General features: G+C 36.7%; 2 protein-coding genes across 3 annotated transcripts; one reads left to right on the forward strand and one right to left on the reverse strand.

The window, feature by feature from the left end:
* The first annotated feature begins 5,204 nt into the window (after positions 1 to 5,204).
* Positions 5,205 to 33,157, forward strand: LOC103163108 (tear acid lipase-like protein). Its single transcript, XM_027406772.1, has 6 exons — positions 5,205 to 5,306; positions 5,518 to 5,635; positions 6,638 to 6,836; positions 8,201 to 8,310; positions 10,441 to 10,577; positions 32,963 to 33,157. Exons 1-6 carry the CDS (start codon positions 5,205 to 5,207, stop codon positions 33,155 to 33,157), a joined length of 861 nt encoding a protein of 286 aa, XP_027262573.1.
* A 2,937-nt stretch (positions 33,158 to 36,094) lies between these two features.
* Positions 36,095 to 49,875, reverse strand: LOC100761083 (gastric triacylglycerol lipase). Of its 2 annotated transcripts, none has more exons than XM_035443091.1 (9): positions 49,771 to 49,875; positions 49,507 to 49,624; positions 48,255 to 48,354; positions 47,082 to 47,191; positions 45,447 to 45,583; positions 41,648 to 41,794; positions 39,596 to 39,667; positions 39,070 to 39,141; positions 36,095 to 36,334 (listed from the first exon to the last, which is right to left on the reverse strand). In XM_035443091.1, the coding sequence occupies exons 1-9, from the start codon at positions 49,873 to 49,875 to the stop codon at positions 36,095 to 36,097; spliced, it is 1,101 nt and encodes a 366-aa protein (XP_035298982.1). The 2 variants fall into 2 exon arrangements, with proteins under 2 accessions (XP_035298982.1, XP_027262560.1); XM_027406759.1 differs by having other exon boundaries at positions 48,255 to 48,453.
* Positions 49,876 to 72,089: the final 22,214 nt, after the last annotated feature.

Below are 72,089 nucleotides of genomic sequence, written 5' to 3' on the forward strand. Positions count from 1 at the left end.
TGCTCTGCCCCCCAACCTCCCCCATCAACCCCTGCTCACTTGTGCCTGAAGACCCGCCCCTGGACAAGAGTGGACTGGCCCAGACCTGGGAGGGCCCACCCTGAGTCTGGACACACCCCACCTTTGTCCACCCACCACCCTCTGACACCCGGCTTCTGCCAGAGGCTGAGCCCTCTGCCTGCCACCAGAGAGAGGGAGAGACCCTACCTGCACTCACTGGAAGAAGGGATGGGAAGAAGACAGAGTAAGAACACACTCAACAACAAAAAAACCAATATGACACCACCAGAATCTAGAGACTCCACACCAGCAAGATCTGAAAAGCCCAACACAGAGGATGAAGAAGAGATGAACCTAAAAAATTATCTAAGGTAGATGATAGAGACCTTTAAAGAGGAAACAAGAAAATCCCTTAAAGAAATAGAAGAAAAAACAAGCAAAAATTAGATGAAATGGAGGAAAAGATAAACCAAATAGTCAAGAAATAAACAAATCTCTTAAAGAATCTAAAGAAAGCCAAGAAAAAAGAACCAAACAAGTGAAGAAAACACTCGAAACAGTTCAAGGCATGAAAGCTGAAATAGACACAATAAAGAAAACACAGAATGAAGAGATGCTGGAAATAGAAAGGCTGGATAAAGGATCAGGAACTAAAGATGTGAGTATAACCAATAGAATTCAATAGATGGAAGAGAGAATCTCAGTTGTTGAAGATTTGCTAGAGGATATACAGTCATCGATCAAAGAACATCTCAAGTCTAACAAATCCCTAACACAAAATATCCAGGAAATATGGGACACAGTGAAAAGGCCAAACCTAAGAATAATAGGTACAGAAGAAGGTGAAGAAATACAGTTCAAAGGCACAAAAACATATTCAACAAAGACATAGAAGAAAACTCCCCCACAACCTACAGAAGGATATGCCTATGAAAGGACAAGAAGCCTACAGAACACCAAACAGACTGGACCACAAAAAGAAATACCATTGACATATAATAATCAAAACACCAAACCTACAGAATAAAGAGAAAATATTAAGAGCAGCAAAAGAGAAAGTCCAAGTAACATATAACGGCAGACCTATCAGAATCACACCCGACTTCTCAATGTAAACTTTGAAAGCCAGAAGGTCCAGGATAGATATCCTACAAACACTAAGGGAGCATGGATGCCAGCCCAGACTACTGAACCTAGCAAAACTTTCAGTCACTATACATGGAGAAAACCAGATATTCCATGACAAAACCAGACTTAAACAATACATATCCACAAATCCAGCACTACAGAAAGTTCTGGAAGGAAAACTCTAACCCAACAAAGATGACTACACTCATAAAAACATAGGCAATAGATAATCCAATTTCACCAAACACGAAAAGAAACAGGAAGGTTAAATCCACACACAATGATACCACCAACAATAAATCCAAAACAAACAAGAACCATCAATCAATGGACATTAACATCCCTCAAAGTCAATGGTCTTAACCTGCCTATAAAATGATACAGGCTAACAGAATGGATATGAAGACAGAATCCATCCTTCTGCTGTTTACAAGAAACACACCTCAACTTCAAAGACAGGCATTACCTCAGAGTAAAGGGTTGGGAAAGATTTTCCAATCAAATGGGTCCAAGAAACAAGCTGGTGTAGCAATCCTAATATCTAACAAATTAGACTTCAAACTACAATCAATCAAAAAAGTTGAAGAAGGGCATTTCATACTCATCACAGGAAAAGTCTATCAAGATGAAGTCTCAATCAAGAACATCTATGCCCCAAATACTAAGGCATCCACATTTGTAAAAGAAACATTACTAAAGCTCAAATCACACATAAAACCACACACACTTATAGTAGGAGACTTCAACACCCTACTCTCACCACTAGACAGGACCACCAGGCAGAAACTTAGCAAGAAACAAAGGATCTAACAGAACTTATGACCCAACTGGGTTTAACAGATACCTATAGAACATTCCATCCAAACACAAAAGAATAAACCTTCTTCCCAGCACCACAGCCCCATGGAACCTTCTCTAAAATTGACCTCATAGTTGGCAACAAAGCAAACTTCCACAGATACAAAAGAATTAAAATAAGCCCCTGTATCCTATCAGATCACCATGCTTTAAAGCTAGAACTCAACAGAAATACAAATTGCAGAAAACCTTCAAACGCATGGAAATTGAATAACACTCAATTGCACCATTCCTGGGTTGAGGAAGAAGTAAAAAAAGAAATTAAAGACTTCCTAGAATTTAATGAGAATGTAGTAGACACAACAGACCCAAATTTATGGAACATTCTGAAAGCAGTGCTAAGAGGAAAGTTCATAGCACTAAGTGCCCACATGAAGAAACTGGAGAAAACTCACACTAGAGAACTGACAGAACAACAGAAAGCTTTAGAACAAAAAGAAGCAAACTTACCAAGGAGGAGTAGACTCCAGGAAATAATCAAACTGAGGGCTGAAATCAATAAGGTAGAAACTTGGAAAACATTACAAAGAATCAATGAAACAAAGAGGTGGTTCTTTGAGAAGATAAACAAGATAAACAAAAACCTCTATCCAAACTAACCAAAAGGCAGAGAGAGAGCATGCTAATTAACAAAATCAGAAACAAAAAGGGGGATATAACAACGGACACTGAGGAAATACAGAGAATCTTCAGGTCATACTTTGAAAACCTGTACTCCACAAAATTCGAAAATCTAAAGAAATTGGAAAATTTTCTAAATAGATATTACTTACCAAAATTAAACCAAGAACAGATAAGCAGTTTAAATCGACCTATAATCCCTAATGAAATAGAAGCAGTCATCAAAAGTCTCCCAACCAAAAAAAGCACAGGGCCAGATGGCTTCACTGAAGAATGCTACCAGAAATTCAAACAAGAGCTAATACCAGTACTCCTCAAATTGTTCCACACATTACAAGAAGAAGGGACATTGCCAAACTCTTTTTATGAGGCTACGATCACTTTGATACCCAAGCCACACAAAGATATAATTAAAAAAGAGAACTACAGACCAATATCCCTCTTGAACATTGATGCAAAAATACCCAACAAAACACTGGCAAATTGAATCCAAGAACACATCAGAAAAATCATCCACTGTGAACAAGTAGGCTTCACCCCAGGGATACAAGGATGGTTCAACATATGAAAATCCATCAATGTAATCCACCATATAAACAAACTGAAAAAGAAAAACCACATGACCATCTCACTAGATGCTGAAAAGGCCATTGACAAAAGCCAACATCCCTTCATGATAAAGACCTTGGAGAGAACAGGAATAACAGGAACATGTCTAAACATGATAAAGGCAATATACACCAAACCAACAGCCAACATCAAACTAAATGGAGAGAAACTCAAGCGATTCCTCTAAAATCAGGAACAAGCTAAGGCTGTCCACTCTCTCCATATCTCTTCAATATTGTACTAGGTATAAATGGCATCTCATGACTCAAAGAAACATAAAATTACTGAAGTACTTAATTTGTGGAGGTAGTAGGAAGTGGATGACGCTTGATGAGAAGGTGATAAAAATGAAAGAGGAAGGGATCCAGAGTATGTGGGGAGTCAGAGGAGGAAAAAGAGTATTTGTCTCATGGTAATGCTTTGTCTAATATGTACAGATTCAATGTATTTTTATTCCAAACCAGCATGTGTGGTGAAGTGAAGCACTAATTCATCTGTTAATATCCTTTTACAATCCATGTTGCTCTTTAATAACAGTTTAGTTCTGTTTATAGATGAATTTTATAGATGTCATTAAATTAGACTTAGTTACACCTGCCTTTTCTGATATTGGACATAGCTCAACATGGACTAGAACAAGAAAAGTTTCAGGAATATGACCTGGTTATTTTAATGTAAACTTTATATAAGCTAGAGTAATTTGGGAAGAGAGACTCAGAAAATGTATGGCTTGTAAACAAGTGTGTAGAATATTTTCTTAATTAGTGGTTGATGTGGGGGCACACATGGGAGGCACAAGTTCTAGACAGGTGAACCTTTGGTGTAGAAGAAAGTAGGCAGTGCAAATAGTGGTAATGAAATATTTTGAACACATATTATTCTCTCTCCCACTGATATGGAGCCCAGAAACTGTAGACCCAGCTCTGTGTTCTGTTCTAGTTTTTTACCCCATAAATCATTCATATCAAAGCACAATGGAGAAAAGAAGAAAGATACACTCTAGTAAAATAACTTCAGTACAATAGATCATGGTGAAGAATTTAAATGAAAGTTGTGCTGTGCCTAGAATTGAATGAACTTCATTCATGAATATGTTAATTATGAGTTGAAATTTTAAGAAGTTTGAAATACCACAACTTCATACTCACTGTCACCAATTTAAAGGCTCTAGGTGTTATGGAGTGTAACCTAAATTTTAGTTCTCCTTGTTCTTTCCTCTCTATAAATATCTGTGTGAATATGTTCTTTGGAAGATCTTCTCTACAAGGGACAGTGGCTTTGATTACAGTGAACTCTGACATTTGCTAAGAAACCAAACATTTGAAAAGCTCTCAAGATGGATATGGTCCCAAAATTTTTCAGAGCTTGGCATGCCTGTGATCTGTCATGTGGTGTACTTTTCAAAAGGTATGTCTACAAAGAAAATTCCAAAACTGTTAGTGGAATATCTCTGTGTTAATATTTCTCAAAAAAAAAAAAAGGCTGGCTTGGCAGTAGTGACTAGATAAAGTCCCTCTGAGCCACAAGCTCTATATCACGTGACTGTTCATCCCACTTTGCTCTCACATACCCTATGTTATGGTCCGTCTATCACTCTTCTTAGCTTTATTCTGTTGTAGTCAAGTTGTAAACTGTTTTGGGTTGACTTATGTAATAGCTTCATTGAAAAAGCCAGATAATGATTTTGATTAAGTTAAGAGAAGATCCAAATACATTTCCATGATATTTTTCAGGAAGTGGCAGACAATTATTTAAGTTTCATGAAAAGCTAAGGGGCAGAAAGGTAGTTTTCTGAACAGTTTGGGTAATTACTTTGAATTTCATTTAAGCTGTCTTTTGGAAAGTACAGAGATATTTCTGAGTCTTATAGGATGACATGACCAACTTTCAAGTAAGGAAGGTGACAGATACACATATTATCCAATAACCTGAGTTTACATGGAGACATGTACTGTATCAAGCTAATACCTACTTCCCAGCAGGTTTAAATGTGGTGGCTACTGAAAACAATTTGCCTTGTTCATGTAATTGGAAACATACTTTGTTTGTTGAAACCCAAACCGAAGAACCCCGAAGCCAATATGAATGTTGTAAGTTATTGTTATTAATCAACACACTTTAAAGATTCACCACTATTAGTTTCACTCATTCTTTCCCAACTGTTGCATGTATGATAATCTGAAATTTATCTTTACACAGAAATTGTTACTATACTCTCTAAAGGCAATTTACTGAAGAATCACAAAAGTTTCCAGATGACCCAACTAATGAAAGTCATTGTGTTTTTTCTTCCACATTTAGAGTGAGATTATTTCCTATTGGGGCTATAAATGGGAAGTGTATGAAGTTGTGAGTGGTGATGGTTACATTCTTCCAATTTATCGGATTCCACGTGGGAAGAATGAGATCATGGATTCATGTAACGGTGAGTGACAAGTACTGAGATTTAAATGCATTCTGTGAAAATCCCTCCATCAGTTACCTCTAATAAGAAGCTTCCAATCCTCCCTGGATTCCACATGCAAATCAGGAGTATGTGTGATACCTGCCATGGTAGTTCCTATTACTACACAAATAAACACCATCTGTCTCATAAATTTAGATTTTGCAGAGGATAAAAGCTCAGAATCCCTGCCTAAAAAGCCAAGAACCTCTAAGCCCACTGACACTGTAATGCTTGAGTTACTGCTGTGAGAGTTTACAATATCCTTCTAAGTGATGATTGCTGCTCCTGGTTCATTCTGACTATATGTTTAGATGTCCCACATACGATATTCATGTTCAATGACTTATTGTTGTAGTTATTTATTATATAATTTTTATATTGTCTTTTGCCTTACATGAGTTTAAACTTTTTCTAGAAAATAATAAAGCTTGAAAATTTTATAAATTAAAAACCTTTGGGAAATTCATATCTATTCAATAAGGAATAGGAAGAAAATGGGATCCAATGAGCACAGTGATTATTTTACTCTGAAGAAAATGCATGATATTTATGTATGAGGATAACCAGCTGTTAACACTTCTATTCAATTTACATCTTCATTATGGCAAACACGCCAACAAACAAAAGACAAGCCTTGTTGCCTTTAATCACAGCACTAGGGAGGCAGAAGCAGGTGGATCTGATGAGTTCGAGGCCACCCCGGTTGACATAACAAGTTCCAGGCCATTCAGGCTTATACATGGAGACAGTATCACGAAACAAAAACAAACAAGCAAAAACCCGAATCCAACAGTTCTATGATGAGTGAAAATATTATCAAGTGTTTTTTAGGAAGGAAATAGATGTCAAAGAGGATAAATGGAAGATGCAAATATGAGAAAACTGAAATGACATACATGCATAAAAATATAATAAGCTCCATTATTTTGTGTTCATAAAAATCAATAAAAAATAACAAATATGTTTTCTTTTCAGCCCCAAAGACAGTAGTGTATTTGCAGCATGGCTTGACTCTATCTGCTTCTGCTTGGATTCTCAACCCTCCCAGTAGCAGCTTGGGCTTCCTTCTGGCAGATGCTAATTTTGATGTGTGGCTGGGGAACAGCAGAGGCAATAATTATGCCATGAAACATGTGTACCTAGACCCAAATTGTAAAGCATTCTGGGATTTTAGGTAAGAGGAAAGATCTTTTATCTTGGTATGTTTTCCTTAAAGCTATGTTTAACACTTATAAGTTGTCACAAATTTACTCAACTTGACTAAAATAACTTCATCAAAATGTCATCAGAATAATATTTTGAATAATATATGATTTACTTTTAGTGTGTGTGTCTATGGGTCTTTGTGTATGTGTATGTATGTGTGTATGCATGTGTGTGTGCATGTAGTATATGTGTGTGTGTATGTGTATGTATGTGTTTATGTGCGTGTATGTGTGTGTGTATGTGCGTGAGTGTGTGTATGTGTGTGTATGTGTGTATGTATGTGTGTATATATGTGTGTGTGTATTGTGTGTGTGTGTGTATGTGTGTTTGTATGTGTATGGATGTGTGTGTGTGTGTGTGTATGTGTGGTGTATTTATGTGTGTGTGTGTGTGTGTGTGTGTGTGTGTGTGTGTGTGTGTGTATACGGAGCCCATTGGTCCCAGGATTTGCATCCATCATCCTAGAACTGGAGTTTAGATGTCTGTGAGATGTTATTGAGACAAGTAAGTCTCCTGAAGCATGGAGACATCTCCAGCTCCTTGAATGAATGATATTTTAAAAGGTTGATAGGTAAATGTTTGCCTAAAATTTTATATTATTAATTTAAAGATAAAAGCAAATTTTAAATATCATTTCTATATATCTCCTTACTTGTAATTACTAATCAATTTGCTATTTTGTCTCCTTCTTTTAGGAAATATTTCACTGAGGTATGTTTGAATAGATAAAGCGTTCATATTTTGTGAATACAACTTGATGAGCATATGCTTAACTTCTAATCATCTATATTTTTTATTTTTTACTTTTGATGAGGCTTTTATTTTATGAAAACAAAAACAGGGAAGGAATAAAAGGAACAAAATGTACAAGGTTCATTTCTATCACAAAATGTCAGAAAATCATTGAGAAATTTCTTCCTGTTTCCATTTTTGAAGATACTCTAACTTTATTGATCATTGTAACATGTCTTACTCACACACAAATAAAAACTAGACATACATATGTCATGGAAATATTATCTGGTATATTATCTAATAAATTCAGATGTAGAACAAATGCAATTAGGGATATAGTAAGTCACTTAAATAGCTCTGATCTTGACTCTGTTTAAATGGACCAAACAAAAGATCATTTCAAAGCATTGTGAGCATTGTAGAAAATTGGGGTGTGTGATGGGGAGCATGATGCAGAGCATGCAGTAGATATTTGATTAGTGTTATCTCAATACCCATGCGTCCCTATGGAAATTTTTTTCAAGTCACGGTTTCCCCTGAAAAGATAATGATCAATTATTATAATTAACCAAACTCCTTAATTTCTGTTTCACACAGTTTTAATGAACAAATAAAATTTGACATTCCAGCCATCATTGATTTCATTGTGAACAAGACAGGACAGAAACAAATCTACTATGTTGGCCATTCCCAGGGCACCCTTCTTGGTATGCTGAGAGAGACTAAAATCTGCCCATCTTGTAATTTTTAATTGTAAACCACATAAGCATTCTTTAAAAATAACTTCATTTATAGAAATGGCATTTTGTTAGTATTTAAAAACATTCAGACTAGCCAAAAAATGAATTCATTTGTTGCAGTGGTTTAATTTGCTAACAGACAGCCATGTTTGTTGTTGTTTGGCACAGAGTATTGCTGCCTACCCCGGCTGGGTTCCACCATGCAAGCCTCTGACTCCACTTCTCAAATGGTGTGATTACAGGCATGGCTGATTGCACTTGGCTAATCTTCAAAATAACAGATAGAATAATAGATACATTCATTATTTGCTTTTTAAAATAATCATCATTTCAAAGAAATGAGATATGTGAACAATGCAAAAATGTGATAGAGTCACTTGGGATTCTTAGCACTTTCCAAAACTAAGCTTAACACATTGTTTTTTGATATCCTTAACTGATTTCTGAGGTCCCAGTGAGCATCCACAGAGCTTTGAGTAGTATTTTACTGGAATAATCTGAGGCATGCTAATTTATATAATGTGATTACAAGAAAAAATGCATGCTTCCAAACCTTATACTCCCTGGAAAAACATTTCTAAACAGTTTGCATGCAACTGGTTTGAAAATAGCCTTCTTACTGCTTGGGTACTTTGCTGGCAGTTAGCTACCATGCACATAGTACACTAATGAAATGTACTTCTCCCGAAACTCTCAGTCTTTTGAGGAAAGATAAGGGATCAATAGTACAGGTCCTCATATTTACTGGGCCACATGTTTTCTCTTGAGGATGTCTTTGGAGGATATACATTCTATGAGGCTAAATGGTATCTGGAGTGTCTACTAACTAGATGGGACTTGTAACAAGCAAAATTGTCTTCTCATGTTAGTAATGTTCCCTAAGATCAAAGAAATCCTTAAGGAAGAACTAGAGCATAAATGGAATAATATTTACCAAACGTTTTCCAAGTAGTCTTAAACTATAATTTGTTATTGTGTTTGTGTACACACACAAGGCCTGGGATTGGAGGACCAGACAAGTAGAAGCTATAAATATCATTCTCCAGCCATAGAAGAGGGAATATCCAACTATTAGAGAAGATTTTAATGATAAAATAAAAATTAATTTAAATTTTGGTGCCCATTAAATTTTGATGTCTTTTTCTAAAGATAGTCTACTCAGCCCTCATAACCAATCATCTAAATGTGAATGTGTACACAAGTCTTCCATGCAAACCACTTTCAGTATGACCAGAAGGAAAATACTTAAAAGATCAATGTAACAGAAATGTAACATTCTAGATTCCAAAATTGTAAGAGAGATTAATTAACAATCAGGAAATACTTGATTTTTCTACATTTGTCACTTTTTAATTTTTACATTTTTAATTTTTATTTATTTATTTTGTTAATGAAATGTATTCATTTATTTTACATCACAGCCACAGTTTTCTGTCCTTCCTCTACTCTCATTCCCATCCCCCACCCAACCCCCCCCACTCCTGTTTTTGACCAGAGAGCAGAAGGATTCCCATGGGTGTCAACAAAGCATAACATATCAAGTTGAGGAAGGACTAAGCTCCTCTACTTGTATTGAGGCTTAGCAAGGAAACCCAGTATGAGGAATAGGTTCCTGGAAACCAGGGTCTTCACAAGGGAACCCACAGAAACAACTAACCTGGGCTCATAGGAGTTCAAAGACTCTGGATGGACAGCAGGGAGCCTGCATGAATTTGACCTAGGTCCTCTGCATATGTGTGCCAGCTTTGCAGCTTGATCTACTTGTGAGACCCCTAGTTGTGGGTGCAGGGCCTGTCCCTAATGCTCTGGCTAATTAGTCACTTATTTTTTTTTGTAATATAACATACTAAGTTATTGAATATCTAGTTAAACAAACAAAACCTTTCACAGTGACAGTTAAAATGAGGTCCACATCAAATGTAGCTTAAAGAAAGTAACCTAGTGGTGTGCTTCCAGGTGAATCAGAATTACTCAACCAAAGTTTCACAAATATGACACAGAATACACGGAGAGTCTCTGTTGTGATTAAAAATGACACAGTACTTGGAACCAAGAGAGAATAGGAAAAATGTAATCTGTTCTCTTGTTTTCTTTCAGCTTATGGGGCATTTGCAACAAACCCACAGCTGGCCCAGAAAATTAAAGCCAACCTTGCCCTGACCCCTGTTGTGACTACCAGGTATCTGTCAGGTGCCTTTCGCACGATTGCATACGTTCACCCAACAGTGATCAAGGTTTGTAATACTTTCTAGGACCCCCTCAGAAATAGAAGTTAGGTGCAGTTTTCAAGAATACGAATGGTACCCACTTAAGACCAGAGATGCTGAGGCAATACCATGCTGCCTCTCTGCTCGGAGTTTTTGTAAAAACACAGCCCCCCCACAGCTGGTACTGTATATCACAGGTTGCCAGGTTTTGTTATCCACCAGTTGACTAAGGTTCTTTTTTTTTTATACTTACACATCTACTTTTCTTATCTACTGAAACCTTTATTAATAGATTTTATCATACAAATGTGCAATCTGCATTTGATTTTAAAGTTTTCTATCATGTCTGGTTTTTAGACTGAAATTTCAATAGAGTGAATGGGATTATCCCCTTTTATCTTCTCTTTCTTCCCATAGACTTGACTGTAGCATTCACTTTCCCTGTTGTTTTAGAACTCATTTTAATCCCATCTTGTACAAAGTGCTGAAAATATATTAATTATAAATGCTTTAGTGTGCAGAAAAGCTTTAGCTAGCAAAGTTGGATAGAGGGTTTTGCATTATAAACAGTTTACTGATCACATATCTTTTGTATTCTTGCTATAGTTTGTCTCTTTAAAATAGTGAGCCATCTAACTGACATTGATTTATAATTTGTTTGGCTTTTACTTGCAATAATGACCAATGACTCAGCATCATTTCATTTATACAGAGAGTTGCATCTGACTCTTCTTAACTAATAGCTTTCTGATTTTTTTGTTTTATGCATTTACATAGATACATTCTCTAAAGCAGATAAAACTGCCAGCTGTTCTTTTCTCATACATGTCTATGATTAACAGCCTCTACTCAGGGATATTAAGAACAGAGAAAACCACTTTCTTAATCTTACTTGGAACTCTCTTGTCCTAGTTTAGTTGCAGATCAGATAGGGGAACATTTAGCCTTTCAAAACCTACATGTCAACTCTAAAGTTCAAAAAGGTGTTTTCTCTATAGATGAAATACTTTTCCATATTAGTGTTTGTTTTTATTCATGCATATTTGGATGTGTCTGTGTAAGTACATTCTCTCTCTCTCTCTCTCTCTCTCTCTCTCTCTCTCTCTCTCTCTCTCTCTCTGTGTGTGTGTGTGTGTGTGTGTGTGTGTGTGTGTGTGTGTGTGTGTGTGTATTCATACACATGGTGGAAACTGTGTATGGTTTTTGTGGGAAGGCACAAATGTATGCAGCTGTTCTTGCATATTTGTGCACCTGCATGAGGAGCCAAATGTCAGTGTCTGGAGAATTTCTGACTTAGTCTTGTCTTCTTTTGAGACAGCATCTCTCAGCAAACTCAGGACTCACCAATTGGCTAGACCACTGGGCATTGGGCTGAGGATCTACCTGGCTCTTCTGACTCTGGGTTTGGGCAGTAGACATACACTTGGCTTTTGGGCTGGTTAGGAGTTGAACTCATGCTCTCATGCAGCAGATGCTTTCCCAGCTGAATCATCTCAGCCTCATGCATTGTTTTATAGTTCTAGTATGACGAGAATGTCAATAACAAACATATATTCAATGTTGTTGATATGTCATCTCTTTCTATGGAAATTACCTCGTGTTTATTATTCCTTTTCAATCAGTTATTATGGTCCATTGTGTCTACAGATTTTTCTGAAAGTTTAGTCCCATTTTCATTTCATTGACAAACCTTACTTCTTAATGTATTATTGGTTTTGTATATTAACATTCCTTCTTTCAAAACATTAAGATGTTTTGGCATTTAGAGCTCTGCAAACTATTACTTGCTGCTGGCTTTCCTTCAACCTTCTTTTCTAATTATAGTGCCAGGGTAAGGAAAACCTCTTGAAATAGCTGGAAACGACTCTCTTTGCTTCACTTCTATCAAAGGCATTGTGTAATTATAGATGCTTTGGTATTTGGGAGATTTCAGTAGTGAAATTATCTGGTTATGGATTTTGTTTATTTGAAAGTATAACCAACAAATGCTATTTTACTAGCCCAATCTTTCTAACACTTGTTTTCAAACAGTCTGTCTATTGAATCTATTGAAGTGACATTATTATCATGGAATTATTTTCTAGTGACTCAATTAAGAGATGCAGGATACTGTTAGGTGTTGTGGTGCACACTGGTAATTGCAGTAGGCAGTAACACTGAGGCTGAAGGATCACTGTGACTTCCAGGCCAGCCTGGCATATAGTGCCAATCCTCATCTCAACACAAAGTGATGCTTCTATATTTGTTTCAGTCTCTACTGAATTATTTGGCTAGCCTTTCAGCTCTGATAAGCTTGGCTAGAGGTGTCATTTGATAATTTCCTGGTGGAATCAAACCTGGGTCTATTGACTTTATTTATTTATTTATATTAGATCAAATTAGAAACAAGCCTGTTTTACAAGTCAATCCCTGTTTCCTCTACCTCCCCTTCTTACTCACACCCTACCAACCTCCCACCCCATTCCTCCTCTGCTCCCCAGGAAGGGTAAGGCCCTCCATGGGGGATCCTCAAAGTCTGTATCATCCTTGGCAGTGTCATTACCATGTCCTCTCGATTTAAAAGAAAAGCACTTCTAACATTTCTTGTATCATTAGCCATTAATTATACTGGTTTCTTTACTTGTGAATAACCTTATTTTAACTAACTACATAAATAATACTTTTGTTATTGATAACATTTTAAATTTAGAGGCATGAGCCATGGCTTAATGGTTGTGAGTACCTTTCTTGAAGGCTGGAGTTTTGCTCCAAGACCTGTGGCCCACTGCCACCTAAAATTCCATCTCTGAGAACCTGACTCCCTCTTCTGATCTCTGTGGGCAATGTACACAGGCACATATTTAAATATACAAAAATAAAACATACTTTAAAAGAATTTTAAATATAAAGCTATTTAAGATTTCACTGACAATTCAAAGATGTTGCTTTATCCTATTTCTATTTCTATTTTTTCCCAGTTTTAAAAAACAATCAGTTACCACGGTCATAAGATTTCCTCAGTTTAATGTTCTTTTCTCCTAGACCATTGGATTTTTCTCATTCTTATTTAAATCAATGTATCACATGTCTCTTAAAGCTTGTGTATCCTTTTTTAGGCTTCAGTCCATTAAGTTTGATGCTGATACAGCAAAATAGATGAATTAAGTAAACCTTGAAAGTTTATGAGTTCAGGGCTTTTATTTGGTCTGCATCAGTCTACCCAAAGTACATGCAAGGTTTTCTTATCACCATCTGAGTATAGAGTATCTTGATATGGCTTTCACTGTAGCATGTTAATGTCTCCTAGAATATTATTCTTCATAAGAGTCTCTATTTTTTCTAGGACATTACATAGACAGTTGAAAATTTTTTATTAATTTCTAGAGACATCAAAAGTCTGGATACTTTAATCAGTATTCTCATTGCTGTGACCAAGAGCATATTTCTTTATTTGTTTTTGGTTGTCCTTATGACACAAATCTAAAACAAGTTTTCCTGATAAATTTGATAAATTTGATTCTATTCAAAAAAGAGAATGGTGTCTGTATTCCCTCTGTATGAATATTAGAAATCAGTTGCTTTTTGTGCTGTTTTATCAAGTTCCTCTATTCACAGTCATTTTGGGCTTCTATTCCTTACTTTCCAGGTAGCCATTACAATTGGTTTGTGATATCAGACTTTTTTAATAATTTAATTTTGATAGAATCTGTTGTCATGTACTGAGCTTGTAAGTATGTAGAGGCACTTGGAGCTGTGCCTGTTGACCTGAGTTCAAACCCTGAGACCCACATGATGGAAGGAGACACCTGCCTTATATCCTCTGAATACTACCCATGCACCATGGCATACAAAACTTTATAAAATATTCTTAAGTGTCATGTACTATAGATATTTCTTTTCATTATCTAACTTACACAATAATTACTTTACATAGCATGTCACATATCTATTTTTTAGATATTAGTTTCTTCATTAGTTTGATAGATTTATGGCTTGCATGAATTAAAAGACACTCCTGCAGATGTAGACTTAAATTTTTTCAATACATGAAAAGACATAATTCTCTCTCATTTAAAAAATGGCATAGGTAATCTCCATCACCTCAGATAATTCATTATTTATAAAAATGTTCTGTGGAGCAGAAAATAGCTATTTCAGGGCATACCACTTAGGAGCCAGAAGATGTTATTGTGCACAAAACCATATAAATTTATCAGTATATTGAAATGTTGCATTGCAAATCAAACTCCATCTGTCATTGCTTCTTACTGGACAATAGTCTCAGGACCATTATTTAAATATGTAATTTTTCAGCAAGTCTTTGGAGAAAAGGAAATAATAACCGGAAAAGATGACAACCATATCATTCAGTTCATTTGCCATCGGCAGACAATCAGAACTGTTTGTAATAATCTACTGACACTGCTATTCGGACATAATCCCCAAAATTTGAATGAGGTATGTGTGATTTTTGTCTTTAGGTCAGTGTTTTTTGATAGTGATTGCTAATGCTATCATCTTATTATTAGGTAGACATTAAAAATGCAAAGTACTTGCTCATAGAATATAGAACAACTTAACTGACATAATATGAATAGCTCATTTTATAAAATTTGGCATAGTTTGCATATAATTTCTAAAGTTATGAATATGGCCATAAAATCCATCTATAGTATTTATGGATAAACTAATATTTTTCTCTTATTTCTTTTCAATAATCACATTAAGATTAAGACTTCTTTCCATAAAAAGTTTTTCTCCATCACATACTATCATATATAAAACAAACAAAAACACTTAATTTCCTTGCTGTGGTCAAAATCCAATCTTTCTTTTTAATTGATTCAGTAAAGATTTGATCATAAAAGTCACACAGTTCTGCAATACTATTTTAAACTCTCATACTCTTAGAAAGACACTATCCCCCTCTCATTCACCCAGCTCTCTCTCCCTACCCTCAGGATACCAATTAGCTCAGGAGATCCTGCCCCTTCTCTTCTCCAGGTTCCAAGCATTCCTCTCTTAGAGTCCTTCTTGTTTCCTAGTTCCTATGGTGATGAGGATGTAGGCTGCTAATCCTTTGCTCTATGTCTAAAATTCATATAAGAATGAGAGGGGGAGGAGAGGTGGGGATAGGATGAAAAGGAGTATCAGGAAGGTTGAGTCAGGAAAATAGAGGGGGGATAAGGGTGGGTAATAGTCGGGGTTAGGGGAAGGGGAAGGAGAGGGAGAGGGGACTGAGATGAGAACCACCTTGTTTCTAAATTTAACTAATAAAAAAATAATCTCTTGGAAAAAAATAAAGAAAGACACTAACCATGTTTTGCTATTTCCCAGAGTCGTATTGATGTGTATGCTGGGCAAATTCGGGCAGGAACTTCAGTGAGGAGTATACTTCATTTTTCTCAGGTAAACTTTTTCTGTACTTCAATTCCTTTTCTCTTTTGTTTGAAATCTTCCCTACTTGATGGGTTGTGTCAATACTCTATCTTGTGATGATGATGATGATGATGATGATGATGATGATGATGAGAGTAGATAGTAACAATGATATCTCTGATGCCAAGAGGAGAATCCCTGCTCTGTGCAGAAATGTTCATTGTGAAAAGGATTTTTTCCATTCTTATGTCTTCTAAGCAGTAACTTTTATTTTAAAACTTGAAAATTTTCTTGATGATATGAGGAAGCTGGCCTCCAGGAGAGCTGAGGTTATAAACCCAGCCCAGTCCAGAAGCTTTTGACCATAGAGGATAGAGATGATTGGTGCTGAACAGGATATCACAGATAGGATGACTGAACATTGTGTTTTCTAAACAAGAAAATATATTTAAATTTAAAAACATAGAAAATTAGTATAAAACTTGTTTACATAAAATTAATACTGATTTACAAGTATCAGGTATTAGTGAAAGGTAGAAATTTTAGGTGCCTTTGAGGTCTAAGCATAAATTGTGAAACATTTCCTTCATAAGTTTTAATATCTCCATGACAACAAAGTGGAATAAACTTGAAAATGACCTTACCCTACCAAGAACATTGCCAGGATGTGAGATAGTACCTATCATCAAGATGTATATCCTCTTATTTGGAATTTCTTCTTCATTCATGGGTATTCATTTTTTCATAATTCATGTCTGAGCTGTATTCTTCATTTTGCCTGGACTCACTGGTATGAAGTTTCTGGCTCTATTGGGCAATACCCATAAGAGTGACATGTGTCAGATTTTAGCAGGTATTTCATACTCTTATCTTGACTGGAGAAATCTGTTAATCACCTCTTGGGAATGTGGGCATCATGTGCTTTAGACTTTTACCTCCCAATATGGGGTGCTGGCATTTTTACAGGACCATGAGAAAATAGAGATTATGATCAAGTCCTGGGGAATCCACCTGTTATCCAGTCTTGGTATGATGATAAAATGCAAGTCTATCTGAAGTCCTAGCTGGAGTAGTCTAAGAGGCTGGACCATATTAAATAACTGTCTTGAAATTGTTTGGAGCAGTTTGTAGTCCAAAGCTGATCATGGATGGCATTTTACAGATTAGTGGTGTTACCACAATCCCAATGTGATCATCATTGTGAGACACCATCATCTTTTGGAGACTTCAAAGGTCACTGATAGTATTGTTCATCATTCACTGTAGAAAATGGAAACATTTTAACTGTCATATGCAGCAGATCTAGGAAAGGTTAAATGACCACAACCTATTAAATATACCCAGGATATATAGTCTTAATTCCTAAATACTTGCTTTAGACTCAAGCCTAAAATCACACACTGAAAGTTACATGAAGCCTAAAGTTAGTATTACTTAATACTCTATATGACCATTAATATCAAGACAGAAAATTTAAAATTTGAGATAATAGTTATACTTTAATAAAAGCTTTAAAGACAAAATAAATCCTAGGGACATAACATTAATGACAATATAATAGTCCATAGATTTTGCTTTTCTTCTGTCTCATACCAGGTGGCTTTTCTGACATAAGACAGAGATTTTGGATTTTATTTTAACAAACATGGTTGGCTTTAGAGAAGGAGACAGCCATGCTCCAACTCCAAAACCAGCTTTAGTTTTTAATTAAGTTGGGACTATATGAAGTCCAACTGCCTAACATGTCTGTAGAGAACAGGAAAACATTTTGAAAGTTTCATGAAATTTTATCCTGTTGGAAGTGTGCTATGCCATTAGGTCAACTTCCTTCTTTCCTGGGGACATTCTTTCACCCTTCTTTTTCAGACGCTTCATATGTCCAAAGATCTTCAGATTCCTTCAGATGCTTTTAATCTCTTGGAAAGAACAAAAGAAAACCAGGCCCAGCCTTAATTTTGGTGAATTTTCCTTTTTGCCAGTTTGAATTGCCATGCTGCTTTATGAACTATTGCCTCTCCTAATCAAGAGGTCTCTCATGTTTGAATTGAATATTTATAATTTGATAGTATCCAGAGCTTTTTCTCCCATAGAAACAGAACCAAAACCTCTTTCCCAATGTGACACATACCCTGGTTACCATTCTGAGGTCAACACATCTGTAAAATGTACAGGGAGATTTAGTTTAACAGTTTGGTTTTTTCTATTATCCAATGTCTCTCCAAAGTTGGTGTTCCCTTTTTCATTAGCATTTATAAATTTTAAGGTTAATAAACCATGATGCATTTGATCTCTAGTGGTCATTAGTACCCCCTTCAGTTGATTAACCATTTCTTTTAAAGTGATATTAGATATTTCTATAACTTATTGTTATTTAAGATTGTGTGGTATACCTGTAATATGATTTATCCTATAATATGTTTAAAATAAATGTTGTATTTTACTAAAGATTTTAATTTATACAGGTATTCCCATAATGTCCAAAATCCCTAATAAGAATATTACAGGCATACCACATCATTCTATAGGGCAAGCAGTTATAGAAAGATCTAAATGAACTCTAAAAATATGCTTAATAAACAGAAAGGGGTAATAAAGACAGCTAGAAATAGATTTTTAACCTAATGTTATACCCAATCTTTCTATCAAACATGTGTAGCTCTTACTCATTGTGATAACTTGATTATATCTGCAACGAACTATAATCCAGAAATGGAGGGCACACTTGTAATCTGGGTCTTGAGGCAAGATACAACATGCCTTGAATCCAGACCACCAGAGGGGAAGACAAAAAGTTTTTTAATCAGATATGGAGGCTGGAAGGCACACCCCTAATCTGGGCCACACCTTCTGCTGGAAGCCCATATAAGGACAATGAAAGAAGAAAGAGTTAGTTCTTTGCCTGCTTGCCCTCACCTTGTCAATAGATTAATTCCTTCACTGGAGTAGAGCCTACTTCATTGGGATTCCAACATAAACAGAAGACCAGCTGGGATACTCAGCCTCCTGAGACTGAGCAGCTACTAGATTCTTGGACTTTCCATTCAGAGACAGACAGACAGACAGACAGACAGACAGACAGACAGATAGATAGGTAGATAAGATAGATAGATAAATATAGATAGATAGATTCATATTCCTTCCATAAGTTCTGTGACTCTAGAAAACCCTAACTAATACAATCATCTTTGTTTTAGAAATAGCTCACAAAAATATATGTAGAAATATATGTAGAAATATATGTAGAAATATATATATATATATATATGATTCTAAATTGCAAGTTACATCTTTGTCAAGTGAGCCATTCTATATGAAGTTTAATATAAAATACTTCCTTTTATTTTATTTTTCTATTGATTCTTTGGTAATTTCACATCATGTACCCTAATCTCACCTATCACCCAGTGCTCCACATCCACCCTCCACCCTTGTAATGTCCCCCAAAGGAAAAGTATAAACGAAATTTTGAAAATCAGTTAAATATAAAAAGAAGAAAAATATTAACACAAACAATACAGTAAAAACAAAAACACAAATACAAATAACAATATCAACTTCAATAAAAAAACAAAAAAGTACGCACACAAAGCAACAACAAAAAAGTCCACTTTGCTCCTCCATCTTTGCCTCTCCATTGTCTTTTCATTATTCTTAGCAGCATTAGGAGCTGCTGTGTATTGTGCATTACAGTGTTCTGTGCAAGCTGCTATTCTTGCAAATGTTCCTTGTGTAATGTGTTGTTAGTCAGGTTCAAGGACTCTGGCTCCCTGCACACCATCAATCCTGAACTCCAATGGAAACTCCACATATATCCCACTGTTGCCCAGACTCATGCAGATCATGTAGCCATAGCTCTGAAGTGATATGGGAATACTTATGTGTATGTTTATCTTATTGATTGTTTAATAAAGTTCTGTTTGGCCAAAAGAAACAGCAAGTTAGACAGGATTAGGAGTCAAAGAGGATTCTGGGAAATGTAGTAGAGTAGTGGTGATCCAGGCTGGAAGTGACATAGCAAGGAGATTCATTTTTAGCAAAGAGAAAGAGGAAGGCCCCTGTCCCCTGGCTCCTCCAGCTGATCCATGTGAGCCACAGGCAAGAGAGGGCACCAACGAAAGGCATCCTCTATAAGACAAGTCTTATAAACTATATAGATTTATGATAGTTAAGACTGAGCTAACCGATGAGAATCCTAGTCATTGGCCAAACAGCTTTGACCTAACACAAGTCTCTCTGTGAGTTAATTTGGGCCCTAACTAGGGTGGGCAGCTGGCCTAAAGCACACACGTGGTGGTGGGGCTCGGGCGACGTTAGCAGAATGATTTATCGTAACATTGCAGGACCATTCCTTTCATTCACTCCAGTAGATAATAGATGGGGTATTATAAGAGAAACTATGGCCAGCCAGCCAAAGCCACAGATACTCTGCCCTCGGTGCCCAGGCCAGCTTGCATGAACATGTGCATTCTAGGCAGGCATTTCCTCCCTGAGCCAAGCCATCAAGCCTGACTCAATACCCAGATACTACTGACAGTGAGACACCTGACCCAGAGACACCAATGAGGAAAAGACAATGCAGCAGAGTCAGCCACCTGAGCCAATAGGACCTTGGGAGGGGGTATAAAGGCAGGTCTAACTACCTTAATAAACAAGTCTGCAGCACGCTCTGCTACTCACTGACTCTCAGTGCCTAAGTTGCTGGTGCTGTGTATTTTCACCCCTTCCCCCAAGGGGTGTCCTAGCAGGGTAACATGCAAAAGGGTGTATGTTTGGGTGTTCCAAATCAGAGCTATGGATATGTACCTGGGTGTCTGCTGAGTTGCTCAGCCCTGGCCTCTTGGATCACACCCTTCAGGTGACTGGCAGAAACAGCTTTCCTAGGATCATGATGACAGGTAAGGACATTTTTCTCAAGTGTGAGAGGCCAAAACAGTTCCAAACAAAAATAACATGCCAGGAAGTATTATCATACTTAATTTCAAACTATAGCACATAAATATAGTAGTAAAACTGCAAAGTACTGACACATAAGCAGATACATTAATCAATGGAATAGGATTGGAAACCCAGCTATAAGTCCACACAACTTCAGTTGTCTTGATTTCTGACAAAGGTGCCAAAAAAATACACACAGAATAAACTATGTTTTCAGCAAATGGTGCTTAGAAAACTGGATTTTGTCAGGTAAAAAGATAAAATTAGATTCTTATCTCTAACTGTACAGAAAAGTCAACTCTAACTGGGTCAAAGATCCCCAACATGAGACCTCATATCTTGAAAGCAGTAGAAGGGGAGAAAAAGGCTTCAATTTGTATACACAGGTAAGGATGTTCTGAAAAAGATTCTAGCATCACAGGAAACAAGACAAGAATGGGAAATGACATTCAAGTGGAGGCAAGTGTTTGTACAAGTTTGTGGAGATATTATACAGTTACGGCATTTATGTTACACAATAAAGGCTGTTGATGCCAGAAAGTGAAAGGAACTGAGATTATAAAGGAAGATATGAACTGTGAGATACAATTAGGCACAATATCATGTAATATAGGTTTAGTTTTTGAATTTAATATTATAGTAAGTGTACATAATAATCACTATATAATATAAAAGTCTGAATATAATATCTATTGTTTAAAATAAAATATTTTATGAGTCACATAAAACACACTTCTATTTTGTATGCAGCCATATGTTGTTTTGACTACATTATTCTTTATTTTAACTGTGAGAATTTGCTTTATTTTAAGCAGTTTGGTAAAATCTCATCATCCTCTTTTTTTTTTTCTAGTATCCAAATACTGAATTTCTATGTGTTACAAGAAAAGCAGAATTATCTAGTTTATAATTTTGGATATTTAAGAATATGGCAAAGATGTTGCCTCACACTGGTGAGGGCATCATTACAATGGTGGAATAGAAACTGAAGACATCATTTGGTGAAACGGGAAGCAAGAGCATGCAGGTACAATTACCTGAAACATCTGTAACTCCAGTTTTAACACCATCTAACAACCTCTTTTGGAATCAGACACACAAGTGGTGCCCTGACATAACATACACCTAAAAAAAAATGCCAATTGTCTCTGGTGAACACTCTTTGGTTGACTTTCCCATTGCCAGATCACCATGTCAATAAATAGAAGCATAGAACTCCTAATAAATAAGAAATTTATGTAAGAGAATATGATAGTGGATTATGTAATAAATTGTGTTATACTGAAGCTATCTCTTACCTAACATTTTCAAAATATTTAAGAATGACTTCAAATAACTTTTAAATAGATATTTAAAAAAAAAACTTGTAAGCTTGCAAATGATACCTTCTGTGGGGAAGAAAAGATGTTTACGTTATTTGTCCAAAACACTCACATCCTAGCTGGGTGGTGGTAGCACATACCTTTAATCCCAGAACCTTGGAGGCAGAGGCAGGAGGATCTCTGGGAGTTCCAGGACAGGCTCCAAAGCTACACAGAGAAATCCTGTCTTGAGAATAAATAAATAAATAAATAAATAAACAAACAAACAAACAAACACATCATTTGCTAACATCACTACACAAAGTTAATGATGGTTTCTTAATGTAGATAGACATCAATACCTTCTGTGTACCAAGATACTGGTTACTGAGTTGAGGATGTAAAGAAAATAAGCAGAATAAGATTACTGGATAGTTTCAGAGCAATAGTAAGAAGTTACAAGTAAGGAAAGCAAGCAGAAGAGTTGATCAATAATAACAAGGAGAGGATGTGAAGTGGCTCTGGTTACAGATAAAATGAAAAGTGGTAAAGGAACTTCATCAGATACAAAACAAACCAGGCACTCACAGGATGAATATGTGTGACTTCACTACACGCCAGCCTGTGTCCCTTGGGAACACCTATGAAAGATGGGGGCCGTGGTGTAGAGGGTGGTCACAAGCAGCCAACTCTCAATGGCTTAGCTTGGAACTTTCCCTCGTAGGCTAGACTAGCTGGCTAGGAAGACAGATACTGCTTTCTCTTTTTCCATTTTACCACTACTGAGAATCTGCAGGTTCCATGAATGGAACCCAGGTTGTTAGTCTTTCACTGTAATTCCTTTGACCTCTTTAGACATCTTGCCAGGACTTCTTTAAAAAATTAATTAAAAATATCAGAAATATATTTCTGTGAGAAGAATCTCTCCCAACCAGACCTGATCTACTGCTGCTATACAATATTAACCTACAAAACAGCAAAGTCACCTTGACCTAATGACCCTCGCTAGGGTCCTCCTGTCATGCCTTACACATTCAAGGTAGCAACACAACTCTGGGCAAGTTTCCAGTCCACAGTCCTCTGGGATTATGAATAAAATCCAGGCTTCACTCTTAAAGCTTCATATAATGTCCCCTCAGGGCCTGTTTCCCTCTCAGGACCTTCATGCAGGTCTAACCTTCTACACAATCAATGGCTGCCCTCTGTGATTCTCCTTAACTGTGGAGGAAGATTCCACAATCCCTTTACTCACATCCTTCATGACTCTGAAGCCAGGCACAGCAAGGCTGGCCCATTGGATCACATTTGTAGCAGCTTTTGTTTGTTGATTTTGTTTTTCAGGAATGGAAATTCATCATACTTTTCCTTTCCACAACTTGTAAGCTTAGCTGGGTGGGGACTTTCTTGGAGAGGACCTCTCCCTGTATTAAATTTTGGATCAAGCCTCACCTTCATCTCACCTCTTTTAATACAAGCCTTGGCTCCAACTTTTAAATTTCCTGGTGTTTGTTTTCTCTTCACACTATAATTTTTTTAATTTGTTTTGTTCTACTTGCTCCTTTTCTTTGTAGATCCTTGTAAGAGTGATCACTAGGAACCATATGACAGAGTTGATAGTAAGCTGTCTTTATATTTTAGTCTCAGTACAGAAATTGCCACATTCTTTTCCAAACTACCACAAGTGTGATCTCTAGAACAGTTGCTTCTGTTGTTCTCTCTGAGCCTTCTTGAGCTGGGCTGCCATAGCCCTTATATGTTTATCCATATGATGAGAAACATGAGCACCAAGTGGCTCTTGAGTTTAGCTTTCTGTACTACTGGACAGAAGGACAGAGTCCCTACTGCATAAAAGTCCCAGGTTTTCAGGCCTACTGGCCCTGTTTGGACCTTTAGTTACTGTAGTAAGAGTTCGCCATCATCATCTTGGTGATAGTATCTGATCCTGGGTCCACAGGTCCCAGTCTCTTTGCCAGTACTGAAGGGACCAGCTCTCCTTTCGGCTTTCATAGTGGCGGAACATGTGCTGGTGTGACCTTGTCCTGGACACTAGAAAGTCAGATGCCTGCCTCGTGAAAAGGAACCAATCAGAAGTTAGCTGGTGGCGCTATGCTTTACGACCCTGGATGTACTTTACAGACAAGCACACAGCAATGACGCAGAGCATAGCAACCACCCTGGGTGGGCCTATAGGCCATAACAACCAGTTGACCAATCAACACAGGGAAAGCCCTCAAAGGTTGGAGGCACACCAATAGTGAGCCTGTGGGTACCTCAAGACACTCCCCTTACGCTGCCCTACAAGATCTGTATGCAGCCAGTTCAAGCTGTCTTTGCTAGCCATCTGCCATGGTGGGTGGGTGAAAGACCCGAGCTAACATGGGGTTAGCTCGTTAAATTACAATAAAGCCTCATGCAGTTTGCAGCAAGCTCTCAAATCCGCCTGGTGATTGGGGTGACTGAGGTCGTGGCCTGGGACCCCGGATACTTGAGTTTTCCAGGGGTCTAACACCTTGAACAATATTAGAAATTTATATACAGTATGTTTTAAAAAAATTAATCTCAATATACAAAATTTGCATACAATATACAAAGTCCAATCTAATTTTAAAATATTTAAAACTAGTAGTTGATTTGTAAAAATAGATTTAATAACTTATCATATCTATATCCTCCCTTTTTTCTTTTCAGAATAAATGCAATAATCTACCCTTTTATCCTATCATGTCTATGTACCCCTTTTTTTTCTTTTCAAAACAAAAACTCTTAATTTAATCTCCTTTGTGTACCTTTTTCCTAATCATTACCAATAACAACTTGTAAACAATTCACTAAACAATGACAAATATTCATAATTCAGTGAGTGACCAAAATCCACCCAACCTATCTTTGGGAATGTGGACATCATATTCTTAAATTTACTTCATATTGTTTTGGTATGATGGCATCTTTAGGGAATCATGAAAAGAAATGTTGTGCTAATTGTCAAGTCGGGGGGTGGGGGAGTAACTGTGTCATTTTTGTTCGGTCTCAATAATGAGAAAGTCAGGGCTTGTCTTAAGTCCTAGCTAGAGTTGTCTGTGTGGCTGGATCATCTCAGCAAGCTACCTCTTAAATATTCTGAGCAGCTTTTAGTTCAAATATTTAGTTGGAGTTTTTCAGCTGTGTTGTATTAACATAGTTTAGTGGAATTATCATGTGTGGGGCCCCAACCTGCTTTTGGAAACTTCAAAGGTTGCTGGTAGACATGGTCATGGTTCGTTTCAGAAAAATGATAGAAACTCAAACCCAAAATCATGTACACAAAGGTTGAAAACTTTAAAAAGAAAAGAACAGCCTTCATTGTGTCCCATAAAGTTGGTTGTACTGTGTTTTCACTTCTATTCAATTCTAAATTTTTTTTTTATTTCTGTCTTGACTAATTTTTCACTCAGTACTAAATTGTTCAATTTCTATGAGTTCATATGTTTTCTGCTATTTCAATAGTCATTGGTATTAAGATTAAATCCACAATGGTCAGATTGGATAAAGGGTGTTTCTGCAATTTTCTTGTATAAAGACTTGCCTTGTGCCCAGGTACCTCACTTTGGGGGTCAATTTCTGTGAATAAACACCATGAACAACTTAAGGAGGAAGGGTTTTTGACTTACACTTCCACATCACAAAAGGAAGTTAGAAGAACTCAAACAGAGCAGGATCCAGAAGGCAGGAGTTGATCCAGAAGCCATGGAGAGTGTTGCTTACTGACTTGCTCTCTTCATGCTTTTCTCAGTCTGCTTTCTTATAGAAGCTAGGACTATTATCCCAAGAATGGCACCACATACCATTTGAGGCTCTCTCCCATTGATCACAAATTGAGAAAAATATCTTCCATCTTGAGGATGGTTGAGAACCACTCTCCTATATAAAATAACCATGATTTAAGTACCTTTAATTAATAAGTACTTCAAATATTTTTCAGGCAATTTTTTATTATATTAGTTTATTTTGAATTATGTGTATATGTGTATCTGTGTATGGGTTTGAACATGTGAGTATTGGGTCCTGAGAAATTCAGAAGAAAGAGTCAGATCCCCTGGAACTGGAGTGGCAGGCAGTTGTTAACCTACTGTTGGGAACAAACTTGGTGCTCTCAAGGAGCAGTGTGCAGCTCTTCACCACCGAGCCCTCAGAGTCTTAGCTGTGCTAACAGGACTCTAAAAAGATTTGAATCATCTCAGTCCCTTGAGTCTCGAATTGTAGTTATCAAGATTAATAGTTTAGTAATCAGCCTAAGTAATCTGTAATTGTATTATGTATTAAGTTTGACTTTTATGAGTTATATCTTAGACTATTGAGGACTAAAGTACACGAGTATTTTTGAATAAAGAGATTTGCCTTATCAAATTGGAAACACAAAAAAGACTTTGCTTGGTGAAGTTCTTGCAGAATCCTCAGTGCTCATCATGCTTTGTGAGCAGTGACCTCACTGTTCTAAGACTTGCAACCAGTATGGTGACAATGCCTGTCTGACTCCATCATGCTGTCTGTTCACAGAATATAATAAAAATTCCAGAAAGAGCGTTTAATTGTTAGGAGTGGTATAAATGAGTACAAATTCTGACACAGGCAACAGAGTAATCAAACAAGTCTAGGAAGAAAAACAAACCCATTTTACACTAATTATTCCTGAAAGCATACCTTAATGCTTTGATAGGAGGGTAGGAATTGAGGGAATGGTAATGTCTTCCTTGAAGTGCAAGGTTATTAGTGTTAAAATCCTATCATAGCTTAGTGGGAGAAGTTTTATGAAAGAAACATGTAAGTAACTCAGTTCTACTTTAGTAGAAGCCCTGTTTTCTGAGTGAGAGCCTTGTTGTGCAGACTTTGATCAGGGACGATAACATGGCAAAGCCAATGCAGACATTCCAGCTCTCATTCATAAATCTGAGTAGAGCCTTATGGGATTGATGGGAGAAGATGATGGAGGAAGAAATTAGGAGTGGTATTTTACTGGGGATTTAGTACTCTCATACATACATTAAATACAGTCATCATGGCTTAGACATGAACAGTCTTCCTGAAATGTGTAAGTGCCAGCATTTGATCTCTGGGTAGTGCAATTTTAGAAGGTCATGGAAGCTTTGAGAGGCGGGACCTGGCTGGCAAAGTAGGCAGGTGGGAACAGGTCCTTGGTCACTCTTATCTCTGTCCCCTTTCTGTTTCCTGTCCTCAGAAAGATAACAAAGTTTCCATGACACAGATCACATGGTGTGATGCTATTTTCAGATGCATGGGGCCAAGTGCTTGTGGACTTAAGCATCTGAAAACATTGGAAAAATCAAACTTCCTTTTTTATTTAAATATTTTTAATTTTGCATACTAGTCCAAGTTCCCCTTATTCCTCCCTGCTCTGAGAGATGGCTCAGTGGCTGAGAGCACTGGCTGTTCTTTCAGAGGACCTGGGTTCAATTCTAAGCACCCACATGGTGGCTCAAACTTCTTTAACATTGTTCTCTCAGGTATTTTGGTTATCATAATGTAAAAGAAATCAATTCAGAGATATTTTTAAAGACAAATATATTTTAAAAGTTGAAAACCTAGATATAAAATTGATAGCATTTATGGTCATAGAATAAAGAAATTATTAGTGGAAAAAATAAAATCCCTCTGAAGCATTCTCAAGGAAAGATTACACTACCGAAATTGACGTGGGAAACCAGTAAATGAGAGCAAATGAGACAGAGAAGAATGTAATCTTAAGATACTTGCATGTGACATAAGGCCACATTATGCCCAGAGTTCTAAGCTAGTAGAACTTCAAAATCCTATCTATGTGTAGTGATGCTGTAAGCGTTTTTGTTTGTTTCTTTGCTGTCAACTTGACCCAAGTTGGTAAGAGGAATGCCAATTGAGGAATTGCCTCCATCACATTTGCCTCCAGACAGGACCATGGGGCATCAAATTCATTAGTGATTGATGAGTATACTGTGAACAATGTCACCCTTAGACAGGTTATTCTGGTTTGTATGAAAAAGGTAACTTAGCAAGCAATGGTGAGCAAATTAGTAAGCATCCCTCTATGCACCTGGTTCATTTTTTGCATCTAGTTTCTTGCCATGACGCCATTCCCTTCATGATATTTTGTGATTAAGATATATAAGGTGTAATAACCCTTTCCTTCCCAGATAGTCTTTATCACAACAATAGAAACAAAACTAAGACAGTAGGTAAGGAAAAACTGCAAGAGTTGCAGCATCATGCAGGCTTATATCAAGGTTCCTGAAAATTGCTGACTCCAGACAGTCTATACCAGCTATTGCCCATTCAGGGAAGCCCTAAGAGGCCATGGTGTGAAGCTGTGAAGGTGAAGCCTAAGTTAAAAATAAGCTCTGGTATGTTGGAGATGCCGGCTTCAAGGGGTGTTTACTGAGGAAGGATGCAGTCTGAAAAAGAAATGACATGTGCTACAGGCCTCCAAACTGGAGCAAGTTGTCTGTTCAAGCCTGAAGCCCAGATAATGCCTTCACAATTCTCAGATGTTAGACGTGGAGCTTCAAGGTTATTCTGAGGCTTTTCCACTTTGCTTTCATCTGAATTTCCTTGTCATCCTCTGACTCTAGCATTTTGGAATGTGAATGTCAACCTTGTGACACTTTACACCGGAAGTATGTAATTTTTTTTCTCGAAAAAGCAGTTTTTCTGGGATTCATAGTTAAAAGCTTAAATGTCAGTAGAGACTCAGATTTCTAGGAAGCATTGGGCATGCTAAGGCTTTGCACACATCTGAAGACGGATTAAGTATACTTCGCATTAATCATGAGGTGATAAGATTTTGCAGGTCAGGAGTGAAATATTATGTTTAAAATCATGTTTGGTAGTAATTAAGATGTGGAGCAAATCTCTTACATCCCCTGACAGATGACTGGATAAGTAGAATGTGGTATTTGCACACAACACTATTATATTCAGTCACAAAGAAAAATGAAATCATGGCATTCGCAGGAAAATAAATGGACTAGAGATTACCATACTAACTTGCATAAGCCAGGCTCAGAAAGACAAATGTTGCAAAGAGAGACACACAAAGGCAGACTCACAAGACAAATGAATTTTCCTTCACCTGTGGATCTTAAATGTTAATGCTCATTGTGTACACGCATGCTTCTGTGGAGGCGTGTAAGCCACAGAACAAGGACGAGGATCCTTCCTCTCAGGCTGCCTCTTCACTGATGATGGCTAGCAGCTTCTGCCCAGTGCTTTTTCAGAGCAGCAGCAGCAGCAGCAGCAGCAACAACAACAAAATTCGTCTATAACCAAAACAGTGAACTAGTGATGCTGGGTTTGTTCTTTCCTACATCTCACTTGAAAATTTTTCTAACATGATTTATTCTTTTGTGGGCTTTATGAGTTTGCAAATCTTTCCCTCTTTAAGTGTAGTTTTAACTGTGGCTTAGGGGTCACCAATTACTTTAGTTTATTCTGATTGAGGCAGGCTTTTATCCTTCAGTTTTAAATAATAACTATTCTGGTTCATAGTCTTTGTTTCCTCTGGATTTTATGGTCTTTGCTGAGAAGTCTGTTTGTGTGATATATCTGACTGTCTAAGTAACTCATAATTTCTCCTTTGTGGCTCTTGGCTTTCATTCTCCATACTTGAGGCTTTTAAAATTAACTAATTAATTAATTAATTTTCCCATCCAGATCACAGTTTCCCCTCCTTCCCTCTGTCATCCCTCCTCCCCTTTCCCCTTGCTCTCCTTCCTATCTCTCCCCTAACCTCCTCCATCCACCCCTCCTCCTTTCTCTTCAGAAAAGGTCTGGTCTCCCATGTATATCAGCCAGCCATGGAAAATCAAGTTGCAGTAAGACTAGGCAACCCCTCTCCTATTAAGGCTGAATGAGGCAAGACAGTAGGAGAAAGGGGTCCCCAAAACAGGTAACAGAGTCAGAAATAGACTCTGGTTCTACTGTTAGGAGTTGTACAAGAGGACCAAGCCACACAATTGTAACATAGGTTCAGAGGACCTAGGTCAGTTCCATGCAAGTTTTCTTGTTGGCAGTTCATGCTCTGGGAGACACTATGAGCCCAACTTAGTGCCTTCTGTGTGTTTTCTTGTGCTGTTTTTTTGGAAAATTCCTGTGCCATGTAGTAATCAAAACAGTAAATTTACAGGACAAGAAAGAATATTAAAAACTGAAAAGGAAAAGGTCAAGTAAAACATAAAGGCTATAAAAGACCATGGATGCCAGCCCTTACTATTATACCCAGCAAAATTTTCAAGCACCATAGATGGAGAAAACAAGATATTTCACAGCAATGTTAAATTTAGATAATATATATCCACAAATATCTATCTATCTATCTATCTATCCAAAAATCCAACCCTACAGAAGGTATTAGAAGAAAAACCAAGAAGGTTAACTACATCCACAAAAAACACGAGCAATAAATAATCCCACACCAGCAAAACCCAAAGAAGGGACACACACACACACACACACACACACACACACACACACACACACAACTACTACTACTACTACTACCACCACCACCAAAATAACAAGAATTCACAATCTTTTGTCATTGATATCTCTCAATATCAGTGTATTCAATTCCCCAATAAAAAGAAACAGGCCAACAGAATGGATATGAAAACATGATCTATCCTTCTTTCTACTGTATACAAGAAATATACCTCAACACCAAGGGTAGACATATCAGAGTGAAGGGTTGGAAAAGATTTTCTATGCAAATAGACATAGAAAGCAAGCTGGTATCTCTAATCTAATATCTAGCAAAATAGACTTCCAACCAATTTAGTCAAAAGAGATGGAGGACATTTCATACTCATCAAAGGAAAAATTCACCAAGAGTACATTGCAATTTATAACATCTATGCCACAAGTGCAAGGGTACCCAACCCACATTTGTAAAAGAAAGATTACTAAAGCTTACATTACATGTCAAACACCACATATTAATTGTGGAAGACTTCAATATCTTTCCTTCACCAATGGATAGGTCCAGACAAAAACTAAGCAGACATTATGATTCAAATGACCTAATAGAAATCTGCAGAACATTTCACCCAAATGAAAAAGAATAAAAAGAATATACCTTCCTCTTAGCACTTCATGGAACCTTCTCCAAAGTTGACCACATACTTGCTCACAAAGTCTCAAGAGATACAAGAAAATTGAAATAAGCCCCTGTCTTTTATCAGATTACCATGGATTAAAGCTGGATGTCAAAACAACAGAAACAATAGAAAGCTTACAAACTCAAGGATACTGAACAACTTTCTACTGAGTCACCACTGGGTCAAGGGAGAAATAAAGAAAGAAATTAAAGACTTCCCAGAATTCAATGAAAATGAATGCACAACATACCCAAACTTATGGGACACAATGAACCCCTGAGGAGTTAACTACATGACATGGAGACTTCTTTTCTGGCCATCTCCATTCTGGAAGAGTGTCTGCTATGATTTCTTTGAATAGTCTCCATTCCAGCTTCCTCTTCTACACCACACCTCTATGGCTTTGGTCTCTACAAAGTGTCACAGATGTCCTCAGTGTTGTCACTGTTCTCAATTTTTCTCTATTACTGTTTAAATGTAATAAACTCTCAGCATTGTCTCCAAATGCTTTTTTGTCTTCTACATTATATAATATGTTGGTAATGCTTTCCACTGGGTTTTATCATTTGATTTTCTCAGTTGTTTATTTTCAACATTGGCCATTTTTGCTCCCCCCCCCCAGAATCTCTGTCTCGTTGCTGAACGTCCTGTCCAAGTTCCAGAGTTTTCCATCCAAGTCTTCAAGTGACTTATTTATTTTTTGCATGTATGTATTTAAGTTCTCTTTGAGGCCACTGAGCATGTTTTGAGCAAGGTTCAATTGTTTTTTAAAACTAGGTTGGATTTTTATACAACATTTCAACAGAGTTCAGGACCTTTGGATTAAGTTAATGAGATGTTATTATCCTTTCTAGAGTCATATTGCCTGGATTACTCATGTTCCTTTGATGGAATCTGTACATCTTTCGAGATGACTGTCTGTCTTATATCCAGGTCTTCCCAGTGAGCAGACTTCTCTTGAGGTCTCCATTGCAGTATCACTCAGAGAACAGACTACAGATCACCATAACCACAACACAAAAACAAACCACATATAGAAATGTAATAAAAGTCAATTACAAGTAACAGAAAAGGCCAACAACCAACAACCACTGAAAGGAAAGGGGCAAGATGATATAGCATAAATTACAAAATTAAAATTAATGTTTGTAAAGATGATAATAACACAAGAATTAAAGTAAGGAGGATGGTGGGAAATGGGGGAAAAAGAGAAATCAGGTTAAAGTAAAGACAAAAGAAAACAGCACAAAGAAGTGAAATAAAGAGACTGCAATTTGATTACAAAATACAAATGCTTAAGCAAATTATTCAAGGGAAAGAGAAATACAAATGAAAAATGTAAAAATAAAAAAAATAAAATAAAACTGGGCCTGTTACTTAGGAAAATGAGGCAAGAATGATCATAAATACAAGGCTTGCCTGGACTATGGAGTGAGTCAAGGGCCAGCCTAGGCATATTTGTGATAACCTGTCTCCAAACAAAAAATGCAAACAAAGTTGAGAAAAAGCCCCAGCGCTGTATGCCTTACCCAGTCTTTACCAGGCCCTAGGCTCAGTTCTCACAAATAAAAGGTAGACACACATAAAAACAATAAAAGGAAAAAAAGAAGATTGTTAAGCTCTGTTTCACTTGCTCCAATACTGGTTTCTCTGTCTTCCCACTCTGTGTAGGTCGTTGTGTGTTGACTGATGGTAGGTTGGCCGGGGCTGTGTTGTCAACAACAAGCCTCCACTTACCTCACTTGCTTCTCTTCGTGTACTGAAACCCCTTGCGGACCCCAATGAACTCTGTGGCCTGTGGGCCCGGGCAGGATCCTATCACTTCAGAGATACCTGCTCCTCCAGTCTCACACCAGGGACAGCCATGGTCCATGCAGAGAGGTGTGCATGAGAACACAGAAAAGTGGAAGCAGTGGAGAGCCGAGCTCATTCTGGAGGAGAGGTGCAGAACTGAAGGAACAGTGTGTCTCCCGGGCTCGGCTTTCTCCCACGCTGCACGACAGGAAACTACCAAGTGGGCTTCATAGGGTTCACTAAGGAGGCTAAGATGTGGGGTAAATTAGAGTAACTGCTCCCCTGCAGATAAAAACACAACCGCTAAGTCCACCTCGCCCCCTCGTGGTGAAACGCATACCCTGTTATTCCTGAGACTTCCCTCTTAAAATGTTTGGTAATCCAATGCCAAGTGGTCAGCCTTGATATCATACACATCCCAGCAACGTTATATGTGCCAAACAGGATATATATATATATATATTATATATATATATATATATATATGTTTATGAACATATATTTATAAATATATGTGTCTATTTATAATATATTCTAATATATATTAGAGATTGTGTGTGTGTAAAACACAGAAATAGAGGCCATCAATTTGAGAGAGAACAAGGGAGGGCTACCGAGGAAAGGATCGAGGGCGAAAAAGGAAAGAGGAAATCAGTCTAATTATATTTTAATTTCAAAAATTAAAAAATCAAAAAAGTTATGGGAAGGGAGAATGCTATTTTAAGTAACTATTTTTGCAATAATAATATTACTTACATTTCCATATCTACCCACTTATGGAATTAGCATTATTATAGTTATTTTGTTTCTAGAAGCAAAATTCTGTTAGGCTTTCAGTAATTCTGATGTACCCACAAATCATTTTCCTTTTTAATGGCATACATTTCTAGACCTGTCTGTGATTTGAAATATGTGGTCACTGAGACATTAAATTTTATCTACAAAAGTTCTTGATACATGAAGAAACGAATTGTGCCGAAGTAGATGTAAAAATAAAATAGTTGGTTGTGAAGCAAATTAAACATACAGCATCATCAAGGTTAAAGTTTACACAAAGTAGACAATTTGCACCTCAGGAACTATTTAGCAGTGTCTGGAGACATACTTGTTATAGTGACTTGGAGTGTGTGAGTGCTACTGGCATCTAGTAGGTAGAGTCCAGACAAGGTTAGCAATACCCTGGACAGGGAATGTGCGTGGGAGGGGAACTTGGAGGAGTGGATGGGGAGAAAGCTGTAGTAGGGATGTATCCACTGAGAGAAGAAGAAATATAAATTTAAAAATATATGTGTGTAGATCTTGCTTGGATTCTCTTTTAAACAGCTCCACACTTGTGAGATGCTGAGGCATTTGAGCTGATTGGATATGTAACTTTAAGGACGTTTTTGACATGATAATGGTATCATTATGTGGATAAGAGAAGTTATCATTTCAAAGTTGATCCTGCGGGAGGAGGGAAGTGGCCGAAGCCACAGGTGGAACAGGAATGACAGAGAAAGTGGAAATAACAAAGAATACAGATAAGTTCATCAAACTATACTAATACTAAATAGATTTAATCTTCTATACCCTTAAGGGGAAAATGAGGTTCAAAGCTGACTCCAAAGACGCATTCCAGTGTAGCCGGAAACACTTCATTTGCTTGACTTTTGTTGATTCAGAGAAGTGAGAATGGTGTCTGTGAACTTGGCACTGTTGAGCTTTATATGATGAGATGTTATCCAGGGGATGGGCAAAGGAATCCCATGTGAGTATCCCCCCCCCAACACTGGGGATATGCCCACACTTCAGAGTAGCAATGGAGAGAGTGTAAGTGAGATGCTGTGGAAGCAAATACAGTGACCTTTACCTCAGTTCGGAGAACAAGATCCACACTGCCCTCATCTGTTAGACATGGGCTAAAATAAGGCAGTCAGGGTTGGAAATGCCAGAAACTTAAGAATGCAATAGTTATGCTTTCTCAGGATGGTATAGAGAACATGTTTGGTTCTTAACTGATGGAACCACCACAAATATTTATCACTAATTATTCACTGAAATTTTAAAGGCTCCCAAGTGATCCCCTCTTAAAATTTCTGCCCTGATAAGAATAAAGGAGAAATGGACAGTACATAAGAAATCCTTAAGAGTCCTGGCAAAATACATGGGGCAGGACAACACAACGAAAAGGAACATTTTTGTGAAGGCTCTTTGTCTTTTACTCATTACACAGGCAACAAACAAACCTTACTTAATATATCTCATCTATTTAACCACACTCTGGACAAAAAGTAGAAATCAGAAGGATTAGTTACATAGAACCTGAAGTCACATTGAAAATGGGAGTGTGATAATAAAACTCCTAAGTTAGGGGTGTTTTGGGTGTTTTCCAAATTTGGAGCTTTTTATTTTTCATCAACCTGTGGCAGATGTCTATTTTGGTCCATATGCTACAAGGAATGTCTCTACATCTTCTTGTAGGTACCAGGACATTGCCAGGGACTTTTAAAATAGTTTTGCTGGGTGGTGACTGTTTTGTGGTTGAGGTCTGGAGTAATGAAGAGCACACTGTGCATCTCCGAGATTCCTGAGTTTGCATCCGAATTGTTTCTGGCTTCCTCACCCGTACTCAGTACAGTTGGATTTCTCATGTGTCTCAACAAGAGGAGTACATGATTTTTTCAGCATGTGGACACAGCAGTGGTCATGAATGGTGGTTGGGAGCAGTTTTATCATGATAAGACACATGAGAAAAGTCGTCATTCAGTTTCAGGATTCTGAATGAACCATGGCTCCCCGTAATCTAAACTGAGTTTAGAAAAGAAGTTTGCAAAATTTCACCCTATCCCAGAAATGTACTTTCTTAGGTGTTTCTAATCCCAGCTCCCAAATGAAATGTTGTATTTCTTTAAATAAATTACAAAAAAAACCAAAGTGACAAATGAGAACTTTGTTGATGCCAATATATTTCTAAAGTCAAAATTACAGTGATAAGTTTTCTTTTTAAACACTGGGAAACTATGTGAAAGAAGAAAGGATTTTGGAATACACGTAACTAATTCTTTTGATCTTTTGCCATCATGGAAAGGATCTCATTGTAAACCTCTTGAGGAGCATTCATGGCCCTGAGAAAGTCCAGATGCTTGTAACGGGGAACCTCCTTATGGTAAATGAGGTTTTGGAGTTTGGGAAGCAGCATGCTAACATCTCGGGGATCAGCCGTGATGTCTTGGCCACCATTCCACACTGCAATTGGCACAGTCATAGCTGACACGTCATAATCAGGAGGTGTGCTCTAAAACATGACAGGTAAAAGACATGGAGTTTAGGCAACCATAATTAAGAAACAGTATGAATTGTGTATTAGTTCCAAATAAAATCTAATGATCTATTCAAGGAAATCACCTTTACCCACAGAGCAAAACAAACATCATAGTTTGGACAAATGTTTCTCAACTTCTAATAGGTCTGTCAATCTGCTAGGACTCTTGTTAAAATGAAGACTGACTCAGCAGATCTGGGAGCAAAGTCAGAGATCTCACACTTAGGGGATGTTGATGCTGTTGGTTCTAAACTAAGAACTAAATGGTTGGTCTGTAGATGAAAATTCATACCAATTAAAAACCTAGATTTTAGTTTAGCTGAAGGAAGAGGATTTAACTAGATTCTTGGGTTTGTGTGTGTGATGGGTACATGCAAACCTCTGTGCACATGTGCAAGTTAGAGTACAGCCTTCATACTGGTCCTTGGCATCCATCAGACAGGGTCTCTCCCATCCACTGATGCATATGCCAAGCCAGCTGGCCAACAAGCTTTTGGTAATTCTCCTGTCTCTGCCTCCCTCCTAATAGGGGCACACTGAGTTATTATAGACTAGGCTTACATAGAAAACACTGCACATTGATCTATCACATTGGCAAGGATTTGACTAGATTATGACTTTGGCAGATTGCCTCCACCACTCTGAAACATGATCTCAAACAGTCCTGGATCCTGAGTCATTTGTTTTGACTTTGTATTGCCTTCTACAGTATACATTATATTGGCATATTTTTAAATGCTATCTGACCTCATTAGAAGCTGCTCTCCTTGGCAATCTCTCAATTAGGAACCTCAGCATGACTCTTTCAGTAGTAGAGCTTCCCTCAGTCATTTCTGCTAGATGTTGTAAGTGCCTGAATTAATGATGGTTTTCTGCTGCTCCCTACTCATTCTTTCACTCCTCAGCCTCATCTGAGGGGATGCTTTACTCTCCTAAGGACTCTTGATACAGAGCTCCATCTGGTACTTTAACAGGATGTCTCCCACTATTTCCTGCTGGTTGTTTCTTAACTGCAATTTAATGGTGTTATATTTTGTTTGGCTTCTCAATCAGCCTGATCCAGGGGTATCTGCTGGATGTTTTTAGTATCTTATTTAATGATGTTTTTCTATTGCTCTGTTGATTCTTTCTTGTGCATCTCACTATCTGCTTGTAATATAGTTAATATACTCACTTTCTCAAAGCTGAAGGCATGGTTATTATAAACCACTCTTTGGCCTGTACAAAAGAACTGCCTGTATCATGGCATGAACAGTGGTTCAGTTAATAAGCTGTATCTACTGCACACTCATATAATTTTACTAAATATTGCTTCAATTCCTGAGAAAAAGCATTATTGATCTGGCTTTTTATTTCTAGAAAACCACTATTAACACAATGAGTTTATAAAGATTTACAAAACAAAAAGTAGTACAAGAGAGGCATCTCCATGATTCACATATCCACACACACTTTACTTAGGTGCTTTTGTACTTTAGATATTATTTCAAGGATATAAATCCAATATCCCCAAAGTTTGTGTCTTCACACTTTGTGAACAAACCAACTTACATGTGCAAAACATTTATTACATTATTGTTACAGTAATTTCTGCCTTTTCTTACATTCCCTCACATGTTGGCTAAAATGTGGAGAATATCTATAATACACTTAGTTTTGCTTACACACTATTGACGAAACACCTTCTTAGATGTCATCTCTACTTCTAAATTAACGTCACTGATTTCAATGACAATTAACCAGATGTATGATTGGCTGGAAGAAGGGTAGACTTGATGATTGGTTCTCAGGTTCTTGCTTGGCTATCTATGATTGAATCCTTTGGTTACCAGAATGAGAGTGAAATAACACTGTAAATTCAAAGCAAGTCTGAACTTTCTGAGTTTGTCTGAGAGTATTCTGAAAAATCTCTTTTAAAGACATCAGATAAGTAACAGAGTGGGGCTTTTCTTTATATGTAGAATCTTGTTATGAAAACATATACTTTTCAGTTGTGAGTCAGGGCAGTTAATGAAAATTAAGGTTATTCAGCTACAACTTGTGGAGAAAATTGGGTTGTTTAAATAGGAAGAGTGGCTCACAAACTATTTGACTTGCTCAAAATTAATCAATGATAATGAGAGATTTTGCCCTGAGCAAAGGGTTATATCCTATTAGTAATTTCGTACTCTGTGAATTATTGTGCAAATTTGTATTGGCCACCAATTAGATCAACTCCAGGATTTGGGTCCTTTGTACCACAGCAAGTATGAAGATTACAACGCACCTTCATGCTCAAAATTATTTCCAACTCTGACCTGAAAACACACCACATTTTTTTTTCTAATTGGAAATGTGTTCCATAAAATCATTTGTCTGGCTGTCCAGAAGGCGAGGCTAATGCATGAGTAAACCAGTTAGACTCATGAATGGACATAACTATTAACTTGCTTCACCCAGTTCCACTTCAGAAAGAAGAGCGTATTGTGGGGAGGCTGGACTGTAAAGCAGGGCTGTGCAAAGACCACGAGCTGTTAATTTATGGAACATCTTCACATGTGATCTGGCAAGACTCTGAGGTCCATTTCCAGAGTAGAGTAGTGGGATAACAAGAAACTGGACAACAACATTACTTTGAAAACTGGATACCCAATTATCATACTTTCCTTTCCAAACTTTTATGTCTCTGTCTTTTAAATTGTGAACAATTTCATTCTCAAGAAACTTACCTGATTGTAGTGTAACTGATTCTGGAATGGGCTTCCCCAATTAAAGGCTTGAAGTCTCCCAGCTCTAGCAACCTAAAGAAAATGTAAATGTAAAAATTAAGTTAAAAATTAGTTACAAGTAATTGAAATTAATTGGATAAAACTCATAAACCACCTGAAAACAATTCAGCCTCCAAATACCTCATTTTCATTTTTTTAAAATTAGTGAGAAAATATTTTCTCATTCCAAATAATTACTAACCATCTAGGATATGTGGGTTCAATACATAACATATGTGAGTGCAAATGCAGCTTTGTTCCAACTTCTTTTTTGCATGGCAAATCATAAACATAATTATTTCTTTGCTACTCAAAGCACATGTTTTCATAAGATTTTCATGCACACAGGTTAAGAGGTTTTTGGTTTTTTTTTTTTTTCAGGTTGACGTACATAGAAGAATTGCCTGTCAGGAACATCTTAAGAATGTGCTTGGGGTTAAGGTTCAATCCCACAAAATGAATGCTAGCAACACTGAAATAATGATACCTGGGTCCAGTGGAGGATGTTTTGAACAGATGTTCCTGCTGGATTATCACCTGGGTACTCATCAAAAGGACTCTAGGAATCAAACACACACACATACACATAGGCTTAGACATACTTGGTTTCTGAAAAACAATCAGTAGCTAAGTTTTCTGGTTCAAGCAAGTGTTGCAGGGTAACCTCTAACGGAAGGATGAACAATACAGTTGCATGACAGCTTAGAATCTACAAAGCACACCACTGGTTTTAACCATGATGAGCAAGGTAGCTGATTTACCAGCTCTATATTTTTTTCAAGCAGATTTTGAGACCCAAAGAAATAAATATCAGGTTCACATGAATAGTGACCATCAGTATGAGGCTAGAAAGTTTTACCTAGTTTCTGAACCTAAATTCTCAACTTTCTATTTAGTATCAGTGTGCAAGAGGTTAAATATTATATACATGTTGCTTGCTTTGCATGATTTTAATTTATATTAAATAATTATACATATATACACACATATGTATATAATAGTTACCATATATATTTACTTATAGTATTCTATCTAGTCCTTAAGTCACATTGCTCACACCTGTTAGCATTCTCAAGTTCCATTTCCAGATTGCATGGGCCAATTCAATAGTGGGTCTTAGACTGTGGAGTAAGATAACCATCACCAAAGAGACTGAGATCTCCCTTTATATAAGCAGCATGCAGAAGACAAGAGCTCTATTTTTGTTTCTTTTCCATATCTCTAGTTTGCTATTATCTTTCTCTGAAGACTCTTATAGATATGAAAATGAATCAATTTGTGTTTTTGTGGAGTAAGCCCAGGATTCTCTTTTACATTCCTCATACATAAAGAGAAACAGCCTCAAATTGAAAAGAGCAAGAAGGGGCCCTTACCACCGTAAGTAAAACCTAAAGGAAAATTATAAACAAATGTGAATGTATTTATCATCAGCACTGAGAAAGACAACTAAAACTCCTTAGTCTCCATGGAGGTAGTAGCTTTGTTTTCACTACTGTGTTCCCAATGAGTACAGATATTAGTATGTTACATCTGATAGTAGCCGTGTTTTAACTACTATGTTCTCAATTAGTGCAGAAATTAGTAAGCTACCTCTTTAACTTAAAATTCATTTTTTAGGAGTTCAAAGATATAAATTAGAGTCAAGATCACCCCGTAATTCCAGCTACTTGAGAGGCTGAATTAAGAGGATATAGCCCTACATTGGCTATAGAATGAGTGACTCGGAAATTTAGCAAGATGCTGTCTCACAAAAAATGTTATTTAAAAATACTGAAAATATATCTCATAAGTATAGCATGGTCTTAAAATTCCTAAGGTCTGTGCTTAATAACACAAAACAAAACCACAAAAACAAAACGAATGATCAGCCAGAAGAAGTGTGTGTATGTATAATAGTAATAGTAATATGTATACTATGATCATTGTTATGTGCTTTATGCTATGTTCTGTTCTATTTGTATTAAATACCTTAGGTGATTTGAACTTTACAATAGCATGGTGTGTGTGTGTGTGTGTGTGTGTGTGTGTGTGTGTGTGTGTGTAAACCACTACAGGAGTTTAAGTCAGTTCCAAAAGTAGAATTTAAATTAGGCTGACTTGAATCCATATGTTTAAGGCCCTCATGATATTGGAATTTCTCATATAAGCCTTGAAACTCCAACTCCAGGGGTAAAAATGCAGAGCAAGATATGGATAACCTGTTTCATAGCTACACCGAAATGTGTTTTACAAATGAATGGCTATGACTAGCAGTATTAAAAGACTTCATGGCATTTACTTGATGACTATGCATTGTTCCTCAGAAGAGCCTGGCATTAAGGTTCATTCCCTTCTGTCACAGAAGCTAAATGCCACGCTAGCCAAAAGTCAGTCATGTTTTGAATGGGAACAAGAGCTGAAATTGGAATGAGCAGTAGCTTCTGACTTCTCTGGACTCTACCACAATGCTGTGGGCACAGTTCTGAGGTGATGATGAAAAAACAATCAAAAGTGTTTGGGAAGAGTGTCTTGAATAATGCAGGCCACAAAGCATACATACCACATTCAAGTTCTTTCTGTCAAACCCACACATAATGAATAAAGCGTTGCTGCTGAGACCAACCATCAGCTTCCGAGAACACACTTCTGTACCGGGAAATTGATCAAAGAAGGTGTGTGGCATGAACATTTTGTCACCAAATATAATCTGAAAAATGAGAGCATCATTAGAACATGGCAGCCGCCAAGCTGTAGAAAGCCCTCTTCATTGTTGCAAACACTCATTCAGGTAGTGATTATGCTTGTTTTTCTTTAGTTCTATAAGTAGTTTTAGAAATTTCCTCTTCTTTAGACCAGTATTTCTCATTATGCACAAAAACCCAACTCCAAACAGATAAAAGACCTAAGTGTGAAACCCCAAACAGCTAAGCTTCTAGAAGAAAGCATTGTCAGTACCATAAATGATATAGAAATAGTAAAGGACATTCTGAATGAGACTCTCTTAGCCTAAGAATTAAGGCTAACAGTTGACAAGTGGGACCTCATAAAACCAAAAAGCTGCACAGCAAAGGAAACAACCAATTAGTCAAAGAGGAGGGCCACACAATGGGAAATAATCTTTGCTAGTTATACCTCTGGCAGAGGGTTAATATCCAGAATATATAAAAGACAACCAAACCAAACCAAAAAGAAACCCATTCAAAAAAAATTGACCCAGAACATGAGTAGAGAGTTCGTAAAAATAAACAAACAACACATAGTGGCTAAGAAATATCACAGAAAGTTAATTGTCTCTAACAATTAGGTTAATGAAAATCAAAACAACTATAAGATTTTATCTTATCACTGTCAGAGTGGCAAAGGTCAACAAAGCAACACATAATAATAATAATTATTGTCGGTAGAATGCAGGGAAAGGGAGCTCTACACTTCCTGTTGAGGGCATTAGAAACTTGTGCAGCCACTTGGAAATCAGTGTGGAGAATTCTCAACAAACTAAAACTAAATCTACCTATCTATATCACTCATTGGCATATGCACACAGGACTCCATGTCATACTTCTCAGATGCTATTATAATACATGAATTTTGTGGAAATATACAGACATATATATAGTTTAAATGAAAATTTCTCATCTGGACTGATAACACTCTCTCCAAGAGCCAAAGACCATCTAATGAAAACCGTAACACTATGCATGAGAAACCCTCATTTGATTGGTTGAAGTTGTTGATCAGGGTTGTCCAAGAGACTTCCAAAACAGTACAGACTATTGCTATTGTCATTGTTCGCTCCCAGGATGTAAACGACAAGACTCAACTGTTGAAGACATGAAGCAATTCACATATAGGACCAGAAGCCCATGGGCTGAAACTAACAGGAATGGCTCCTCCCTAAGAACCGGGAGCAACTAATAGTTCTAATCAGCTATGACTCCTACGAACCACATCAATGAGCAGTATGGCAAGATAACCCTAAGGTTGCATGGTCACACATGTACTTTGATTGCAACCAACAACTTTCTAATTGGAATTCCTCAATAAGAGGAATTCATGCAGATATAGAAAACCTATCTAACTCCCCAGAGATAGGAAAGTCATGGACTTCGGATAATCTACAACCACAACTTTACTAAACCAGCATAACCCCAAACTACATTCTAAAATTTTGTCTTTATGTCCACAAATAAGTGTAGTTCTGACCCCTCGTAAAGGAAATTTTCGTTGCAACAGGCAAGAGACCATTATAGAAAACCACAATCAGTCAAACTGCAGACTTGTGGAGCCAAATCCCAACTGATGCATGTACAAAACACCCCACACCAAGGGTTTAGAGAGCATTGTGTAAGAGGGATGGAAAGACTGTAAGAGCCAAATTGACAGTGAGTTTGCTGTGATACTGTTTGCCTTTGTAATGCCAGAAGCTACATCCACAAAATCTCACCAACGTTATTGCCTAAACATGAGCTGAACAAGGATGACAACATTTGACAGGTGTGGACATGAGGAATGACCATGAGGCCTCAATCTGACACAAGGAACTATAGGCAAATCAGAAAAGCTGAGAACTGGAGTGGGAACTGGAGTGCTTTTTTAGGGAAGCAGAAACCAATTGTTTATCCAATACCAAATGGTCAATCCTGAAAATATATACACAAGTTTCACTATACAGAATCAGGAGGCTATATTCATAATATATGTATCTATGCATGTAGCAACAGTTAATGAATAAAGAGGCTATGAATTTGAAAGATATCAAGGAAGGATACATGGGAGTGTTTGGAGGGAGCAGAGGGGAAATGTTATTACAATATCAAATATTAAATAAAATATTCATTATGTGTATAGAGGCATGTGCGGTACATGTGTGTCACAGGAAGTGTGTAGAGCTTAGTGAGCAACCTGTAGGAGTTCATTGCTCTCTCCTCCCACTAAGTGTGCCTCAGTAATTGAATTTAGGTTGTCAGACTTGGCAATCAGCTGTATCCATTGAGCTATTCCCCCCCCTCTTTCTCTCATTTAATTCTCTCAATGAAATTGTGAAATGGAAAGTGCAGATACAACATTCGGTGTGTATTATTGCAATTGAGAACTGCATAGCCTCTTGGAGCAATATAAGACACAAAGAATTATAATCCAGCTGGAGTAATAAAAGCTATGGAATCAAACCATGAAATAATAAGACAGATTGTCATAATTACATATCAACATGTGTTATCTGAGTAATAAATTATGAGATCAGAGGAGAAAATAGGGACTCAGATATCTTTAGGAAAAATTTTTAGACTCAATTGTGTTGAGCTTTGAGACATTTTGCTTTCTTAATTTTATACCCAAGAAAACATGGCTAGGGAATAGTGTTTCAGTAATTAGTAATGAAGTTATTCCTGTAATTCTGATCCATGCCTGTGATTTAATGTCCACAACTTCTCCTTTCAATTTTTCTGCTCTTGCTAACTGATTATCTGAGCACAAGTGGAAACAAGAGGCTCAGTGCAGCAGGAAATGGCCACAGTCATTTTACTGTCACAGGTTTTGCAGAAAAGTTTTGTTAATAATTTTGGCTATAGGCAGTGATTTTGGGTTTAGGTATGCATGCTAATTTAGAGTGAAAGTTAATGAACAATATACTGAAGGGAAAGATACAATTACTGTACAGTATTTACAGCCTCAGGCTAAATCATTCTTCTAAAGGAAATTGTGCAAATGTGCAGGTGTGCCTGCATGTGTTGGCATGAGTACAGGAAAAGTAGGCCATTAAATTTTTGACTAAGTAAGTGATATTATTACATTCCTGTGTGGGCTTGTTCAACAAGGCACTAAATATTCATGGTCTATTCATTTCTATATTACTGTCCTGTGAAATTCCCATTTCTTGGGACAAGAACTCATAGACAGCCCAAGAGCATTTACTTGGAGGTTACACAGTATTTACTTTTTGCTCATTCATTGATTTCTTTGCTTTATTTTTCCCCTCCCCTTCATCTTCCTTCTTTTCCTCCTCTTGCAAGTTTCTATAGCCCTACTAGGATTCTTATTTGATTATTTTTTTCTAGTCATTTATCACCCCATTCTCTATTGCAGGAGTGAAGCTGCTACCTTGACACAGGTGTGTAGAATATTTGTAGAAAGCAAAACACTCATAGCATTGACAACCCACTGTAAGTTAATGAAAACCAAAGGAATAGATGGGGATTTCAAAGGCAAGAGGGTCGATAATTTTCATGCCAGAGAGAGATAATATAAACATGCAAACTTTAGGTTTGTTGATATGAATATGTTCATCCCTAAGAACATTTATTTATTTTGAACACTTTGGAATCCAAAGGCAATTGGATACCTAAAATAGAATCACATACCTTTAAAAGATACCCAGGAATACGTGAAAGTTCTTTCAAAGGGCTTTGTGCATATGTGAGAGTAGCAACTGGAGCTAATGCATAAAATGTCTTGATTCTATTAGCCAGTGTGGGATTGGTAGAAAAGGCAATAAAACCTGAAATAGAACAGACCATCAGTGACGAAGCTGTGTGCATGTGTGTTCTGTTCTGTTTTCACAAGTGTGATGTTATTTTGGACTTGCTGCAAATGCCGTGTGAGGCAAGCTGTCAAAATGGCACATCAGTTTGTTGGGATATGTATGAGCACAGTGATGACTCTTTAAAATAGCCACTAAAGAACAAGAAGAGTTGAGTTCAGTCTTCAGTTAACTCAAGATAGAGGCAGAGTAGAATAATTCAGTGTCAAGACGAGCAGTTTTACTCATCTCAATATCATTCAATAATTTTATAACATATTTGTGAGAAAACACTAAGTTAGATGAAGTGTGTGTCACAGAACGTTAATGTTGTGAAAGCTCCCTATAGCCAAACACAGTTCTTGTCAGATGCTGCTAATCTCAGCACTCTGGTGGCTGAGTCAAGAAGGTCAGGAGTTTGAAGTTAGCTTGAGCTACACAGGACAGTCTTGTTTCAAAAAGCCACCATCTGCAACAACAAAGATGCCTATGACTTCTAGGAAGGTAATTCCAACAACTCCCTCTCAGACATCATTTCACATAGTATTTTGATAAGTAGGAAACCTGCCCTCCCTTTGGATTCCAGAATTCTGGCTGCTTGCATATCATTATCACTACCTCTAACTTTGTTTCCTTTGTCACAGAACTCTCCTCTTGAAAATGAAGGGATAACTCTGTTGTGCTGAGACCTATTCTCTCGGCTGTCTGAATTGATTCCTTGGGATTTTAACTTAGTCTCATGGACTGATGCCTCCTGTCGAGTGTTTTTAGTCCAGTGTTCTTTCTTTAAGTTCAGATAGTTTATTACTAATCCTTGACATCTTTACCCAAATCTTTAATAGATGACAGAGTGTTCCCAAACTGAGTTCCTGATGTCCTTATATATCAGCTTTTCTTACAGACTTCCTTCCATATGACTCTTCTATGTCATTACATGACTCTTCTGTGTCTACTCAGAGAGTGTTTGCAGAATTTTTTCTGTTGAAAATGAATTCAGAAGCCCTCTGAGAATCGCTAAAATCCTCCATGAGTTATAATTTCCCATAACATTACCATGGTTTGTTGAACTCCATTTACTTTTAATGTTACTTTTCTGTCCCCCTCCATATAAGTAATATAAAGGTACAGACTTTAACTTATCTTCTTTGGTATATTATTTGGACAAATAATTTGGTTTCCATAAAAATGATGAAAGAAAAAAACAAATTCAGCCTGGATGCTGGAACATGCTGCCGTGAGAGTCAGTTGACCTGGACTGGTATCTGAACCATAACTTTGGACTATTCATAGAGGCTCATGCTACTTGCCTGAGTTATTTATCTCACTGCTTGATTTATCCATCTCTAGGGTATGAGGAATAATTGTCCTCATGTTACTGTATTGCCATGGACATGACATTTTATAAAGTTGCATAGCAATGGTTATGCTATTGGGCAGTGGTTTAGAAACTGTTCCCAGTCTCAGTGCTTTTACTTACCAATAGTGGTGCCCTGAGAATAACCAACATAGTGCAACTTCTCTTGCCCAGTTTTCTGTACAATGAAGTCTATTGTGGCTGGAAGGTCATATTTAGCCATTTCATCAAAGCTGTAAGAAAAAGTAAAACCAACAAAACATATTTTCTTGTTATGCTTTCTAAAATTCAAGCATATTTATTGAGAACACTCTATTTCTTCTATAAAGCAGAAAAACTAGACACTTTAATTATTGCAGTTACAAACCTGTAGTCAGCGTCAGATGCCTTTGAGGGGATGGAGGTTGCTTGTAAGCAAAGGCCATATTTTTCAAACAATGCATAATGGCTACAATCTAATCTATTGAAGATAGTCTCAATGGGTGGGAATTATTTTCATACATAAAGTGGAATACCAGATTTAACAAGCACTTGCATTCTACATTATGATTCCATATAACATGAGTCCCATCCTGTAGTACATTCTTCTTAAATCAGCTATTACAATAGAAAAATGAGAAAACTCTTGAATTGAACAATTTTTAGTGGCTTCTTGTTGTGCACAGAATGAATTTCAACACTCTCTCTAGATCCAGTTCGTGTCAACATTAATAGTGTTCTCTTGTGACACTGTCTCTCTCTTCCCCACTACACCAGATGGTACACATGGGCTTCCTATCAGTTCTCAAAACCATAAAATCATCCTTGTACCTCAGCAGCATCAGCCTGATGCTCTTCTGCCATGCATCTCCATTAGTCATTTTTAACTGGGACACAAGAAGGAATTGGATGCCTTTGATAACATTCCTGTGTCCAAACTTGGGGCTTTTCATGCCGATGCAAGCTGCTGTCCCTTCCTTCCAGTTCTGACACATCCCCAGGCTTCTGGTTTCTCCCCATGGAGCTTTCTAGCAACAGGGAGTTTGCCTTGCATCCTCCCTTTTTGCTGTATTGTTAATTTTATTTGGAAAAGAATTTTTAGGCATCTCTTGATCTTGGGTCTAGAGATGATAGCCAATTTGAAGGAAAACTACCATTGGAATGAGGTGTATAGAAGATTCAAATGTTGAATTAAAAAGATAGGATTTTTTTTTTTTTACCTCCTACCTGGAGTGTAATTGGCTCCAATGAGAAAGTGAGAATGGCCATGCTTCTAGAGTTCAAGTACGTACTCATTTTAAATTATCCTTTCTTTACCTGAAAGCCCAGAATTCAACTGAGTTGGGTGAATAATATAAATTTCTCCTGGACCATGGATTCCCGCGGCTGTTCCCCAGCCACACATCATAACCAGCGTCTGCCAAAATGAAGGCCAGGCTGTTGTTTGGCAGATTTGCCGTCCAGTTTGTGGCTGATGTAAGCAAACCATGCTGCAAAAACACCACAGGTCTCTTGCCTAAGGAAAAAGATTATTCAAACATTATAAAGTTATTCCTTATGGTAGTTAGACATGTGGTCAAATTGGGTATGTTTATTTTGTTATGTTTGTATTTGAAATCTAAAATATCTTTTCTGGAGTGTGTCTGGCATGCCAAAATTAATCAAATTGTACACTTTATTTATTTATTTATTTATTATTTTTATGCATTTGTGTAAGCCTATATGAATTTATGTGTGCCACATGTTTTCAGAAGCCTCCAGTGGTCAGAAGATAGCATCCAATCTCCTGGAACTGGAATTATGTATAGTTGTGAGCAGCCAGCTTGTGCGTACTGAGAATTGAACCCAGGTCTAAGCAAGAGCAACTAGGGTTCTTAACCACTGAGACTCTGGCACATAAATTTTATTTTTATTTAGTGCATTTGTATTTATCAACACAGGACCTTGCATATGCTATGCAAATGTACAGTTGAACTATATCCTCATCTTATATTGTGTACATGAAATGTATTTACTCTTACTTGTCAGTTATATGTAAATAAAGATATTAAATGATAATCTAAGGAAATTAAGCATTGAGTAAATGTAGGTTAAGAGTAGTAAAGTTATGTTTCATTATTTTTCTGTAGTGAGAAAAAGATGAAAACCTATCAATGTTATCAAAATAAAATGACCTTTGTCTATTTAGGAAATAGACCTTTAGCTACTTCCAGCCTCCCCTCTACAATACAAACTGGCTAACTCTTTCCATGCACTGGATTTCAGCTACTGTGTTGAAAGAAATTGTCCCTGATTTCTTTAACTGGGTTAGAGGCCTTTGATAGTCCTTATTTTTTTTAATCATGATTGCTTTCTCATTCCTTTGTCTCAGTAGACTTGATTGCTGCTTATTGAAGATTGGAAATACAACTTTGCATTGCATACAGAGTAAACTAGACTCATTTCATTGTTAGAAAGAAATGAAGGGAAAAACAAAGAAAAGTGTGGGAACAGATGGAGAGATGGATGAAGGGAAGGGAAAAAGGCAAGGAAGAAAAGAAGCAATGAGGAACAGGAAGAAAGTTTATACCTAAATTCTCTGAATGTTTTTTCCCATAAGGAATTCTGAAGACTTCCAGAATGTAGCCATCTCTAGTTATAACTTGATATTCTTCACTTGGATATCCCCAGAAATTTATCATCAGATTCTGAGGAAGAAATTTTAAAAACAAAATTTTTATGTTTTAATTAATTTAAAATGCATCTAACAGGTATTTCTAGTGAATTTTAACTTTTAACTAAAAGTTTAGACCTATCATGGCTCTCATCCCAGTAATCTCCCTTAGTAACTCACAATATTCATGTTTGCTTCAAGGCTCTCAGGAGTCAGTTTTCTAGATGAGCTATGTGTGCCTCCAAATGCAGATATCACACTTGTTACTGTCAACAGCAGCCACATCTTGGACTGCCCTGAAACAAAAGGAGAAGCTATATTATAGTTAACCTACATGCTTCCATAACATTCAGAGCTTGTGACTGTTTTACCTCCAAAAGTATTGTGGGATTGGCTGAGTTTGACTATATTCTGTTGAGCATAAGCCTTGGTAATATGGACATTGGCAAATTTAATGTTTAGCATACTTTCACTTCAATTGTTTCTTTGTGTGTGTGTGCGGGCGTGTGTGTGTGTGTGTGTGTGTGTGTGTGTGTGTGTGTGTGTGTGTGTGTGTTGTGTGTGTGTGTGTGTCTGGAGTTTGTTGAATAAGTTGGGTCAATGGTCAGAGAGCTCCACCTGTCTCAGCTACCCTAGCTCTGGAATTACTAGTATGCATCACCATGCCCAGCTATTTTACTGAGTTCTGGGGATAGAGTTCAGGTTCTTAACCATGCATGGCAAGTATTTCACCAGCTGAGGCATCCACTCAGTCCTGATTCTTTTTTTTTTTTAATCTCCAACTCAGGAATTTTAATCAGGAATTTTAATCCTCCATCTACAGGTGAAGCATAGTTTTATTATTCTGTATGGTTAAGACCAAACTTTCTTTTTGAGCACTGAGTGGGACTGAAGGCTATATATATGGGCATTTGATGTTTTTACATCAAATTTAACATAATTTGCATTCAAAGCTATCATTGTGGGGTTGGAGAGATGGCTTAGAGGATGACCTGGTATTTGATTCTCAGAACCCACTCCCAAGAGCTGTCCTCTGAAATCCACATGTGCTCTGTACAGTCACACATATGCTGAAATAAATGAAACTGTCATTATGTTAAGACAATTAATAATAGTCACTTTATAACTATTTAGAGGTTTGAAAACACTGTGAATTTGAAAGGTAACATCACCATCTCACAATGATGTCACAATAAGAATAATGCATGGGTGTAATTCTAGAAAACTATAGGTCTTTTAATTTTCTACTGAGATTATTACTGTGAAATTATGTAAGTAAGAGTGATTATAAACCAGTAGTGTATTATATGGCTGAATATCTTTTTCAGAAAAAGGAATTTACTATTATTATTTTTAAGAAAACTAAGGGTGTACTAGTTGAATCTTCTCATATTTAAGCATAAAACTAAAAATTTGTTTTGGAAAATAATGACTTCACAAAGACTGAACCTATGCTACTATCTAAATAATTGACCTGTCATATAACTTGCTTTCAAAGTTGTTGTCAATTATGTCATTGTAAAGCAATGCAGGATGGTAGTAAATGAATGAAAAAATTTAGACTGAAAATATCCCAACTAATGAACCTATGTTACTATAGATAACCACTCATAAACCTTGGAAAGATTCTAGTTTCTTGTGTTTTTATATTTTGATTACTATCTCAAAGGATAAACTTTGATTTTGGAAAGGAACATTACAATAACTCCTTTTGATCAAGCAATTGTAATTGTCATTTATCCTTTAGTATGGATGATATTTGGCATTAGACTCTCAATGTACTTCAATGTTGTAAGAACCAACTACGAATTTTAGAATATTCAATAGTAAGCTTAAGAAAAAAACCCAAAGTGAGAAGTGGTATTTTTCTCTTTTCAAGAGATGCCACATGGAGGTTAATTTTAAATAAAGATCTTTTTAGTGTGTCTGAAGTCATTCAGGTTTTTTTTTTCCCTTTTGGCCAGTACTGTATGCTAGAAGCAAATTTGGAGATCATATACAAAAAGATTTTAAGGGTGAACAGTGAAGGATTTGTAAAATTTGGATCATTTGTTTCAAATGGTGTTCTTTGAAAGAGGATCAGGTCTCTGTTGTGGGGTATTTGTACACTGTGTGAAAATGTATTGCTGAGATTGGTGTAATCAAAAGCTGAACAGTCAATAGCTAGGCAGGATGTATAGCTGGGACCTCCAGAAGAGAGAGAGAGAGAGAGAGAGAGAGAGAGAGAGAGAGAGAGAGAGAGAGAGACTGGGAATAAGAATCTATGTGTAAAAGAAATGCCAAGAGATACCAGGAGACATGCATGGAACAAGTCGGATAACAGAAATGGAAAAGAGATAAAAAAGCCATGTGGTAGAACATAGATTAATATTAACAAATTAAGTTATAAGAGTTAGTTGGGGCCAAGCCTAGGCTAAGGCCTATCTTTCATAATTAATAAATAAGAAGTCTCCATGTTATTATTTGCAGGGTGGTAGTGCTAATGAACCAGTACTATTACAGGTCTCAGTTGCTGTCAATATTTCAGTAAACACTAGTACTGAACACATTTTGCAAAGTCCCCAACAGTCATGGTGTTGAACCAGAGATTCCAAGACCTAAATCTAATTATCTGGTCTGAGAATTCAGCCACTTAGCCTGAAATTGGGTATAACGATGTCTTTGGAAATGGATTTAACTAAACATTTTCTGTATAATGAAAATTCTTGAAAGAATAAACTAATTTATAAAGACTAACTGCCACTTTAACACACAAGCTAGATGATTGTCGTGCTATTAAAGAATTTGTGGTTTCTTTTTAGCCTTTGTTGTCTCAATTAAGTAATCTGTCTTTCTAAAGTGAGGTCATTTAACCAATGGCTTAAGTTATTGTATATCCCAATAACAAAAGTATACAAGAGCCCAGCAGTTGTGGCACATGCCTTTAATCCCAGCAATCGGGAGGCAGAGGCAGGCCGATCTCCGTGAGTTTGAGGCCAGCCTGGTCTACAGAGCGAGTGCCATGAGAGGCTCCAAAGATACACAGAGAAACCCAGTCTTGAAAAACCAAAAAAAAAAAAAATGTATACAAGATAGGCTCTGAAATACTTGAGGCATGATTAAATTTTCAAAATATCTGATACCAAATTCCCAGATAATATCAGTAACTGTCATGTGTCCAATAGTATGCAAGTGAGTTATTTTCACAGTTTTTCCCTTTTCTGTAAAATAGTGCTAACAAGAGTATATTTCTTTGTGCTCCGGGACATTCATTATGATTAAGCAGGTTAGCATAATTATTATTGCTATAATTATAAATATTTAATGTTCTAACATTTAATTGAAACACCCCTTTTAAGTACTTAGCATCATGTTCTTTACTTTGCCGATGGGCAAAGAAAGACCCAACATGTATGTGGAAAGCACCCCCACCTGTAATTAAAACTGTGCTGACTGTTTCCAAAGACTGTCTTCTCCAATACTTTACTGCCTCACTAGAATGACCTTAAGTCACATATATAAGCAGTGAATTGGGGACAATTCACCAAAGCATTCTATAATGCAAACCAAACTTTGTTTTCTTGGGTTTTCATTTGAAGACATATATTAGTACATTGTTGGCCAACATTACTAATAATGGTTAACTCAATACCAGTTGGTGGTAAATGTTATGCTACTCGATATCAAAAATTATGCTTTCTGTGATGCTAAAGAGGCTGATCTCAAAGGGATAACCTGAAAGAATGCACTCACAGTAGATATTTGTGACACTAATAGATAAATTCATCAATTAGTAATTAAGAATTGTATTTATACATAAAAAAGAAAAATGTAAGCCAAATTCCAAAAGAATAATACATAAATTAAACAGACACTTTTATATGTGATAATTGAAGTAAAGAAAAAAAGACCAGGATTTCAATTCATTCTGATCGTCAAACGTACTTACAGTGTCCTCACAAACAGGATTGTGCTTCTCTGCTTGCCTACTTTAGCCAAAGGGCAATTTCTCCTTATATACAAAACATCAACAATGGTCTGAATTGATTGTTCATTCTTTGGTTAAATTATCATAGGTCCTTCATATCTGGACATCATCATGGATATTAAAGGACAACCCTTAAAATCAAACATTGCAGCTGTGTGCACAGAGCGTTACCTCCCCTCATTAACCTTTAACTAATGTAAACATTGGTCAAAGGATTAGTGAGTATAAGTGATTTAGAAAACAATAAAAATGATAACCGATTAGAGATAAACCTAAGCTTAAATATGACTCTGGTATATTGAGGAGCTTTGATGGAAATCAATTTGAAAATGAAGTTATGTAGAGTTCTAACTGAAACACTGAAATGTCAACAAAGTCACATTTCTGTTGAATGTGTCCTGCCTCCCTCATAATCCTGTCTATCCTCCATTCTCTTTTATTCCCCTTCCCCAAAGACTCCTGCTAGACCCCTTTGTCACTTGGATCATTGCCCTTTCACTTTCATATCATGGGTCATGCACTTTGGTATGCCTACACAGCTTTGCCTATCTATATAAAATCCAGGAAACCCAGGAGTAAGGAAACATTCCATTAGGCTCTGATGACTATAATTCATTTAATATGATTATTTCTGGTTAAATCTATTTTGTTGAAAATGCACACAACTCATTCTTCTTATGACAACCATGTTCTATCGTGTATGTATTGTCATTAACTAAGAAAACTGAGAAATATTATAATCATATTTAAATTAAAAATTTGGAGAGACCTTAAAATCATAATTTAATGATGACTTAATTGTTAATCGCTATTACCTGAAGGCATTGTGTAAACACACACAAGCAAACTCAAAAAGAGCAGACATAGAGAAATAGTAAAATTTGCATTTCACCAATTTTACACACACACACAAAAATGCCAAATGTGCTTTGTTAAACATTTTACGGTTGAAATTGCCATCTCTATATGACTTTGACAATGAGTGTATACACAGTACTACCCTCGAAGGACAATACAATATTGAAACAATATTTTACACTTAAAAATATCTCAAATGATTTTATACATATAATAGATGTTTACGTGTATATTATATATGCATTAAGCATTCAAAGTGTATAAATTATGCTTTCAGTAGGGGTGGGTAAATTTCATGATGTGTCTAAGATACTTAAGTCATTTGCTTATTATAATATACAAAGTTTATAATAGTTTCTTAGCCTAGGTATAAATTGCATCTCATGACTCAAAGAAACATACCAATACTGAAATCCTTAATTTGTGGCAGTAGTAGAAATTGGATGACGCTTGATGAGAAGGTGATAAAAATGAAAGAGGAAGGGATCCAGAGTATGTGGGGAGTCAGAGGAGGAAAAAGAGTATTTGTCTCATGGTAATGCTGTGTCTAATATGTACAGATTCAATGTATTTTTATTCCAAACCAGCATGTGTGGTGAAGTGAAGCACTACTTCATCTGTTAATATCTTTTTGCAATCCATGTTGCTCTTTAATAACAGTTTAGTTCTGTTTATAGATGAATTTTATGGATGTCATTAAATTAGACTTAGTTACACCTGCCTTTTCTGATATTGGACATAGCTCAACATGGACTAGAACAAGAAAAGTTTCAGGAATATGACCTGGATATTTTAATGTAAACTTGATATAAGCTAGAGTAATTTGGGAAGAGAGATTCAGAAAATGTATGGCCTGTAGACAAGTGTGTAGAATATTTTCTTAATTAGTGGTTGATGTGGGGGCACACATGGGAGGTACAAGTCCTGGTCAGGTGGACCTTTGGGGGAGAAGAAAGCAGGCAGTGCAAACAGTGGGAGCAAGCCATGGCACTTCTTCATGACCCCTCCGTTAGTCTGCTGCCTCAGAGTTTCTGCTTTGACTTCCCTGGATGATGGACTATAAGATATAAGATGAAGTGAACCAACTTTGTCCTGAAGTTGTCACAGCAATGGAAACTCTCACTAACACAGAAGTCAGGATGTCTGATTTAAATACAGTATGTATTACAATACCCATATAGTGCCAGTGAACAGTTTATGTGAAGACAAATAAGAAACACATGGCTTGTATTTTTTCTCTAATGTGATGATATATCCTCAGTTTTACAATATCTTGGTAGGCTATAGAGTGTGGATTTGGGAATGCTGTGGAGATTTGGATTCTTCAGGTTGGTATAAGCCAAGCAGTTTCGCTTGCCTTTGGGGAACTGCACGTCAAAGTTCTTATCATTGGAAAAATGAAACAAATGAAGCTGGGGACAGTGGGTGAGGTCACATCCCTTCACTCAGAACTTATTCAGATCTCTAATGTTCCACATCCATCTGACAGATGTCTGTTTATTCTAGCATGTGTAAAGAATCCATAAGGAAATAAGCATTCATAAGTGTTGCTTAATCCTACCGGTGACCTGAGTTACAGGTGGTCATAAGTGTACCCTGCTCCTCAGAGATGGTAAGTTTTCTTTGGGGTGATTAAAGAAGACTCCCTATGTTTAACCCCTTTTGTGAAACGTCAACAATTGCAAGCATGGTAAGCAATGAAGCAAGAACGTGACTAAAAGGACTTGACAGGCTGGGCATGAGGAAGGTCCTGTGATGCCCACAAACAGCTGCTCTTTCTGCTCAAAAACAGGAAAGGCACTCAGCCTGTTTCTCTGAGTCAAGGAGCATGAACCTTTCAGCTTGGGTGGTTGGGGCCATTAGGAATCCAGAACATTGCACCTCACCCACGCTACACAGAAGCTGCATTTAGTTATATCCTGGTGGTTTAAACAGGTCAAAGTTTGAGAAGTTCTCTCTTAGGAATTCATTTATCGCTTTCTCCCACTATGTCATCAACCATGACATTAACTCATTTGAAAAGCCACACGTCAGCCATAGAGAGCAAGCCAGGTAGCACAATTACCCCCAAAGCCTCTGATTCCTTCTTCTGCCTTGACTTCCTGTCTTGGCTTCTATTAATGATGGACTATGATTGGAGATGTAAGCCAAATGAACCATTTTCTCCCATGTCGCTCTTTGCTGCCATGTTTATCACAGTAAAGAAATCACACTAGGACAATAATCATGTGTGTCCCAATGCCTTACTTCTTAACACTTTGCCATGGATGTGTTTTGAATATCTCCCAAATTAGACAGCTCTTTTTTCAATAGTTAAAGGAAAAAACAGAAATGTATTTGGATCTTAACTTAATCAAAAGAAAAACAGAAAAACTGCTTTCAAAACCTGACTTTGTTCATGTTTGCAACATTTGTTAGTACACAACTCCATTTACAACGAACAGCAAAAACGTCTGATAAAATTAGTTACAGTTCATAGCAAATGCTTATATTTACAGTTTTAACAAAAATACATATTGATTAATCATCCCTTAGTAATTGCGGAAGAATGCTCTGATGTTTACCATAATCAAAACTCAGGGCACTGGGAGCCAAGAAACATTACACCACATGACAGATCACAGGCATGCCAAGCTCTGAAAAATTTTAGGACCATGTCCATCTTGAGAGCTTTTCATTTGTTTGGTTTCTTAGCAAATGTCAGAGATCACTGTAATCCAAGCCACTGTTCCTTGTAGAAAAGATCTTCCAAAGTACATATTCACACAGATATTTATAGAGAGGAAAGAACAAGGAGAACTAAACTTTCAGTTACACTCCAGAACACCTAGAGCCTTTACATTGGTGACAGTGAGTATGAAGTTGTGGTATTTCAAACTTCTTAAAATTTCAACTCATAATTAACATATTCATGAGTGAAGTTCATTCTATTCTAGGCACAGCACAACTTTCATTGAAATTCATCACCATGATCTATTGTACTGAAGGTATTTTACTAGAGTGTATCTTTCTTCTTTTCTCCATTGTGCTTTGATATGAATGATTTATGGGGTAAAAAACTAGAACAGAACACAGAGAGGGGTCTACAGTTTCTGGGCTCCATATCAGTGGGAGAGAGAATAATATTTGTTGAAAATATTTCATTACCAGTATTTGTACTTTTCTAAAGGTATGTCTACAAAGAAAATTCCAAAACTGTTAGTGGAATATCTCTGTGTTGATATTTCTCAAAAAAAAAAAAGGCTGGGTTGGCAGTAATGACTAGATAAAGTCCCTCTGAGCCACAAGCTCTATATCACATGACTGTTCCACCCACTTTGCACTCACATACCCTATGTTATGGTCTGTCTATCACTCTTCTTAGCTTTATTCTGTTGTAGTCAAGTTGTAAACTGTTTTGGGTTAACTTGTGTAATAGCTTCATTGAAAAAGCCAGATAATGATTTTGATTAAGTTAAGAGAAGATCCAAATACATTTCCATGATATTTTTCAGGAAGTGGCAGACAATTATTTAAGTTTCATGAAAAGCTAAGGGGCAGAAAGGTAGTTTTCTGAACAGTTTGGGCAATTACTTTGAATTTCATTTAAGCTGTCTTTTGAAAAGCATAGAGATATTTCTGAGTCTTATAGGATGACATGACCAACTTTCAAGTAAGGAAGGTGACAGATAGACATGATGCATATCCAATAACCTGAGTTTACATGGAGACATGTACTGTATCAAGCTAATACCTACTTCCCAGCAGGTTTAAATGTGGTGGCTACTGAAAACAATTTGCCTTGTTCATGTAATTGGAAACATATTTTGTTTGTTGAAACCCAAAGCGAAGAACCCTGAAGTCAATATGAATGTTGTAAGTTATTGTTATTAATCAACACACTTTAAAGATTCACCACTATTAGTTTCACTCATTCTTTCCCAATTGTTGCATGTATGATAATCTGAAATTTCTCTTTACAAAGAAATTGTTACTATACTCTCTAAAGGCAGTTTACTGAAGAATCACAAAAGTGTCCAGACGACCCAACTAATGAAAGTCAATGTGTTTTTTCTTCCACATTTAGAGTGAGATTATTTCCTATTGGGGCTATAAATGGGAAGTGCATGAAGTTGTGAGTGGTGATGGTTACATTCTTCCAATTTACCGGATTCCATGCGGGAAGAATGAGACCATGAATTCATGTAATGGTGAGTGACAACAAGTACTGAGATTTAAATGCATTCTGTGAAAATCCCTCCATCAGTTACCTCTAATAAGAAGCTTCCAATCCTCCCTGGATTCCACATGCAAATCAGGAGTATGTGTGATACCTGCCATGGTAGTTCCTATTACTACACAAATAAACACCATCTGTCTCATAAATTTAGATTTTGCAGAGGATAAAAGCTCAGAATCCCTGCCTAAAAAGCCAAGAACCTCTAAGCCCACTGACTCTGTAATGCTTGAGTTGCTGCTGTGAGAGTTCACAATATCCTTCTAGGTGATGATTGCTGCTCCTGGTTCATTCTGACTATATTTTAGATGTCCCACAGATGATATTCATGTTCAATGACTTATTGTTGTAGTTATTTATTATATAATTTTATATTGTCTTTTGCCTTACATGAGTTTAAACTTTTTACTAGAAAATAATAAAGCTTGAAAATTTCATAAATTAAAAACCTTAGGGAAATTCATATATATTCAATAAGGAGCAGGAAGAAAATGGGATCTAATGAGCACAGTGATTATTTTACTCTGAACAAACTGCATGATATTTATGTATGAGGATAACCAGCTGTTAACACTTCTATTTGATTTACATCTTCATTATGGCAAACACGCCAACAAACAAAAAACAAGCCTTGTTGCCTTTAGTCACAGCACTAGGGAGGCAGAAGCAGGTGGATCTGTGTGAGTGTGAGGTCACCAGGGTTGGCATAACAAGTTCCAGGCCATTCAGGCTTATACATGGAGACAGTATCACGAAACAAAAAACAAATAAACAAAAACCTGGATCCAACAGTACTATGATGAGTGAAAATATTACCAAGTGTTTCCTAGGAAGGAAATAGATGTCAAAGAGGATAATAGAGGATGCAAATATGAGAATGCTGCAATGATATACATGCATAAAATATAATGAGCTCCATTATTTTGTGTTCACAAAAATCAGTTATAAATAACAAATATGTTTTCTTTTCAGCCCCAAAGAGAGTAGTGTATTTGCAGCGTGGCTTGACTCTATCTGCCTCTGCTTGGATTCTTGGGCTTCCTTCTGGCAGATGATAATTTTGATGTGTGGTTGGGGAACAGCAGAGGCAATAATTATGCCATGAAACATGTGTACCTAGACCCAAATTGTAAAGCATTCTGGGATTTTAGGTAAGAGGAAAGATCTTTTATCTTGGTATGTTTTCCTTAAAGCTATGTTTAGCACTTATAAGTTATCATAAATTTACTCATCTTGACTAAAATAACTTCATTAAAATGTCATCAGAATAATATTTTGAATAATATATGATTTACTTTTAGTGTGTGTGTCTATGGGTCTGTGTGTATGTGTATGTATGTGTGTATGCATATGTGTGTGCATGTAGTATGTGTGTGTATGTGTATGTATGTGTGTATGTGCGTGTATGTGTGTGTGTATGTGTATGGATGTGTGTGTATGTGTGTGTGTGTGTGTATGGATGTGTGTGTGTATGTGTGTTGTATGTATTTATATATGTGTGTGTGTGTATACGGAGCCCATTGGTCCCAGGATTTGTATCCATCGTCCTAGAGCTGGAGTTTAGATGTCTGTGAGATGTTATTGAGTCAAGTAAGTCTCCTGAAGCATGGAGACATCTCCAGCTCCTTGAATGAATGATATTTTAAAAGGTTGATAGGTAAATGTTTGCCTAAAATTTTGTATTATTAATTTAAAGATAAAAGCAAATTTTAAATATCATTTCTATATATCTCCTTACTTGTAACTACTAATCAATTTGCTATTTTGTCTCCTTTTAGGAAATATTTCATTGAGGTATATTTGAATAGATAAAGCATTCATATTTTGTGTATACAACTTGATGAGCATATGCTTAACTTCTAATCATCTATATTTTTTATTTTTTAATTTGATGAGGCTTTTATTTTTATGAAAACAAAAACAGGGAAGGAATAAAAGGAACAAAATGTACAAGGTTCATTTCTATCACAAAATGTCAGAAAATCATTGAGAAACTTCTTCCTGTTTCCATTTTTGAAGATACTCTAACTTTATTGATCATTGTAACATGTCTTACACACAAATAAAAACTAGACATAAATATGTCATGGGAATATTATCTCTCATATTATCTAATAAATTCAGATGTAGAACATATGCAATTAGAGATATAGTAACTCACTTAATTAGCTCTGATCCTTGACTCTGTTCAAAGGGACCAAACAAAAGATCATTTCAAAGCATTGTGAGCATTGTAGGAAATGGGTGTGTGTGATGGGGAGCATGAAGCAGAGTGTGCAGTAGGTATTTGTAGATTAGTGTTATCTCAGTACCCATGCATCTCTTTGGAAATTTTTTTCAAGTCAGGGTTTCCCCTGAAAAGATAATGATCAATTATTATAATTAACCAAACTCCTTAATTTCTGTTTTATACAGTTTTGATGAACAAATAAAATTTGACATTCCAGCCATCATTGATTTCATTGTGAACAAGACAGGACAAAAACAAATCTACTATGTTGGCCATTCCCAGGGCACCCTTCTTGGTATGCTGAGAGAGACTAAAATCTGCCCATCTTGTAATTTTTAATTGTAAACCACATAAGCATTCTTTAAAAATAACTTCATTTATAGAAATGACATTTTGTCAGTATTTACAAACATTCAGACTAGCCAAAAAATATATTCATTTGTTGCAGTGGTTTAATTTGCTAACAGACAGCCATGTTTGTTGTTGTTTGGCACAGAGTATTGCTGCCTACCCCGGCTGGGTTCCACCATGCAAGCCTCTGACTCCACTTCTCAAATGGTTGATTACAGGCATGGCTGACAGCACTTGGCTAATCTTCAAAATAACAGATAGAATAATAGATACATTCATTATTTGTTTTTTTAAAATAATCATCATTTCAAAGAAATGAGATATGTGAACAATGCAAAAATGTGATAGAGTCACTTGGGATTCTTAGCACTTTCCAAAACTAAGCTTAACACATTGTTTTTTGATATCCTTAACTGATTTCTGAGGCCCCAGTGAGCATCCACAGAGCTTTGAGTAGTATTTTAATGGGATAATCTGAGGCATGCTAATTTACATAATGTGAATACAAGAAAAAATGCATGCTTCCAAACCTTTTACTCCCTGGAAAAACATTTCTAAACAGTTTGCATGCAACTGGTTTGAAAATAGCCTTTTACTGCTTGGGTACTTTGCTGGCAGTTAGCTACCATGCACATAGTACACTAAGGAAATTTACTTCTCCTGAAACTCTCAGTCTTTTGAGGAAAGATAAGGGATCAATAGCACAGGTCCTCATATTTACTGGGCCACATGTTTTCTCTTGAGGATGTCTTTGGATGATATACATTCTATGATGCTAAGTGGTATCTAGAGTGTCTACTAAATAGATGGGACTTCTAACATCATGTTAGTAATGTTCCCTAAGATCAAAGAAATCCTTAAGGAAAAACTAGAGCAAAAATGAAATAATATTTACCAAACGTTTTCCAAGTAGTCTTAAACTATAATTTGTTATTGTGTTTGTGTACACACACAAGGCCTGGGATTGGAGGACCAGACAAGTAGAAGCTATAAATATCATTCTCCAGCCATAGAAGAGGGAATATCCAACTATTAGAGAAGATTTTAATGATAAAATAAAAATTAATTTAAATTTTGGTGCCCATTAAATTTTGATGTCTTTTTCTAAAGATAGGCTATTCAGCCCTGATAACCAATAATCTAAATGTGAATGTGTATACAAGTCTTCCATGCAAATCACTTTCAGTATGACCAGAAGGAAAATACTTAAAAGATCAATGTAACAGAAATGTAACATTCTAGATTCCAAAATTGTAAGAGAGATTAATTAACAATCAGGAAATACTTGATTTTTCTACATTTGTCACTTTTTAATTTTTACGTTTTTAATTTTTATTTATTTATTTTGTTAATGAAATGTATTCATTTATTTTACATCACAGCCACAGTTTTCTGTCCTTCCTCTACTCTCATTCCCATCCCCCACCCAACCCTCCCTACTCCTGTTTCTGACCAGAGAGCAGAAGGATTCCCATGGGTGTCAACAAAGCATAACATATCAAGTTGAGGAAGGACTAAGCTCCTCTACTTGTATTGAGGCTTAGCAAGGAAACCCAGTATGAGGAATAGGTTCCTGGTAACCAGGGTCTTCACAAGGGAACCCACAGAAACAACTAACCTGGGCTCATAGGAGTTCAAAGACTCTGGATGGACAGCAGGGAGCCTGCATGAGTTTGACCTAGGTCCTCTGCATATGTGTGCCAGCTGTGCAGCTTGATCTACTTGTGAGACCCCTAGTTGTGGGTGCAGGGCCTGTCCCTAATGCTCTGGCTAATTAGTCATTTTTTTTTGTAATATAGCATACTAAGTTATGGAATATCTGGTTAAACAAACAAAACCTTTCACAGTGACAGTTAAAATGAGGTCCACATCAAATGTAGCTTAAAGAAAGTAACCTATTGGTGTGCTTCCAGGTGAATCAGAATTTCAAGCAAAGTTTCACAAATATGACACAGAATACACATAGAGTCTCTGTTGTGATTAAAAATGACACAGTACTTGGAACCAAGAGAGAATAGGAAAAATGTAATCTCTTCTCTTGTTTTTTTTCAGCTTATGGGGCATTTGCAACAAACCCACAGCTGGCCCAGAAAATTAAAGCCAACCTTGCCCTGGCCCCTGTTGTGACTACCAGGTATCTGTCAGGTGCCTTTTCACAATTGCATACGTTGACCCAACAGTGATCAAGTTTTGTAATACTTTCTAGGACCCCTCAGAAGTAGAAGTTAGGTGCAGTTTTCAAGAATACAAATGGTACCCAGTTAAGACCAGAGATGCTGAGACAATACCATGTTGCCTCTCTGCTTGGAGTCTTTGTAACCACACAGCCCCCCCACAGCTGGTACTGTATGTCACAGGTTGCCAGGTCTTGTTATCCATCAGTTGACCAAAGTTCTTCTTTTTTTTCTTCTTACCCATCTACTTTTCTTATCTACTGAAACCTTTATTAATAGATTTTATCATACAAATGTGCAATCTGCATTTCTTTTTAAAGTTTTCTATCATGTCTGGTTTTCAACTGAAATTACAATAGAGTGAATGGGATTATCCCCTTTTATCTTCTCTTTCTTCCTATAGACGTGACTGTAGCATTCACTTTTCCCTGTTTTTTAGAACTAATTTTAATCCCATCTTGTACAAAGTGTTGTAAATATATTAATTATAAATGCTTTAGTTTGCAGAAAATCTTTAGCTAGCAAAGTTGGATAGACGGGTTTGCATTATAAACAGTCTACTGATCACATATCTTTTGTATTCTTGCTAGAGTTTGTCTCTTTAAAAATAGTGAGCCATCTAACTGACATTGAGTTATAATTTGTTTGGCTTTTACTTGCAATAATGACAAATGACTCAGCATCATTTCATTTATTCAGAAAGTTTCATCTGACTCTTCTTAACTAATACATTTCTGATTTTTTGTTCTATGCATTTACATAGATACATTCTCTAAAGCAGATAAAACTGCCAGCTGTTCTTTTCTCATACATGTCTATGATTAACAGCCTCTACTCAGGAATATTAAGAACAGAGAAAACCACTTTATTAATCTTACTTGGAACTCTCTTGTCCTAGTTTAGTTGCAGATCAGATAGGGGAACATTTAGCCTTTCAAAACCTACATGTCAACTCTAAAGTTCAAAAGGGTGTTTTCTCTATAGATGAAATACTTTTCCATATTAGTGTTTGTTTTTATTCATGCATATTTGGATGTGTCTGTGTAAGTACATACTCTGTTTGTGTTTGTGTGTGTGTGTGTGTGTGTGTGTGTGTGTGTGTGTGTGTGTGTGTGTGTGTGTGTGTGTTCATACACATTGTGGAAACTGTGTATAGTTTTTGTGGGAAGGCACAAATGTATGCAGCTGTTCTTGCAATTTTGTGCACCTGTATGAGGATCCAAATGTCAGTGTCTGGAGAATTTCTGACTTAGTCTTGTCTTCTTTTGAGATAGCATCTCTCAGCAAACTCAGGACTCACCAATTGGCTAGACCACTGGGCATTGGGCTGAGGATCTGCCTGGCTCTTCTGACTCTGGGTTTGGGCAGTAGATATACACCTGGCTTTTGGGCTGGTTAGGAGTTGAACTCATGCTCTAATGCAGCAGATGCTTTCCCAGCTGAATCATCTCAGCCCCATGCATTGTTTTATTGTTCTAGTATGTCGAGAATGTCAATAACAAACATATATTCAATGTTGTTGATGCGTCATCTCTTTCTATGGAAATTACCTCGTGTTTATTATTTCTTTTCAGTCAGTTAATATGGTCCATTGTGTCTACAGATTTTTCTGAAAGTTTAGTCCCATTTTCTTTTCATTGACAAACCTTACTTCTTAATGTATTATTGGTTTTGTATATTAACATTCCTTCTTTCAAAACATTAAGATGTTTTGGCATTTAGAGCTCTGCAAATTATTACTTGCTGCTAGCTTTCCTTCAACCTTCTTTTATAATTATAGTGCCTGGGTAAGGAAAACCTCTTGAAATAGCTGGAAACGACTCTCTTTGCTTCACTTCTATCAAAGGCATTGTTTAATTATAGATGCTTTGGTATTTGGGAGATTTCAGTAGTGAAATTATCTGGTTATGGATTTTGTTTATTTGAAAGTTTAACCAACAAATGCTATTTTACTAGACCGATCTTTCTAACACTTGTTTTCAAACAGTCTGTCTATTGAATCTATTGAAGTGACATTATTATCATGGAATTATTTTCTAGTGACTCAATTAAGAGATGCAGGATACTGTGAGGTGTTGTGGTGCACACTGGTAATTGCAGTAGGCAGTAACACTGAGGCTGAAGGATCACTGTGACTTCCAGGCCAGCCTGGCATATAGTGCCAATCCTCATCTCAACACAAAGTGATGCTTCTTTATTTGTTTCAGTCTCTACTGAATTATTTGGCCAGCCTTTCAGCTCTGATAAGCTTGGCTAGAGGTGTCATTTGATAATATCCTGGAGGAATCAAGCCTGGTTTTATTGACTTTATTTATTTATTTATATTAGATCTAATTAGAAACAAGCCTGTTTTACAAGTCAATCCCTGTTTCCTCTACCTCCCCTTCTTACTCTCACCCTACCAACCTCCCACCCCATTCCTCCTCTGCTCCCCAGGAAGGGTAAGGCCCTCCATGGGGGATCCCCAAAGTCTGTATCATCCTTGGCAGTGTCATTACCATATCCTCTTGATTTAAAAGAAAAGCAGTTCTAACATTTCTTGTATCATTAGCCATTAATTATACTGGTTTCTTTACTTGTGAATAACCTTATTTTAACTAAGTACATAAAAATACTTTTGTTATTGATAACATTTTAAATTTAGAGGCTTGAGCCATGGCTTAGTGGTTGTGAGTACCTTTCTCGAAGGCTGGAGTTTTGCTCCAAGACCTGTGGCCCACTGCCACCTGAAATTCCATCTCTGAGAACCTGACTCCCTCTTCTGATCTCTGTGGGCAATGTACACAGGCACATATTTAAATATACAAAAATAAAACATACTTTAAAAGAATTTTAAATATAAAGCTTTTTAAGATTTCACTGACAATTTAAAGATGTTGCTTTATCCTATTTCTATTTCTATTTTTTCCAGTTTTAAAAAACAATCAGTTACCACGGTCATAAGATTTCCTCAGTTTAATGTTCTTTTCTCCTAGACCATTGGATTTTTTCTCATTCTTATTTAAATCAATGTATCACATGTCTCTGTAAAGCTTGTGTATCCTTTTTTAGGCTTCTGTTCATTAAGCTTGATGCTGATACAGCAAAATAGATGAATTAAGTAAACCTTGAAAGTTTATGAGTTCGGGGCTTTGATGGGCACCCATTTGGTGTGCACTCAGTCTACCCAAAGTACATGCATGGTTTTCTTATCACCAGCTGGGTATAGAGTATCTTGATATGGTTTTCACTGTAGCTTGTTAATGTCTCCTAGAACATTATTCTTCATAAGAGTCTCTATTTTTTTCTAAGACATTACATAGACTGTTGAAAATTTTTTATTAATTTCTAGAGACATCAGAAGTCTGGATACTTTAATCAGTATTCTCATTGCTGTGACCAAGAGCATGTTTTTTTATTTGTTTTTGGTTGTCCTTATGACACAAATCTAAAACATGTTTTCCTGATAAATTTGGTAAATTTGATTCTATTCAAAAAAGCGAAGGGTATCTGTTTTCAATCTGTATGAATATTAGAAATCAGTTGCTTTTTGTGCTGTTTTATCAAGTTCCTCTATTCACAGTCATTTTGGGCTTCTATTCCTTACTTTCCAGGTAGCCATTACAATTGGTTTGTGATATCAGACTTTTTTAATAATTTAATTTTGATAGAATCTGTTGTCATGTACTGAGCTTGTAAGTATGTAGAGGCACTAGGAGCTGTGCCTGTTGACCTGAGTTCAAACCCTGAGACCCACATGATGGAAGGAGACACCTGAATTATATCCTCTGAATTCTACCCATGCACCATGGCATACAAAACTTTATAAAATATTCTTAAGTGTCATGTACTATAGATATTTCTTTTCATTATCTAACTTACACAATAATTACTTTACATAGCATGTCACATATCTATTTTTTAGACATTAGTTTCTTTATTAGTTTGATAGATTTATGGCTTGCATGAATTAAAAGACACTCCTGCAGATGTAGACTTAAATTTTTTCAATACATGAAAAGACATAATTCTCTCTCATTTAAAAAATGGCAGAGGTAATCTCCATCACCTCAGATAATTCATTATTTATAAAAGTGTTCTGTGGAGCAGAAAATAACTATTTCAGGGCATACCACTTAGGAGGCAGAAGATGTCATAGTGCACAAAACCATATAAATTTATCAGTATATTGATATGTTGCATTGCATCTCAAACTCCATCTGTCATTGCTTCTTACTGGACAATAGTCTCAGGACCATTATTTAAATATGTAATTTTTCAGCAAGTCTTTGGAGAAAAGGAAATAATGACTGGAAAAGATGACAACCATATCATTCAGTTCATTTGCCATCGGCAGACAATCAGAACTGTTTGTAATAATCTACTGACACTGCTATTCGGACATAATCCCCAAAATTTAAATGAGGTATGTGTGATTTTTGTCTTTAGGTCAGTGTTTTTTGATAGTGATTGCTAATGCTATCATCTTATTATTAGGTAGACATTAAAAATGCAAAGTACTTGCTCATAGAATATAGAACAACTTAACTGACATAATATGAATAGCTCATTTTATAAAATTTGGCAGAGTTTGCATATAATTTCTAAAGTTATGAATATGGCCGTAAAATCCATCTATAGTATTTATGGATAAACTAATATTTTTCTCTTATTTCTTTTCAATAATCACATTAAGATTAAGACTTCTTTCCAGAAAAAGTTTTTCTCCATCACATACTATCATATAAAACAAACAAAAACACTTAATTTCCTTGCTGTGGTCAAAATCCAATCTTTCTTTTTAATTGATTCAGTAAAGATTTGATCATAAAAGTCACACAGTTCTGCAATACTATTTTAAACTCTCATACTCTTAGAAAGACACTATCCCCTTCTCATTCACCCAGCTCTCTCTCCCTACCCTCAGGATACCAATTAGCTCAGGAGATCCTGCCCTTTCCCTTCTCCCGGGGTCCATGCATTCCTCTCTTAGAGTCCTTCTTGTTTCCTGGTTCCTTTGGTGATGAGGATTGTAGGCTGCTAATCCTTTGCTCTATGTCTAAAATTCATATATGAATGAGATGGGGAGGAGAGGTGGGGATAGGATGAAAAGGAGTATCAGGAAGGTTGAGTCAGGAAAATAGAGGGGGGTTAAGGGGGGTAATAGTCGGGGTTAGGGGAAGGGGAAGGAGAGGGAGAGGGGACTGAGATGAGAGCCACCTTGTTTCTAATTTTAACTAATAAAATATAATCTCTTGGAAAAAAATAAAGAAAGACACTAACCATGTTTTGCTATTTCCCAGAGTCATATTGATGTGTATGCTGGGCAAATTCGGGTAGGAACTTCAGTTAGGAGTATACTTCATTTTTCTCAGGTAAACTTTTTCTGTACTTCAATTCCTTTTCTCTTTTGTTTGAAATCTTCCCTCCTTGGAGGGTTGTGTCAATACTCTATCTTGTGATGATGATGATGATGATGATGATGATGATGATGATGAGAGTAGATAGTAACAATGATATTTCTGATGCTGAGAGGAGAATCCCTGCTCTGTGCAGAAATGTTCATTGTGAAAAGGATTTTTTCCATTCTTATATCTTCTAAGCAGTAACTTTTATTTTAAAACTTGTAAATTTTGTTGATGATCTGAGGAAGCTGGCCTCCAGGAGAGCTGAGGTTATAAACCCAGCCCAGTCCAGAAGCTTTTGACCATAGAGGGTAGAGATGATTGGTGCTAGAGCAGGATATCACAGATAGGATGACTGAACATTGTGTTTTCTAAACAAGAAAATATATTTAATTTAAAAACAGAGAAAACTAGTATAAACCTTGTTTACATAAAATTAATACTGTTTTACAAGTATCAGGTATTAGTGAAAGGTAGAAATTTTAGGTGCCTTTGAGGTCTAAGCATAAATTGTGAAACATTTCCTTCATAAGTTTTAATATCTCCATGACAACAAAGTGGAATAAACTTGAAAATGACCTTACCCTACCAAGAACATTGCCAGGATGTGAGATAGTACCTATCATCAAGATGTATATCCTCTTATTTGGAATTTCTTCTTCATTCATGGGTATTCATTTTTTCATAATTCATGTCTGAGCTGTATTCTTCATTTTGCCTGGACTCACTGGTATGAAGTTTCTGGCTCTATTGGGCAATACCCATAAGAGTGACATGTGTCAGATTTTAGCAGGTATTTCATACTCTTATCTTGACTGGAGAAATCTGTTAATCACCTCTCTGTCCTCCCAGCATTCGAACACTGTGAAAAAGTCAGTGTACACATGTCTGAAGACTAGACTTCTATGAAGCCCTCATTCCTCATTGATTTTTTAGAGCTAAATCATTTGGGTTTTCAAAAAACAGTGCTATTATTTGACCAAATTTCCTTCATCATGGGAATCATTGGAAATATTTTAAACAAAATAAATTCTAAGTGAATGCAAAAATAGTTCAATTGTAATTTATTTCTTATAGAAATGATACTTTATAACAGGTGTTGAAGTCAATTAAATTTTATTTTTAAAAAGTTTTTCCATAGCCATTACCTCATTTCTTAATGTATAGGTTTACTGATGTGCATTTACCTAATTTAAAAGGGTGTGTGTGTGTGTGTGTGTGTGTGTGTGTGTGTGTGTGTGTGTGTGTGTGTACCTGTGTGAATGTTCTTGTATGATGGTGTACAAGTGTGTGTCAGTGTCTTGGAAAATGGATGCACTTGCATGTGGTTACCAGAGAATATCCCTGAGTGTTGTTTTAAGACACTATGCAACTGCTTTCTGAGATACTATCACACACTTTTCTGAAACGGTCTAGGTAGCTTAGGCTTTCTGTTGAAGGCCCCAGGTTCTGTTTCTCTGCCTTCTGAGCATTAGGATTTCAGGTAAAAACCACCACTATCTGCTTTTTCGTTCAGGGTTGTGGCAACTAAATTTAGGTCCTGATGCCTTCCAAACAGAAATTATACTAACTAAGATTATTCTCCAGTTCTAAAATATTTTCCTTTTAACTATTATTTACAGTTTGAATTCTATGTATAGTACTAAATTTAAATATTGTGAAGTTTAATGTTATAACAAGTTTACATTACAAAATAACTTGTGCAACACTCATCCCTTATGAAATCATAATACTAAAATTTTCACATTTCAGTGTCTTCCTACATGTGATAATATCATACATAAGTACTACTATATATATATTGTTTTGTTTGTTTTTTAATTTTTTATTAGAATCAATCTTATTTTACATATTAATTCCAGTTCGTTCTCCCTCTGATCCTCCCATGCCCCCCCAACCCTCTCCCTCCTCCCCTTTCCACTCCACATCCATTCCCCAGGGAGAGTGAGGCACAGCATTTGGGGCAGGGCCTAGGCCCTCCGCTGTGAATTTAGGCTGAAAGAGTGTCCCTCCCTTGTGCACTAGGAATAAATACTGGTTCCACTGCAAGAGGCCAGGCCTCCTAACAGTCACCTAAGTTCAGGAGGCCTGGTTCAGTCCTATGCTGGTTCCCCAGTTGTCAGGCTGGGGTCCATGAGCTCCCATTTGCTCAGGTCAGGTGTTTCTGTGGGTTTCCCCAGCATGGTCTTGACCCCTTTGCTCATCACTCATCCATCTCTACAACTGGATTCCAGGAGTTCAGATCGGTGCTTAGCTCTGGATCTCTGCTTGTGCTTCCATCAGTTCCTAGATGAAGGCTCTAGGATGTCATTTAAGGTAGTATTATCGAGGAAGGGCATTTGAGGTAGCCCCTCCACTAATGCTTAGATTCTTAGTTAGGGTCACTTGTGGATATCTAGACATTTCCCTAGTGCCTGATTTCTCTTTAAACCTATAATGGCTCCCTCTATTAAGGTATCTCTTTTCTTGCTCTCCTCTATCCATCCCTGACTCAATCTTCCTAATTCCTCATATTCTCCTCTCCCCTTCCCTTTTTCGCTCCCCTTTGTCCTCCCTCCCCCTTCCCTTGTGCTTCCAATTTGTTCAGGAGCTCTAGTCACTTTTCCCTTTTCTGGGTGACTATGTCTCTCTTAGGGGCCTCGTGTTTCTTAGCTTCTCTGGAGGTGTGGATTGTAGGCTGGTATTCCTTTGCTCCATGTCTAATATCCATATATGAGTGAGTATATACCATGTTCATCTTTCTGTGACTGGGTTACCTCACTCAGAATGGTTTCTTTTAGTTCCATCCATTGCCCTGCGCATTTCAAGATTGCATTACTTTTTTCCACTCCATTGTATAAATGTACCACATTTTCTTTATCCATTCTTCGGTTGAGGGACATCTAGGTTGCTTCCAGGTTCTGGCTATTTTTTTTAAATAGTCATCTTCTTAATGATATCATATCTTTGTTTGAATGATACATAATCTTTATGCATATGTTTCAGTTGCATTCATCCAGGATTACACGATGTGATCATAGAATTACAGTGCACATATATGTGGTTATATTGAATCTGATCCAATGGGTCCCATGAAAAAAGGTTGACACAGATCCTTAATTCCTAGTAATTTGCTATTGGAAAATTTATAAGCAACAGCATATTTTACCTTTAAGGGAATCAGAACCGGTTTAGGCCAAGCTTATAACTGGGGCAGTGAGGCTCTAAACATGCAGCACTACAATAAGGTAAGTCTCCTTTTACTAATTTTAATGATTCCTCCCTTTTGGAAAGTGTATGAAAGTTCTAAAGAAATGATTATTTTTTAAAATATTGCTGA

This window comes from Cricetulus griseus, chromosome 3, assembly GCF_003668045.3.
Source record: "Cricetulus griseus strain 17A/GY chromosome 3, alternate assembly CriGri-PICRH-1.0, whole genome shotgun sequence".
Taxonomy (NCBI): Eukaryota; Metazoa; Chordata; class Mammalia; order Rodentia; family Cricetidae; genus Cricetulus; species Cricetulus griseus.

Excerpts from the sequence above, each read along its gene's own strand:
- LOC103163108 (XM_027406772.1), top strand. The coding sequence starts at position 5,205 with ATGTGGTGGCTACTGAAAACAATTTGCCTTGTTCATGTAATTGGAAAC. Across the intron at positions 8,311-10,440 it reads TTCCCAGGGCACCCTTCTTG|CTTATGGGGCATTTGCAACA; the intron begins GTATGCTGAGAG and ends GTTTTCTTTCAG. Across the intron at positions 10,578-32,962 it reads TTCACCCAACAGTGATCAAG|GTTGGCCGGGGCTGTGTTGT; the intron begins GTTTGTAATACT and ends GACTGATGGTAG.
- LOC100761083 (XM_027406759.1), bottom strand. The coding sequence starts at position 49,875 with ATGTGGCTGCTGTTGACAGTAACAAGTGTGATATCTGCATTTGGAGGC. Across the intron at positions 48,454-49,506 it reads AAAACATTCAGAGAATTTAG|GCAAGAGACCTGTGGTGTTT; the intron begins GTATAAACTTTC and ends CTTTTTCCTTAG. Across the intron at positions 39,142-39,595 it reads ACATCCTCCACTGGACCCAG|GTTGCTAGAGCTGGGAGACT; the intron begins GTATCATTATTT and ends CATTTTCTTTAG.